Source organism: Gadus chalcogrammus, chromosome 8 (assembly GCF_026213295.1).
Source record: "Gadus chalcogrammus isolate NIFS_2021 chromosome 8, NIFS_Gcha_1.0, whole genome shotgun sequence".
Taxonomy (NCBI): Eukaryota; Metazoa; Chordata; class Actinopteri; order Gadiformes; family Gadidae; genus Gadus; species Gadus chalcogrammus.
This window is the reverse complement of record NC_079419.1, coordinates 22,236,565-22,308,653: the sequence shown is the minus strand read 5'-3', so window position 1 is coordinate 22,308,653 and position 72,089 is coordinate 22,236,565. Positions and strand designations below refer to the sequence as shown.

General features: G+C 42.7%; 2 protein-coding genes and 1 long non-coding RNA gene across 4 annotated transcripts; all 3 read left to right on the top strand.

Annotated features, from left to right (window-relative positions):
* Positions 1-26,266: 26,266 nt before the first annotated feature.
* On the top strand, positions 26,267-29,390 carry LOC130387944 (uncharacterized). The gene is made up of 5 exons (XM_056597235.1): positions 26,267-27,550; positions 27,638-27,726; positions 27,819-28,193; positions 28,925-29,143; positions 29,316-29,390. The coding sequence occupies exons 1-5, from the start codon at positions 27,541-27,543 to the stop codon at positions 29,388-29,390; spliced, it is 768 nt and encodes a 255-aa protein (XP_056453210.1). The 5' UTR covers positions 26,267-27,540.
* Positions 29,391-38,310: 8,920 nt separating this feature from the next.
* LOC130387059 (uncharacterized) lies at positions 38,311-40,984 on the top strand. 2 transcript variants are annotated; one of them, XR_008896284.1, is made up of 4 exons: positions 38,311-39,410; positions 39,826-40,455; positions 40,556-40,654; positions 40,739-40,984. It is a non-coding gene; the product is annotated as an uncharacterized LOC130387059 (long non-coding RNA). The 2 variants fall into 2 exon arrangements; XR_008896283.1 differs by having other exon boundaries at positions 40,556-40,984.
* Positions 40,985-69,160: 28,176 nt separating this feature from the next.
* On the top strand, positions 69,161-71,361 carry LOC130387054 (uncharacterized). The gene is made up of 2 exons (XM_056595994.1): positions 69,161-71,062; positions 71,149-71,361. The coding sequence occupies exons 1-2, from the start codon at positions 70,288-70,290 to the stop codon at positions 71,277-71,279; spliced, it is 906 nt and encodes a 301-aa protein (XP_056451969.1). The 5' UTR covers positions 69,161-70,287; the 3' UTR covers positions 71,280-71,361.
* The last annotated feature ends 728 nt before the right edge of the window (positions 71,362-72,089 follow it).

Here is a 72,089-nt window from a genome sequence, read left to right as displayed (position 1 = left end):
CAGCCATGATGTACATGCATTCAATGATATTCTCTCACATGAGCTACTGTCTGACGAGCTGGTCTCAGGCTAATCACACAACACTAAAACCACTACAGTCTTTGTATAAACAAACACTGAAAGTTCTGGACAAAAAACCAAGGCAATTCCATCACTGTGCAATTTTAAGAAAACACAATCTAGTGAGCTGGGAAAACATGATTAAGCACAAAAATGCATGTCTCTTTGACAAAATCATACATGGCATGGCCCCTCCTCCACTTAGAGAATTTGTAACTATTAGAACAAACCAACATCGGATCACAAGAGGAGTCATGAGAGGGGACTGCATTATTCCATTTAGGAAAAGTACCTTTAGTCAGTCAGCCTTCTCTGTTGCAGCCTCACATGAATGGAATAACATCCCAACATGTATCAGAGACCTAAACACATATCGGTCATTTAGTTCTAATCTGAAACAGTGGCTGATTGATAATATGATCTGCCAACACTAAACTTGACCCGCCTGCTCTTGCCTCCTTGTGTCAGCGTGTCTGTGAATTTGTCCTGCAACTTACTTTGTATGCTTGCTTGTTTGTATGCTTTTTGTAGCTCGTTCTATGTCTCTCCTGTGCTGCTTCATGTACTATTGTCATGTCGACTTTTTGTTAGTTTGTTGTGCATGTACTATCTGCTTTGGTGGGCTACTGCCTCGATGTCTAACACATATAGATGTCCTCTATAAGTCCTAGTCTACCTTTTCAATTTGTGTTTGTTTGATGCTGACTCTTGTTTGTCCTGCATGCTTCATGTATTTTAATGCTTGAACTACTGAATACTTGTATGTGGTTATAATTAATGTTTTATCTGTTGCTTTTCTATGTTCTTTTTTAAACTCTTTCAGTTATTTGCTTATTTGCTTTTTAGGGAGCCTATTGTTACATCTGGCCAAGGACTGCAGATGGAAACTAACCTTCTGGCTAAATCTGGCATATTTACAGAAATGTCTATTAATATGCACTGTCCCTGTCAAATAAACAAACAAATAAAATAAAAATTGTAAGTCGCTTTGGATAAAAGCGTCTGCTAAATGTAAATGTAACCAGCTTTTTTTTCCCCACAGGAATTCCATGCAATGTGAAGCACCGTGGTCTCTGTGTTCAAAGGGACCGCGCAATTTTGATCACGTATGGTCTCTGTGTTCAGGGGTACCGCGTCATTTTGATCACGTATGATCTCTTTGTTTAAAGCGACAGCACCATTTTGTAACGTGGGTGCCTGTGGTACTGCTCTGTAGGCCGATAGGCGCCATCTTGTTTTTTGCAAAGACCGCATGGTCTCTTACCTGGAACAATAGAAACAGGCAACCCTGTTGAGGTGTTGATACCCCAATCTCTCTCTCTCTCTCTCTCTTATAATAGTTAGTGTAGGACAATTGGGTAGATTAATGAAAGGAATTGATATTATGAGAAACGGTTAACGCAGAATTGATATTGAACATGCAAATTGTAATATTGTGATTTTTCTTTTCACATCTCTTTGGTTAAGGACAACAGATGGATTAGCGCTACATCTGCTGGGAAGAGAACCTACATGCTAAGTTCTCAATTTAGATTCAGAAGTAGTTGTTCACCTTTCAAATGCCACTGCTACTGCTGTAACGCTTTGATAGTTTGATATTTTTTAACTCTTGATAAGTTGCGGTGTATACTGACGCATGTAACGTTTTCTGTTTAGTGCATGACTTTGGGAACAGCGGGGTTTCAAGGTGGATGACGGTAAACCCACCAATATCGACCTTTGGTTTTGGATATACTGGCTTTGATTTCCCTTCCCAATAGATTGGGTTTATTGTTGTTTGGAACAAGATGTTTTCTGGAACAAGATGGCGCCTGTGACTGGCAGTGCCACGGCTTGTCTCCTGCTGTATAGCTTTTTAATGGTCATCTGTACAACATATGTGATCATATCAGCCCGTATTTCAAATGGATGTGTCTCAGCTTTACGGATCTATGATCGGGACTCTCTGGTTCGTATCAAAGAGTCGATGGAGGGCCTGTTTGATACAAGGGGCAGGTACAAACAAGCGTTCCCTCCTCCTTTCATCATCGACCCCGACTCACCTGAGTACCTGCTGCTTTGTCGGGCGCCGGGCAAAATCCGCAGGAAATCGAGGAAAAGAGGCTCGCGTTCCGGAGTCCAGGTCAAGCGAAGACGCGCTGCAGCTGTTGGGAAAAACGGTCTGTCTAGTTACTGGACCAGATGAAATGAGACGGAGAGGTAATAAAGTCTGTCGGCACGAGGACCTTGGATTTATTAAGTAAAGTGGCAACGGTTATACAGAGTCATAAAGCGTGAGAAATCGAATATGTCTAAGTCCCTAATCAGCGCTGATGGTTCGTCCGGAGCTTCGCCTCCGTGGAAGGTCTGCTTCAGAAGAAGGGCCAAGAGTCCCTGTGTGATACAGTTTTATGCTGCATCCTCCTCTCGATGAGGTGTGTGCGTTTGAGGTGTGTGTGGTTCTGTGTGTTTTTGCTTGACCTTGGCTCCCAGGCCCTGGTGTATGCAAGTGTATCTTCTTGTGTTCCTACTAACGGGGAAGAGCTCCTCAGTGTCTCCTTTGTTCTTGAAGTATCTCTTGTGTGCTCGAAGTATCTCTTGTGTGATGAATTAATGTGGCTCTCCCGTTCTTGAGGATGACTGTTGCATTGTCTGAGTGTTTACCATTTGCCTGCTTGGGAAATGGGGCCTTGGCTCTGGCCTTGACCTGACTATATTATCATGTTTGTGTTATGTGTTAAAAGTTGACTATATTGTAATGTGACTGCCATGTGATGTGCTCCTCAGGCGTTAAAAGTTGACTATATTGTAAGGTGACTGCCATGTGATGTGCTCATCAGGCTAGGGTGGGAGTTAGCTTTATTTATAATGTACATGTGATGTGCTCAGCAGGTTATTTGGCCCAACACAGCACGCCTGGGCTCTGCCATCTTCGGCCACGGAGAACGCGTAAAGTGTCTGTGCCGGATCCCTCTCCTCAATGTGTGTGACAGCACATCCACGCTGCCATCTGCTTGGACCACTATGACAGTCTTGGAGCCTACACAGCGCTGGAGTAGTGGTCAGCGGCTTTCATCGCCTCCACGATCTTCCGTATTTACACCGGTTCCGGCACGGTCCAGCTGGAGCCCACTTGACCGATGCCTGCGACCAATCCCGTTGCGCTCCGCGGACACTGCCTCCGTGACGTCATCAACGTTGCATATCGGCCTGTTAAATGCCCGGTCTATTGCAAATAAATCCTTCTCTCTGAACGATCTTTTCACAAGAGAAAAGCTGGATTGAATGTGTCTTTTGGAGACATGGCAGAGAGAGGAAGAGTTTATTCATCTAAATGAACTCTGTCCAGCTGGTTGCTCTGCCGTCGGGAAGCCCCGCCCCTGTCGTCGTGGGGGGGGTCTGGCTGTTGTATACAGGGACAGTTGCACATGCAAAGTGCCTCAGACCCAAGAATTCACTTCATTTGAGTCTCAGATGGTCAGGGTGGGTTCTTCAAATCCATTCTACTGTGTGTCAATCTACCGTCCTCCTGGCCCTGCTGCTGTGTTCTTGAAGGATTTTAGTGACTTTTTATCCTCCATAATAAAGTTGGAATCTGTTCTAATCCTTGGAGACTTTAACCTTCATGTTGATGACAGCTCATCTTGCTCCGCAAAGGAACTCTTAACATTGACTGAAGCTTTTAATTTTGAGCAACATGTTTCTGAGCCTACACACCAGAAAGGCCACATTTTAGATTTAGTTTTTACTCTTGGCCTGGACATTTCAAATGTGTCTGTACAGGACGTCCATCTGAGTGATCATTGTTTTGTTTTGTTTGATCTGCACTTCAGCCCTGAGCCTAAGCCCTTAGAAGTTAGGTCTCAGAGGCGTGTTATCTCTGCTAATACTGCAGACAGTTTTTCTGCTATGTTTGACTCTCTTTTATTCATGGATTGCCTCAATGTGGACAATTTTATGCACTGTTTTACCAAGCAGTGTGGTCAAATTCTGGACCAGGTGGCACCTGTTAAATCAAACTTGTCAATACAGAAAAAAGTGTGCCCTTGGACAAATGAAGATACCTTGAGTCTAAAGAGACTATGTCGAAAGACTGAGCGTCTGTGGAAAGCCACTAACCTTGAGGTGCACAGACTTTATCTCAGGGATCTTGTGTCCTCATACAATGAGATGGTGGAAAATGCCAGATCGGACTACATTCGCCAACTGGTAACAGTAAATAAGAAAAACCCCAAAGTGTTATTTGACACTATCAATTCTCTTGTATGTTCTGCTGCGCCAGTTACCCCTGTTCTTTGTGAAGCTGACAGCAATGCATTGTTGAGATTTTTCACTGACAAAATTAAGATGATCAAGGAGAAAATCCCTCCCCTTTTGTGTGGAACCCCTACTGTCATTGAGCCTGTCTCCAGCTTGTGGTCTTCATTCAAGTCTGTGACTCTTGCTGATATATCTGCACTGGTGACCAAGATGAAACCCTCCACTTGCTCATCTGACGTCCTTCCATGTAGGCTCTTTGTGAAAGTGTTTGATGTAATTGGCCCCTTGGTCACCAAAATGGTAAACCTCTCTCTGTCTACAGGTGTGTTTCCCAGTACATTTAAGCATGCCATAGTGGAGCCTTTACTTAAAAAAACAGGCTTAGACCCGACTGTCCTCAGTAACTTCAGGCCTATTTCAAAGCTGCCACTCTTGTCCAAGATCCTAGAGAAGGTGGTCTCTGAACAGCTGTCATTATTGCTGGATCAGGGTAACATCCATAAGACCTTTCAGTCTGGTTTCCGCAAACTTCACTCTACGGAGATTCGGAGATACGGAGATTCTGATTCGGGAAAGTGCACTGTTCTAGTTCTCTTAGATCTGTCCTCAGCCTTTGACACAGTTGACCACCAGATCCTGCTGAGAAGACTCAGGGATGAAGTAGGACTGTCAGGGTCAGTTTTACACTGGTTCTCGTCATACCTCTCTGAGCGTAGCTTTATTGTCACTGTTAACCAAATAAGGTCTGAGTCAGCAGATCTGTTGTGTGGAGTCCCCCAAGGCTCCGTTTTGGGTCCTGTATTATTTTTGCTGTATTTGATCCCCTTGGGAAAAATCATCCAGGGATTTCCTGATGTTTCTTACCACATGTTTGCTGATGAGATCCAGCTTTACTGTTCCTTCAAGCCAACTGAGCTCCAGAGGCTAAGTTCCTTAGTTCAGTGCTTGGTGGAGATAAAACATTGGCTGAGTGATAACACCCTGCAGCTTAATGTGGACAAAACAGAAACACTGGTTATTGCCCCTGATGATTCCATTCCAGGGATTAACCAGTACCTGGGTGACTTGGGCCAGTCTGTCAAACCGAGCCTAAGAAACCTGGGTGTTGTGTTTGACAAAGACATGTCATTAGTGCAGCACTGTAAACAGCTGACCAAAAATTGCTTTTTTCAACTGAGGAACATTTCGAAACTCAGGAAAATGGTGTCACAAAATGACTTGGAGCTGATCACTCATGCATTTGTGTCTTCGCGTTTAGACTATTGTAATAGTTTGTTTTCTTGTCTAAACAAAAAGGAGCTGTCTCGCCTGCAGTTAGTGCAAAACTCTGCAGCGAGAGTTCTGACTCGCACCAATAGGAGGACTCATATAACCCCTATTCTTAAAGCTCTTCATTGGCTGCCAGTTTCATCCAGGATCAATTTTAAAATTTTGGTTTTAACGTTCAGAGCTTTGCATGGCCAGGCTCCGCCTTACATCAGTGATCTGATCCAGCATTACACCCCAACTCGGGCCCTGAGGTCTGTGGATCAGAATCTGCTGATGTTGCCACGCACTCGTTTCCGGACCAGAGGAGACAGATCCTTCCAGGCTGTTGCTCCCAGGCTCTGGAACGATCTTCCGCTCTCTCTGCGTTCAATGGAGTCTGTTGACTCCTTCAAAAAGCAACTAAAGACCTATTTGTTTGCTCATGCTTTTGCTTAGCTGTCTTGGGGCTGCTATGATTGTCACCTAGTTGTCTTGGCCTTTTAAACTTAAATTTGTATGTACTTCTTAACTGTGTATTGTTATTGTTTTTGTTTTAACTGTGAAGCGCTTTGTGACCCTGGTCTGTGAAAGGCGCTGTACAAATAAAGCTTACTTACTTTATCTACAGATAGTTAAAGAAAGGAACTTCAACTTGGTTGCACCAGCGGCGTTGTTGGGATTGGTAATTATTTAATGCGCATGGCTGAAGCAATGCGCAAGGAGGGAAGTAGTGTAAAATTAAATCAAGGTGGATACTTTTTCGATATCAATCGATAGATATTAATCACGATATATAATATAAAAAAAATATTTAAAAAATATATATATGTATATACAGTGGCGTGCACACATAGACACTAGGTGGTGCTAACGCACCAGGACTTTTGCCCTTTATCAACGAAAATGCCCTTTTGAAACTTTTTTATTTTTATATTTTTATATTATTAACATTTTACTGAGGCCGGTTTTGAAATGATCTTTTAAAAACCTAAGTGATAAAAACGACTGAAACAATGCCCAAAAATGAGCCACGTCCCCCTTGCACAGACCAGACTCAATTCTCTTCCTTTGTCACGTGCACTCGCGCTGGCACGCGCAGGGCACCACATGCACTTCAGTAAACAGAAGCGTCTCCAGCATAGCAGGCACGGTCACAGACAGGCATCTTCTCCCGTGTTCCCACCAGCCAGGTAACATACAGATCAAGTAAAATCGTATAGTTTGCCCTCTAAGCCCAACGTGTAGCCTAATCATTTTGTTGTGCAGTAAAATGTCTCATACAGCAACAAACAACTAAGCATTTTTAGCCGACTGGTCACCTGATAAAGTTTTACGCTGTATAGCCCAATGACAGATAACGCAAGGACGACCATAGGCTTATTAGGCTACAAATTATTTCGGTAGAGTTTGCAATTGCAAATCTGCAAATGTGTTATGACGAACGTTTTCTGTTGTATAGGTTTTGTCAGGCAACATAAATTAACACATTTATTTGTGGCAGAAAAAAACGGGAAGTTCCTCATGTGAAAAATGCCCATCTGTAGGCCTATTCAATGACAACAGTTAGCAGCTAACTCCTTCTTCTCGTACTTTTTGGTCTCTTTGTTAATTGTATATTGATTTTGATTTACTAATTGCAGCACAATGCCAAGAAAAGAGAGGCTGAAAAAAGAATGAATAAAAGAGCTACAGCAGGCAGCACAGGGAAGGAGCTCTCTGCTCTCCTGGATGAAAGGAAAGCCACACGATGGAAGGTCAGAGTCAAAGTCAGAATCACTAACTGTTGTGTGCCTTAGTTAGGCTATATGCTATTGATCTGCTCCTTTGGGCTAATGGTATTGAAAAGTCTTATCACATTTTATTTTTAAGTGGTTTGTACAAAATCAGCAGGCATTAAAATAGCTATTTTGTAGGCTACCATAAGTCAAGACTTCCAGTCATGTTGCTGTAATAGCCCATATTTAAACTAATGTGGCATATTTGTTGAAGCTATCATTATTATTATTATTATTATTATTGTGATAATGGTTATTATTATTATATTGTAGCCAGCCACAGCAGGGAAGCTCTATACCATTAACATCTACCAGGACAGGAGATGAGGAAGAGTTCAGGGAAGACACAGACAGAAATGGATGAGGGAGAACAGCAGGATGAGGAAGAGCAGGTGGATGAGGAAGAGCAGGTGGATGATGAAGAACAGGTGGATGAGGAAGAGCAGGTGGATGAGGAAGGGCAGCAGGATGAGGAAGAGCAGATGGATGAGGAAGAGCAGGTGGATGAGGAAGAGCAGGTGGATGAGGAAGAGCAGATGGATGAGGAAGGGCAGGTGGATGAGGAAGGGCAGGTGGATGAAGGAAAACAGGGAGATGAGCCAGATGAAAGAAGAAGAGAGATGAGCAAGATAGCGACTTTGCCTTATCCAACGGATCCTTCACATGTTTCTGCGTTTAAAATCAAGGGTAATGAATACATTTCAATGTGCTGCAGTCGGGGCCCATGCCAGCCAGATATACCATACCCAAAAAATACAGAGGGGAGATCATTCCAGAAGCAGTGGTTTTCAGGGAATGTGTGGCTGGAATACTCCCCTGCTGGTAATTCCATGCATTGTTTTAGCTGTCGGCTTTTCCTCTCTGAGGAAAAATACAAAAGTAAAACAGCCTGGACAACTGATGGCATCAGAAAGTGGGGCACTGCTCTTGAAAAAATCAAGCAACACTCCATCACAGAGATGCACATGACAAGCATGGTTCGATGGACCAACTTCCAAAAAAAGCTCCTCCAGTCTGCATTTGATGTTTCAGATGTAAAGGGGCTGGAAGTTAGAGAGCGAGAGAGGCAGGCAAATAGGGAAATCCTGACCAGATTGATTGACCTCACAGTGTATCTTGCACGTCAGGGACAAGCATTCAGAGGGCATAATGAGAATGAGTCCAGTGGCAATTTCCGTGAATTGGTGAATGTGTTTTCTCGATATGACAGTGTCCTGAAAATGCATTTGGAAAAGGTTTCCAAAGCTAAAGACACCAAGACTAGGCCCCAGGTGTCACTGCTTTCCAACAGATGCCAAAATGACATCATTGCAGCACTAGCCACTTACATCAGAAGGGAGATAAACCACGAAATAAAAAAGGCCGAAATGTTTTCCATCCTCCTTGATGAAACCTCTGATGTCTCACACAAAGAGCAAGTGTCATTTGTTGTGCGATATTTGCATGACATGACAATCAAGGAGCGGTTTATTGAAGTCTGCAACGTAGACTCCACTACAGGCCAGGAGCTGGAGAACACTGTGTTGTCCCTTCTCCAGAAGAATGGCCTAGAGCTGAGCAAAATGTATGGCCAAGGCTATGATGGAGCAGCCATCATGAGTGGCATGTACAAAGGCCTACAAGCGAGGATTCGTGCACATAATGAGAAGGCGCTCTATGTGCACTGCAAAGCCCACTGCCTCAATCTGGTACTGGTGGAAGCAGCAAAATCCAGCAAACATTTTGTGACCTTCTTCAACCTGGTGGAGAAATTGTATGCTTTTTGCACAGGCTCCCCAAAGCGCCATGCTGCCCTAGTCAGATTTCAGGAGTCCTTGTTTCCTGGACAGCGTGTCTTGGCACTTCAGCAGCTGTCAGATACCAGATGGGCTTGCAGGGAAAAAGCCCTGAAGGCATCTGAAAGCTGTTCTGATGCTCCTGGATGACATCACTGAAAGTGACCCACCAAACCTGGCCAGAGGTGATGCGCAGATGTACAGGAATGCCATCAACTTCCTGTTCATTCTGTGCATGGAGATCACAACCCCAGTGTTTGAAGTCACTGCTATGGCATCAGATTCCCTCCAGAAAGAGGGATTGGACCATTCCACAGCCCACAAGGTCATTGATGTTGTTCTTCACACATTGAGCTCCATGAGGTCTGAGGAAAAATTTGGAGAAATATTTGGATGTGCAACAGAAAAGGCAGAGAGTTTCAATATTCCAGTACCTACTGTGGTGCCTGGTCAGGAGAGGAAACGAAAAGTGCCAGTGCGTTACCAACACAACCCAACAGTGTCTCAAGTAGGAGCTCAGTTTGAGTCAGTGGAGGCATATTTCAGGAGTAGCGTGTACTTCACCTTCCTGGATATTATGACTGAGGAGATGAACAGGAGATTCAAAGGGGAGAACACTGGAAGCCCTACATCAAGAATCATTGAGTCATTCCAGCCCTTAACTGTACCTGCTAACTGGGTAGGCACACCAAACACAGAAGCCACAGAAGCGGTGCACATTCTCTGTGATTTCTATGGAGAAGATGAGGAGCAGCTTAAGACAGAACTAAAGGTCTTCCACTCCAGCTTCACTTCAAAGAACCTACAAGAGATATTTGCAATACTGAGGGAAAACAATGGCCAGCTGATCTTTCCTGCCTTTGTCAAAATGATCCAAATATATGCAACATTACCAGTGACGACGACGATCATTTTCCAAGCTGAAAATCATAAAAACGAAACTAAGAAGCCTGTGTGGAGAGGAAAGGCTCTCTGACCTTCTCTTGCTTGCCATTGAAAGAGACATTGAGGTAAACCACAGTGAGGTCATCAACATCTTTAAAGACATGGCACCAAGAAGGATGCTGCTTTAAAGCAGTACGCAGCAAGAAGTGGAGGGTAAACAGAAGACAGTGGAGGGCAAAGTGAAGTTTATCTACTTCGCCGAGATGTCTAGAGTTCATCTTGGGACTTAACAATGACTGTATATAGTTAATATAGGATGTGGATTTTATCTGTTGGTGGTGTGACTTTTTTCTATAGGAAACTCACGTGTAGAGAATGATACAAATAAAAGTAAAATTTCATTCAACATGTGCGTGTAACTTTTTTATAATAAGGTGTTCCGCGTGCGCTAAAAAGTGCCCTTCCCTTCCCCCCTGAGCACCTGCCCCCCAAAATGTCTGTGCACGCAGTATATTATTTTTATTTTTTTAATTATTTTTGACAGGTTCAAGACATAACATTCGGTGAGGGACAATGCCAGAGGCGGAGTGGCCGTCGGGACTATCGGGAGATTTCCCGGTCGGCCGGCCGGCCAGCGAGTTCAGGTGTAGCGGCCTGCGAAGTCAGTTGGACCGGCCCACAGTTGTGAGCGGCCGCGAGGCGTCTGCAAGCCGGCCCTGAGCATAATTTATTCCCCGTCAAGACGGCGTGAAAATCTCAGAAATAAACAATATATGTCTCAAGAACATACAACCAATATTTATACCGCTTGCTTACTCTCTATGTCTCATTCATGTTTTTTTTTTTATATTATTTCTTTTTACTTCATTTAATTCTTCATTATTCAGGCGTTACATAACTTTCATGGCCATGAATAAATAATACGAACTAGTTTACTTTAATATGTTTGTTCTTGAATTGACGTAGAATGGAGCAAAGACTCCTCGGATTGGGAAATGCGTTTATCCAATAAACAGCTTGCAGGTCAAGTCCATTTTCGGAAATGTAGGGGGATATATGAGCGGCCCCACGTCTAATGGCATGGCCCTAAAGACGCGTCAGACAGAGAAGGCGAGCAAGTTCGTGGTTGCTTGCTTTTGCTTGTTGTGGCACTCATGGAAGGCAAGAAGAGAAAAGAGAAAGGAGGGGCTGAAAAGGCCAGAATAAAGAAGAAGCGGATGCTGGAGGGGGATGCATCTAAGTGCTGAAATCAGGTATTAAATAGTTGTGCAGGTGAATTAGCCAGAGCTCCACCATTGACGTTATTGCTAGGTGGGAGCTAGCACAAGCTGCTAGTCAAATGTGTATGTGCTGGCTGGTATATATCAGACGAATTAATGACTTAACTGATCTTTCTCTTTTAATGGATGGAGAATACGTTAACAGATTTGGAACATGTAGTAGTAGTCGTCTAGTCGTGTCAACACGTTACACCGGTATTACCGAGCATAAATGGTATAAACTTTGAAACTAGGTTACTCCGTCAACTCTCCTCTCACACTAGGTGACAGCGTCTTATAACGTTCTATATATAATAGTATAACATAATTTTATAGATAATATCACGGCCAAAAGCTCTGTGCGCCTCCGGATGGCTGTAGTGCGAGGAGCACTACAGCCATCCGGAGTGCTTTTGTTTACCGGCGTTGCTATGGTTACTGGTCTTGTAAGGAAGGGCGCCAATTCTCGGAGCGCCAATTCTCCTCCGCACAGAGCAGAACTGTGACCTATTTTACCCATTTTTAATTTCTTAATTATAATTATATCCATTTTTACAGATTTTTTTTTTTATTACTGAAAAAATATATAAATAAACGGTGTTGCGGGGGGGTGGGGCCGGACCGGGGTGGATTCTCCCGGTGGCTATTAGTGCCCCACTCCGCCCCTGGACAATGCAATGTAAGTGTTCACATTAAAGACAGAACGGACGAGACAAAAACATACAGGAGGTCGTTGTATATTTTTACATTGTTGTTGATAGGCTGTGTGCGCGTGTGTGTGTGTGCATCAGGTGCCAGCAGGTAGCTGTTCAGTTCAGCCTCAATAGCCTGCTCTCTGTAAGACCAGAGGTAGCAACAGAGTGGGACATCTTAAAAAAGCTGCCCAGTGTCTTCTTGTGGGCGGCAGTAGCTCAGGAGGTAGAGCGGGTTGGCTGGTAACCTGAAGGTTGTTGGTTCGATCCCCGGCTCCTCCTAGCTGAGTGTCGAGGTGTCCTTGAGCAAGGCACCTAACCCTGACTGTTAGCTCCCGACGAGCTGGCTGTCGCCTTGCCTGGTTGACTCCGCCGTCGGTGCGTGAATGTGTGCGTGAATGGTGAATGTGAGGCAATATTGTAAAGCGCTTTGAGTGGCCAATGGTTAGAAAAGCGCTATATAAATGCAGTCCATTTACATTCTTCTTTACATTGGCTGGTGTAGCTGCAGCATGAGCATCTCCCCTACCTACAGCTGTTTCAGTACTGGATGTTTGAGTAGTAGCTTGTGATGTGGTCTGAAATTCATCCAGCATCTGAGCCACAGCTCTGGATTTTACAGCCTCAAGCTTGTCATCTTCAATGTAGCGCGTCTTGAACCGAGGATCAGTTAGGGATGCCATGTTCAGGAGGTCATCAGTAGCAGCATCATCGTATTTTTCATTAAGATAGTTGAGGACAGTAGCCTTGATGGTCTTGGTGAGCTCTGCGTCATCAGCTTCTGGCTTCAAGACCTCCTTGTTAAAGAGCTGCAGTACAGGTTTCAGGTAAGAGACACTCATATGCTTCACCCGAGAGGGCATCAGTGAACTCCACAAGCGGATTCAGGGCCTTGTGGACAGACTCCAGGACATCAATGTCTGCCCATGAAAGGATTAAGTGCCTTGTTTTTTTATCAGCTGAGAGAACCTTTCCAATAGCCTTGTCCTGCTCCCTTGATATCAAAGCATCAGGGCTCTCAAGTTTTAAACTGAGTTCAGATTGAGATTTTGTCGGCGGCAGCAGGGTTGGGGGTTTGGTTGGGGTGGGGACGGGGGTCTGATCTGATAAATTACACATCAATTCATGCAAACAAAAATATTTATTTTATTCAGCGCGCGTGTGTGCGTGTGTGTGAGATAATGGTTAGTGTTCTCTATTGTAGGTGTTGGTGGCATGTTTTGAGGCCTTCAGCACGGGGGTTGGTGGCTCCCATCGGAAACACTGTGGTTCCAGACCAGCCATTTTTACTGTCATGATGGATGACAAAGTTCCATTTAGCGCCAAGCTGTTCCTGGTTTTGGTCTTGTTGAGTCTGACCATGGAGAAAACCCTCTCAGCGTCTGCATTTGAATGGGGGAGCACTAAAACTAATGCAGCTATCTTTGAAAGCCTCCAAAACTGGCTCAAACCGGTCACCTTTGAAAAAAAATGAACCAAGGGCCTCTATTACTCAAATGCTTTGCTTTTATTATTTTAATTAATTATGTGTGGTGCCAAATATTTCTTACCTTGCTCTTTGTTGAGGACATACTCCCCCAAAACTCAACATTAAAGGTGGTGGGATCTTGGGGCATGGGGATATCCATGAGCTGATACTCCAGGAACTCCTCACTCACCTTGTCCTGTTCCTGTGGCCCATGGAAAGTAGTTCCTGAAATCTAAAAAGAGCACCAAGTGTAAAGAACTGATTAAGGATTTGTTTTGTGAACATGATCAAAATTGAACGTAACAACGTATTCAATATGTTGAAATACTGGAAAATGTGGAAACCCCTGCCTGTCTATGAAGTATAGGGCATCTTCACCCCACACTCAGCCCTCTGCTGCAAGTCAACAAATTTTGCATGCTTCAGAAGGGCCTCGTTCAGGGGGAGTTTGTCGATTCCATACTCCACAGCCCTGACCAGAAACGCCAGTGCTGCCTGCTGGAATATTTGCACCTCCTGAGGTGTGATGTCTCCAGCCTCAAGGAGCCTGTTAAGGGTAGCTCTGGTGGTGGAGCCAACATTTAGCTTTTCTCCTAACAGACAGAGAACAGAAAGAGATAAAGCTAAATTAAGTACAGGTAGTATAAACAATATCTCAGAATCGAAATCACTTTTTATTCCTAAAATGCATCAGGTAGACACATAGGAATTTGACTTGGCAGCACTTTAACTCAAAACTAGACAGATAAACAGTAAGTGCACATAGATTCAGCAAGATATGCAAAATAAGTGCAAGTGGTTGTATTCCTCTATGTAAGCATGCTATTTTACCCACAGACTAAATATACATTGAATGCCTAAATACAAGTTATGCCTTTTCCATCACATCAGAGATATCACCAAACTCATAACAACAATCTTCCCAACAAGTGTATTTGAGGTCAATGAGCATACATGTTTATCTCCTTGTGTGAGACTTGAAAGTATTACCTGGCAGTTGGTTTAGTGGGTCCTCATGGACTTGTCGGAACTTTAGTGCTAACGGCTTCGTGAACCTCGCACACAGTTTCATGATGAACTTCATCACCTGCAAATTTGAAACTCATAAAAGATTTCCATGTATTACTTGAAAAAGTACATATCAGCCAATGAAAATAAGCATACTTGGCAGCAGGATAGCTTAACCCTTGCACTGTACCTCTCCATGGAGCAGGAAGATGGAAGACGGGGTATCTGCAGGTTTCAGCAAGTCAAATTTAAGACCTTTTTAATACCACCTTGAATGAAATTGAAGACCTTAAACCCGCGATGGTGGGGGGGATCCCGCTGTATTACAACCCAAGAATAGCATGTGTGTCACTCAATGAGACTCATTCAAGTTTACTTTCTGTCTGTTTATTGAACATAAAGTGATACTCCAGGGCTCCAGACTAACTTTTTCCTTGGGTGCACTGGTGCGCCTAAATTTTTAATTTGGGTGCACCAGCACGTATTTATGGTGCACCCAAGTTGTGAGTTGTTGAGTGGGGGGGGGGGGGTTGACAGAGTCTGGGCCCCCGGGCAGCTGCACCGGTTGCACCGTCGATATTTACGCCACTGATTAATAATATTTTCACCATTAAATAAATGCCTTCAGTAAGACCTGGGGGGTATACCACGAACCTCGTTGAACATACCCAGGCTTTCTTGGGAAAACCTGGCTCGACAGAGCCGCAACTCGCAATCACAGTTAAATGGTACCACGACGCTCACTTTAGATTAAATTAGTTGAACCAGGTTTTCCGCTTTAGGTTCAATGCGCGTTCACATAAAAGGGGCGTTTCTCGCGTCATTTGACTCACCCTTATGCAAAATAAATCGCGCAAGAGCGGTGTATTTCATCCAAGGCGAGCAATGTATTATTATGAACTCCTACGAAGAATTCAAAGTTCAAATCACAGCCGTGCTGGCAAAAATAGCCGACCGTGTTAATTCGTAAGTGAAAAGATTCTGCATATTATGTATCATCATTTACCCCCATATATGTGGGGCACCATGAATTGCGAGCCCAAGTACCGGGAATGCACTTGATCTCCGACCCAATATCGGACGTGCACGTCAAGTTGCTTGCTTTTAGTGGCGTGGTTCAACGTCTCAAACATCAAAACAAAATCAGCCTTGTTGACGCTGCAGATTAGCTCGTTTCGGATGAAAGGCGCTAGTCCGAAGCGAGTTATATACGCCGTTTTGTCCCTTCCAGCAGTAAAGGTGCTCGCAATTTGAGAGTCAGGGAACATCAAACCGAAGAGATCCCCTATCCCCTCGTTCGAGTTGTAGGACTGGTGCTTGACCACTGTGTTTAGAATCCACAACACCTCCGCTTTCAGTGTTGGTGTCGCACCAAATGCTACCCTCAGGTCAGTGCTAGCAGCGCGGACCGTCTGCGGCGGTGGCGCCGGGGCAGAGATGCAAAACGTAGAAATGGCTGGGGTCTGTGTGTGGCTCCTGGCAGAGGTTTTATGTTTTTGGCTCTGCATATGGCTGACGACAGCCTTAATCCCCATGGTGCCCAGCTTGAATGTAGGCTACTTTTGCACGGAATGCATCTGGCCTGTTCTGGGTTGGCAACGGACGCTAGCCAACCTCGGAAACGGACGTCTTCCAGCCAACTGACGTTGAACTTGCATTTACCCATTGTTGCAGACTAGCTAGCAAGCGCGCAGACATCCGTTTATCTATGCAGCTAGCAAGAAAGTAGCCTCTCGTACATCTCCTTCCCGAAAAGTCCCGCGAGAAAAATAAAAAATTAAATAGCCCTGCCCCGACAAATTTAAGACCTCCGAGTTATAAATTTAAGACCAGCATATGACATTTGACGAATTTAAGACTTTTTAAGGCCTTAAATTTAGAAAAATGAATTTAAGACTTTTTAAGACCTCCGCGGACACCCTGGCAAGACCTTTCTCTCTGGAGGAGAAGGTTCAGTGTGGTGAACATTGGCAGCATTGCTTGAAAGAAGAGGAGGTAGACTTCAGTCAAGGGGTTGGAAAATGCATCCAGCAGCCTTCTTAACCTTGTTTCTCATCTGGAAATAAAAACAGGTTACACTTAATAGTACATATTTAGTCTTGTGTAATGCACTTTACTACTGAAAAATTAAATAAGCAACATACTTAAAGACTTGAAATAGCTGGTAAGTGGCCCATACTGCCGCAGAATTCTTGTAATGCACCTCTCCAGGCTTAACCATCGCACTGAAACGTGCAGTAGCATTTCCATGTACTCGCTCTCATGGAAGTCACAAAATTCTGGAATATATAAATAGATATAACATCAATAGCAAACAAGTTTAAAATGGCTGCATTTTGTTGTATAACAGTAGAGCTGGTTGAATCACAAACCTGCCAGGTAACCTTTACGGTTGGTACTTCCCTTAAACCAGTACCCAATATCCACAGTCAGATCCTCTGGATCAAATCCGGATATCTGCAATACATGAATTCAAAGATTTATTACAATACTATACAGCAAACAGTTTTTCTTTGGCCTTTGGCTTAACAGAATATAAAGTGTACATGTTGATCTTACTTCCAAAAAATTCTGCCCTGCATGTTTGGCAGTGTTGTGGATAATATGACATCCATGTATGTCAATGCTGCCATTTTCCCCCAGCATTCTGGCTGCAATTGAATTTCTGGCACCCATATTCACAGGAGCATTGTCAATTGAGAGACCTACACAATTTCTCCAAGGGATGGTACTTTCCTGCAAGGTCTCATTGATTTTTTTATAAATCACTTCAGCAGTGCCACAGCTCTGTCCACTGGTGGTGCACATGTCAAGGAATCTATGCACAACTGTTTTGGTGTCAAATATTCTCACTGTGAGAGGATTCATCTTCTCTAGACCTGTAACAATAAGGCACATAAATAAACCTACATGATGTTCAAAAATAGAAAGAAATGAATGATAGAAATGGATAGAGAAATACAAATTACTGGTAGTTGTTAAACTCATACCAGTATCATTTGAGCCATGTGTGACAAGTGTGAAGGGATTCTCTCTCATCTTCATCACCAGTTCCTTCTTAAAATGTGGTGCCACTGCTTCATTTATAATGCACGTTGTTTTGGTGCTTGCACTCTTAAAGCTCTGAGCCATGGGGGAGTCTTTAAAACATTCCTTGTACAAGCTGAGATGCTGAAATGGTCAGCAACCAAGTTGAAGGAAAATGCAATTCATCAAACATTGCCACCAGCCTTTTGCTTTTCCTGTGCTATGTACCTTGGCCTCTTGTACACTCATGCCTCCAACAGAAGTTGCTGGCGTGCAGAATTGTACAACACTGCTGGCCGAGTTTAGAACCTGTTCTTTGGCTCGATGTCCCTTGCCTTCCACATGCCTGCTTATGTCCCTCACACCTTGATGGGCACAGGAGTTCTCTTGCCTACAGACTGAGCACCAGTAGAAGGAGCTGGTGGTTCCCATTGTGATGAATGGCCATCGGGTTGACCATTCCTTCTTACTCCTCTCTTTTTCCCTGATTCCAGTGGCTTCTCCACTGTCCCTTCTATGGTGTCCTCCACAGTCTCTTCCAGTGACTTATCCTCTGCTGACACCCTAGCCGTCTCCTCCACTGCCTCCTCCGCAGTGTCCTCTACTGCCTCATCTACATCTTCCACTACTGCCTTCTCCACAGTCTCCTCCTCTGACCTGGCCACCCTTTTAGGGAGCTGATCCTTCATAGCGAAGCATGAAAGAATGCTCATTTGCCTCTTCCCTGACATCTTTGGCCTCAGAGAAAACATTTGTGAATAATGGGTCCTGAACTAAGACAAAAGAAGTGTCAATATAGCTGCTGAAATAAGCAGGGATTCAACTGGCTAGCTAACGCTTAGGTAACATTACTGAGCTGCCTGGACACAATATTCTCCAGCAACAAAAATAAAATGATGAGATGGCTTAGTGTACTCATATGGTCTTCTCCCACGTCAACCAGTCTGTAGCTACTTCAGCGAAATGTGAATGAATGTAAGCTGTCCTCTTCTGTATTTCAGCGAGCGTGTGAATCAATATGTCAATATTGTCGTTGGAATCGGAATGTAACGCGGGAATATCAAAATCTTACCCGGATACAGCTATGCTATTTTTTGATTGGCCGTTCTGTAGCTATATTATTTTTATTTGATTAGCTGGTGCGTGGCAGGCGCCTTCAACTGCACGGGGAACCCACTTGATTCTTACCTGATACGGTGGGTCCATTACATCATGGGCAGGATATTTTTCAGTCCTCCTCATTTTGGGCATATATTAATTTTAAGTACGAATGTAAATCCTTACAGGTCATGTTCTTCAAATTGTACTGGGTGCACAGAATTCCCTTCCGTGAACTTAAATTTACGTTTTGGCAGATGCCGGACACATGTGCTGTTTTAAACAAGAAAGTTTTCGCTATCGATTATGCTGACCAATTAAATATTTCAAGAGAGAAGGCTATCGACCAATGACGGCAACTCTACAGACAGACCGTGCAATCCGGAGGCTATACTTGACCCCTCCCCTTACTCACTTCCACCAATGCTAAGCGAATAGAACTGAGTAGGGGAGGGCGTAGCCTAACTAGTTTGTGAACTACCCAAAGAAACACAACGCAAAATCAATGTAAACATCATATTTTAGGCTTTAACAAAATCCCGGATAATTAATTTTTTCAGCGTGAGAAATACAATGTGTGAGCGTGTGATCGGATTGAATTGTGTGTGTCTCACGCCGAATGCATGAGACTTGAGAGCCCTGCATATGAACAAGAGGAACAATAATGCTAAAAAAAATAATACTTGGGTTAAAGTCTTTGGGTTCTCAAAGCAGTATTTGAGTGGTCAAAATAAAAAAACTGGAACGTAAAGATGCAGATTTATAGCCAACCAATAAAGAACTTAATTTTAATCAAAGCTACCTTGAAGGTGTTAACATGGAAATTACTGAGTAAAAAAACAGACTCTTCCTGCTGTAAGACCCAAAGTTAGATATGAACATAGGGAACGGGTAATAAACTTTCTATGAAAAACGAAAAAGATTTCTAGGTAGCGGCCATCTCCAAAGCCACTAGGGTGTCTTGAATCAAAATATTGCAGAATCCTCAGTCTTGGTTTGAGAACCTGTTACGTTTTATTTCATGGAATGACAAGATAAGGTGTAGTTAAAAATTACAGTTAAAGTGAATAGTGCAGGGGGCGAGGAGAGGTTGGATTTGATCCAGAAAAGGTTGGGTTTGATTGTTAGACGTGTGTGGGTTTACTCACACACAATGTCCAGTGCCCAGGCTGCCAGGCGGGGAGAAGCACCACGTCTTTGGATGCAAAGTCGCACTGAGGAACACAAAAATAGTTCAAAGAGGAACGTGAACATGAGGTTAAAGCTGACGTACAAGTTATGTTACATTACTACTCACAATCATTTCAGCCGTGGGAGAAGCCTCATATGGAGGAAGCCAGGTTACCACCACATATGCATCCACAGCCACGGTTGCAATGCCCTTTATTTGAAAACAGATGCATAACACACTTGTTTAGGCAACATCAAAAGTACACATTCAGGAAACATGATTCCACAGATCATGTAAAAAACAATAAATGTAACTTACATTCACATTTGCTGCCTTGGCAATAATGTTGAAACAACAATTTGCAATCTAAAATAAAACAATGATTAGAAAATAAGCCCATACCATGAGGACATAGTTATATAAAAAAAAAAACTTGGTCTAGATACCGTTGCTTCAACGTCTCGTTCTAGACCCAGAGTCCAAAAGTCAGACCTTCTGACTATCCAGTTGGGGGTTTGGATTATTTCCTCCTCGCCCTTAATGTCCAATACATAGTCCAGCTATGGGGAATGTACAAAATATTATGAATGCATGCATATTTCAAACTTCCAATTCAGAAGAAAATAATCTCAAACGTACTAATTCACTCTGTCTTGCGTTTTGTTGTTGCTTCCAATCCGCGACTGTGATGTTGGAGTTGGTACGGTGTTCAACAGCTGAGGAGATCAACTGTTACTTTGAGTCTAATTCAAAATGAAGAGATGAGGAAAAAAAATTAGGAAATGTGTTGTGAGATACATAAACACAATCACTAATAAAATGCATACACACAATCACTAATACAATTTCTTAAATTTTGAGGGTGGTGAAAGATCTGGGTCCGAGCTATACTCCATTTCTGCTGGCTTAGAGGAGGCAACAACTGAGTCGGGGCTAAGCTCTGTTGGCTGAGAGGCACAGAATTCTGCCAGCCCATGCACATTGAAACACAGCTGCATTTCAGGAGTTACAAGTTTCTTCAGCTCCTCCATGATCTTTTGGGTTTTGCACTGATTGTTATTGTGTATAACATTGCGCATCAAGAAGACATGAGCCGATGGTGAGAGCGTGTTCATGTAATAATTGCTTTTCTTCATCTTGGAAAACAGTTGCTCTGCAACCTGGCTTTTGATCTTCCCTGCCAGTTCAGGAACAATTTTGATCCTCCGGAGAACATACTTCGGATCGTTGGTGTTCCCCTCATGAAAAGTGTCATACAGACAATAGTGCTCTGCTGACCCAGTCAGGGGATGGCCACCCAGGTCCGGTACAGTCTTCCTTGCGTTGAGCTATGGTAAATGAACCGTCCCACCATTGGCTTCCCACTGTATGTTTCAAGGGCTGGGGTCCAATAGCCTACCCTCATGAGGGCTGATAGGGATCTTCTCAGGTTCTCTCAGGTTGGCATGCGCTGCCAGTCCTCTCGCAAAATCATATATTGAAACATTTGGCATGTGCTTCCATGACAGCAATAAATCTGCATAATCTCTTGGACTTTCTGCCCGAATGTTGCACTTTAAAGATACAACCTGTCAACAGTGTGACGACCCCGCCTACTTTTTGACTACCTATCTTCATTAAGGTGATCAGCTGATGACATCAGCTGGATCTGGAGCACCTGGGACCGGTGCTCCAGCCGAATAAAAGAGCAGCTGATTGCCTGTCGTGGGCGCTACTCCTTGGCTCCTTGCAGGCGTCCACACCTTTTGGGGTTTCGTTGGCGGTTTTGTTAAAGTTATGTTTTGTACGGAAATAAACCTTTATTTTATATTGGTAAATGCACCGTCTCTCCCGTTTTTGTCATCGCCGCTGAGCCGGGTTGTGACAAATGGGGGCTCTTCCATTCGGTTTGTGCAATAGTTGAGTGTAGATTTTGTTTTGCCTTTGTTTGTTTGCCTTGCGGGTAAAACGGTTGTTGCTCATTTTGCGAGTGTTTTTTCCGTAGTTAAGGGGAGAGTTCATGGTGCATGTGGGCTGACGGATCAGGGTGAGTATCAGGGTTGCTCACTTAATTTATGCCAGTACCGAAAAGCCGGTTGACAAGTGTTGTCCTCAGCGTGTGGATCTTAGTGCGGTGCAGAGTTTTCCCTGGTAGGCATAGCGGCGTTCCCCTTTGGGTTCGTTGCGGGGGTCGTGGTAGTGTTGTGGCGGCATAGTGGTTAAAGCATTGTCTTGGGAGCATGTCCGTGATTTCGGGGGAGTTGCTAGCTTGCTAGTCGCTTTCCCGGGTCAGCGGTCTCTAGTGCATAAGTACCCGCCACTGCCCGCTGCATGAAGACTAGCCGGGAGTTTAGTTAGGGGGTTGATGTTTAGTTAGCGGGGAAACTTCAAACTGGGATCCTCTTAGTGCGCACGGGGACACTTCGCTGTCTTGCTTCCGGTTCGGGCATAACGGTGTGTTTTGCTTAATCCTAGTGGCGGTCTTGAGATGGCTGAATGTGAAGCGTTTGTGGCGGCTCCGTCAGAGGAGGCCTTGGACAAGTGTACAAAGGAACAGTTGTTGAAACTGTCGGATTATTATTCGGTGGCCGGGATAGAAAGGAAGCGTAAAGAAGATATTAAAATTGCTTTGAAGGTAAAACTTATTGAACTGGGAGTCCTTACGTCTGGCCCGGTGCCAGCTTCTCCACCTGCCGTAGGCATGCCTTTTCAGACCCAGGGGCTGACGTTTGAGCAGCAAAAGGAGCTCCTCTCAATGCAGTTGGAACATGAGAGATTTAAATGTGAGATGGAAGCAAAAAAACAAATAGAGCTGGAGGTGATCCGCCAGCGGGAGGGTTATCGTCTGGCTGCTGAGAGTCAGAAGGGGCAGGTGTCTGGGGTCGGTGCGCGGCCCTTTGACATCAACAACTTGCGGCTGTTGCCACCGTTTAATGAGAGGGATCCTGACTCATTTTTTGTGCTTTTTGAGCGTGTTTCCGCGGCGAGGGGTTGGTCTGATGAGGACTGTGCTCTGCTGCTCCAGTGCGTCCTCACAGGTAAGGCGCAGGGGGCATATTCGTCTATGAGCACGGCTGATAGCGGTAGTTATTTTAAAATAAAATCTGCAGTGCTGAAGGCTTATGAGCTTGTGCCTGAAGCATATCGCCAACGTTTTCGGGTTTGGGAAAGGGAAAGTGGCCAGACCTATGTTGAATTTGTTCGGGATTTAACTACCCATTTTAAACGTTGGTTGGCTGCGCTTGAAATATCTACTTTTGATGAGTTGTGTGAGTTAGTAATTTTGGAGCAGTTTAAGAATACGCTACCTGGTTTGATTGCGACTTACATTAGTGAACGGAAGGTTGCCTCTGCTGCAGAAGCCGCTGAGCCGGGTTGTGACAACAGGGACACATAACAACAGCCAAGCCACCTGAGAGGGAAAAGATTGTTTAAGGAAATAAAAAGAAATTACCAGCGGTACATCTAATGAGAAGAGATCCACATTTTTTGGATTTTTTTTTTTTTTACTTACCAGATGCTTCCCAAACCTTTTGAAATAATTTATCATATTTGCTTCGGGTTTTCATCTCTTCCCGCAACCCGGTATCACGCGCACAAACGTTAATCTATTGAACCCTGTTCCAGAGCACGATAGTCCGACTTTTTTCGTGCTACACAGAACGAAATGTAAACCAATGCATTCTGAATGGGAGTGTTCTCAGACAATTAACGTGCTCCACAAAACGGTACGAGAGAGAGAAAGAGAGAGAGTGAGGGACAGAGAGAGAGCGAGAGAGAGGCTTCAGAAAGGGTGTGCGCAGATAGTACACTTCACCCTAGTTATGTTTATGCCAAAACCACAAATGCTATATATATATATATATATATATATTGCCTAATTATATACATTGCCTATATATATATATATATATGTAGGCTATATATATAATTAGGCTATAATTATATTATTTAGCGTGTAATGAGACAATCTATAGCCAAATTGTCGAAGATGCCCGAGAATCTCCGGAAATATCAGCATGAGGAATCGGCGCATCAGACCGATGAACCTATAAAGAAAGACGTCATCTCAAGCGGGAGAGAACGTTTGCGGTGCTGGTTTGTGTCACCTAAGTACAGGGCTCTCAAGTCTCATGCATTCGGCGTGAGACACACGCAATTCAACCCATGCACACTGGTCTCCCGAAAATACGTGACACTGTCACGTTATTTAATCTATTGAAACGTGATCAGGGACACGTATTTTCTAAATGTTGCATTTCAATTGGAAGTATTTGTCGTGTCACTAAGCACGACTTCCAAACTAAGGGTCTGTCCGGGAGCGTTCTCCCTAATGTCCCTTGAGGAGCTCCGTACAGATCATTCATTGTTGAAAATTATCTGTGATAACTAAAAAATTACAGCTTTTGGCCACCCGAATCTAATTAAAATTGTCTGTGATAACTAACAATATGACAGCTTTTGGCCACCCGTTTCTACTTTCACCTTTGATTCTGAGAAATTGTGACAATTCAAGGATATATGAAATGCAGGTGCGCTGCTCTGTAGGCAAACCGCGAAGGAAAAAAGGGTAGCTGTTTCATCTGTTCTTTTTAGAATTGTATGTATTGATGTTTATTTAATCTAGCCATCTATTCTCTTGTTTTTGGCTATGTGAATGAAAGTCTGCGTCGATGCCTCACAAGTCCTGTGTCGCGAGCGGACGTTGCCATGACATCTAGAAATCATACCGTATTTAATGGGTTATCATTAATATTGATGTGAGGGGTTGATTATAACTCACAAATAATATTGTTTATACCACGGTCTGGGGGAATACTCGTATTCTGATTGGCTGCAGGGCGTGCATTTACTCCTGATATAGGCCTACAGACACCTGCTAAGTAGTTGCAGTCAATGTTTAGATTCTCTGCCTGAGCCCGAGCCCGACGCGGGCCGGGTCGTGCCGATATTTCCCACCACTATCCTCGGGCCGGGCCATTGATCGAGCGTTTTTATTTTAATTTTATCATTGGTTTATTGGCCTCATCTGAGGAGAAATCTATGCCATAAACAGAAATATTATAGGCCTTTATTACACGGGTCTTCTCAATGCCGTGGAACGCTCCGTTCACTTGCATGGGTAGTAGTCCGGTGACTTGTCTACCCCAGCGTGCTGATCAACACTACGAATGGCCCCCCCCCCCCCTTAAATAAATACTGTGGCAGAATTATTATTATTATTATTATTCTCATTCAACTTGAACATGTGTTTTTACAGTAGAGTGGTGGAGGGATGACGTATGTTGGCCAACCCGGAAGTGAGCGTCGCCCCGGGTTCCCTGGACAAAAAGCCAACGGGTTTTTCCATTGGATTTTGGATTATTGCAGAAACATTTGCATCTTTGAAGCAACTCCTCAAAAACTGAAAATAAATAAATAAATAAAAATAACCGTGCTCCAAAGAACGAAATGTAAACCAATGCATTCTGAATGGGAGTGCTTCTCCAATTTTTCCATGCTACACAGAACGAAATGTAAACCCATGCAAATAAAGACTTCATGGTCATAATAATTTAAATATCATTAAACTCCTGAGTGTGTAGGGTGGTATTCTTTTTTTTTCAACGGGGCTGCATCCAGTCACTTGACCGTCATGTTTGCTATGGTGGTTGCTCAAATCCTCTAATCCTTACATGGCTCTAAAAACCACGCGGCAAAGGAGCTGCCGTCAATTGTGTTGTTTTTGTCGTAAAGTAGGGTCTGATGGTTAAAAAATAGATATATATTCCAAGGTATCCTTAAAAGGCAGCTTGGATGTTTTTATTTTCTGTAGTTTAGACCTCTTCTATAACCTATTTTTCAAAGCAAAACACCAAGCTCATTGATTTAACGAGGCAGGGTTATTTGAAACAATTTATTAAATAAATATTTGTGATAGGTCATTCCTTCTCCTGAGTTTGCTTCCTATTTATGTCTAGTGTACACCCCTACTGTCCTCAAGCATCCCCCCCCCCCCCCCCCCATATGGATTTGGAGAATTGTTGCCACGGCCCAGTGCTGGAGGTATCATATATATGAAAGAGGGCATTCAATGGGAGCGTTCTCCACAAAACGAAAAGAGAGAGAGAGCGAGAGAGAGAGGCTTCAGAATGGTTTGCCAGACAGTACAGTACACCCTAGTTACTGTATATATATGTCAATATTTCAGATTTTTTTAAGCAGACGTCCTCAAAAACTGAAACGAGCGTGCTCCACAGAACACGCATTTCTCAGACAATTAACGTGCTCCACAAAACGATACGAGAGAGAGGGAGTGACAGACAGAGAGAGAGAGCGAGAGAGAGGGGCTTCAGAAAGGGTGTGCGCAGATGGTACAGTGCACCCTAGTTATGTTTATGCCAAAACCACAAATGCTTTATATATATATTATATATATAGCCTAATTATATATATTGCCTATATATATTATATATGTAGCCTAATTATATATATTGCCTATATATATATTGCATATATATATATATATATATATATATATATATATATATATATAATTAGGCTATAGTTATATTATTTAGCGTGTAATGAGACAATCTGTAGCCAAATGGTCGAAGATGCCCAAGAATCTCCGGAAATATCAGCATGGGAAATCGGCGCATCAGACCCATGAACCTATAAAGAAAGACGTAATCTCAAGTGGGAGAGAACGTTTGCGGTGCTGGTTTGTGTCACGTAAGTACAGGGCTCTCAAGTCTCACGCATTCGGCGTGAAACACACGCAATTCAACCCATGCACACGCTCACACGCCACACTTAATTTTAATATTAAATTAATTCAATAGGCCTATTAAACCAATGTATTTCAATCGGGAGATTTTTTTAGACTTCAGAAGGGCGGCGCAGTGCACGCCCTATATCGAACCCTTGTTCTATTTTCCACAGTTTAGACTAAGGCTGAATCTGAATACTCATACTTGCATACTATATAGTATGCATTTTGTAGTATGCAAAAAATATAGCGCGTCCGAATACTCAGTACGCATTGTGTAGTACGGAAGACATTTCCGAATGCATACTACCGCCAAAGTAAACCACGGACCTCACTACGCTATCCCACAATGCAACCGGAGTCTGGTAACAAACGAAGAAGAGATGGCTGACCCGACGCCATCAACAGCGGCTCCCGCAAATTTCGAAACATTGAAATGTAAGTACAAGTATTAAATGTTTCTTTAATCGGTCATTACGAAAACTGTGCTGTCTTTCTTGTCATGGTAAGGTCAACCCTTGATCTGTTTTTCAGGCTAAGGTAAATGCTACGTGTTAGCAGCTATCTATCGACAATAATAACGTAATTTCAGGTAGTAAACTAGTGCCGTTTTGTTAGTCCATCGTAGTGTTTGCTGTGGATATAACATTTATGTTGGTTTATATGATGGCTTAACGATAGGTTACGATTGTTAAATGCGTGTAGCGTTCATACTACAGTCTCGGCATCTGTGCAAGCACGCGATTGCCTTGCACAGATTACGTGCCTCCTTCCCTCCTTCCCTGTGTCAAATAGCTCAGGGATTGATCAGGGGAGGGAATAACGAAAGAACAAGGGCATTGTGCGGTCGGGCGGGATTACAATAAGGAGAGTAGAAAAATATTAATTGAGTGTGGGAGAGATATCAATGTACCAAGTGCCAATATGTTTTGAACTAGTAGGCAATAAACTCACCGATTAATTACTTTGGCTGATTTGTATCTATATTATATCTGATTTGTCATAATTTGCTTGGACGCAGGGACTGACGAGGACACCCGCCAGTTTATAGCCTGGCGGGCAGCTAATACAATGCTATTCACGGGCGTGAAGAAATCGGCAAGGGATGGCTTTGAGTACGTAAAAGTAAAATTTTTTTCGAAGACTTTGGTTAAATATTGTTGTTTTATCCTGTGCTCATTGTTTTTGTCTCTCTTCTGCAGACAATTTATTAAAGACAAGGGGCTGGGGGGGGAAGATATCCACGCAGCAAGTGAAGAGGAAGTGGGAAAACCTCACCGCAAAATACAAAGTACGTTTTTGTGCTTCTACATCAAAGATCATGCTAAATGTGCTAGGACTGAATCATTTTAAGATATCATGCTTCTTGGTAATGTTTCATAGGACTTGCGCAAGCCCCAGTCGGGGGTTGCCACTGAGGACGGGAAGGACACAGTGGCGTCATGGAAGTGGTACAGTGAGATGGACGGTATTCTTGGACAGAAACCATCCATCTCACCCCCGGTAGTGATCTCTTCTTCCGGCCAGGGCGCCGCTGTGGCCACCCCGTCCTCGGTGCCATGCACCTCAGCAGATGACACCATCACCCCGCCACCAAATAAACCAGGTTTGAGGGAGCTTATGGAGCTGATGGAGAGGAGGGAGCGGCAGGACCTGGAGAGAGAGAGAGAGGCTAGAGAGCAGGAGGAGAGGCGATGGAGACAGCTGGAGGAGAGGGAGGAGCGAAGAGAGGTGCAAAAAGACAGAGAGAGACGTGAGGCAGAGGAGAGGAGGGAGCTGCAGGCGAGAGAGATGGAGGAGAGGAGGGACAGGGAGGCAAGAGAGAGGGGAAGAAAGATTGCTCCTCTTGTTGGAGCGAATGAGGGAAAGAGAAAAATAAATAAATAAATAATCTTTGAGAATTTTTCAGTGTATGTGTTGATATTTTGCTCAAGCAATCAACTGTTTATTTACTCCTTTCCGAGTCCAATACAATAAACAAACCAATACATCAATAATTGTCCATATTATAAATAAATAGCAGCATATATACAAATAGATGGCAGTATAAATATCACATCTCTACGTGTGTGTCCACCCAACCGCACACCAACCAACGACAGAAAGAAAAGTCCAAGAACCGCAACACATCCACACACCGACCTGAATAGCCGCAGCAGCACTAACATACCAAGCGACAACATAACTAAGGTCGGCTTAGCTCAGGAGGTAGAGCAGTTGACTTGTAACCGGAAGGTTGCAAGTTTGATCCCCAGCTCCTAGCAGAGTGTTGATGTGTCTCTACGCAAGACACTTAACCCTAATTGCTCCTGATGAGCTGGCTGTCGCCTTGCATGGTTGACTCTGCCGCCGGTGTGTCAATGTGTGTATTAACCGATGTAAGTCGCTTTGGATAAAAGCGTCTGCTAAATGTAGAACTGATTGAGAACTGATTGATTGAGAACTGATTGAGAATTATTAAACAATGAATCACTGGCTTTATTTTACAGATAGTCGTGCCCGTGAGGTGCTGCCACACGAGGCCCAGCAGCAACGGCAGCAGCCAGGATCGCACGTGCATCATCCCCTCGCCTTGTCTCAATGACCCTCTCACCTGCAGGACCATCATTGTCATTGTCACACCCATGGTCATCCTCCACAATGTCTGGCTCAACAAGGTCTCCGTTGGCAACACAGACATTGTGCAGGATGGCACAACATGTGACCACGTAAGGGACAAAAGTGGGGCTGACCTCCAGTGCCTTAAAGAAAATGGACCGCCACCTCGCCTTCATCATCCCGAATGCCCTCTCAATGACATTTTTCGCCCGTGCGTGCCTACGATTGTAAAGGACACGCACAGGGTCTCGGACTGGTTCCCTGTAAGGGGTCATTATGCAGATTGGGCTCGTCAAACACGGATACCCACCATCCCCAAGGATGCACCGGCCCTCAGGTGGGTACAAGGCCTCATAGAAGACCGGACTGTTCCTCAGCACCCTTGAATCATGGACGGAACCTGTGAATGCAACAAAGACATCGATGAACCTGCCTCGGTGGTCACAGATGGCCTGCATCTGGATAGAATGGATGAGCTTCCGGTTGAAGTAGCAGGCTCCATCTGCTGCTGGGGGCTTCACACGAATGTGGCAGCCATCTATGGCCCCCACTGCCACATTGAATGCTTGCGAACCAGCCGATGCCGCAAAGCCATTCCCAACTTCCTCCAGGTCCTGGGGATGTCCAACTACCCTCCGGAGAATGCCCACAATAGCCATGCATGTCCGGTGTACCATGTCGAAGACCGTGGACCGTGGGATGTCGAAAGCCCTCGACACCACTGGATAAGTGGTAGCATGGGCAAGCCAATAAAGAAATACCAACACGTTGATCTCTATTGGCCAACCATGGTCCGAGTCAGACCCCAGCATTGCAATAAGGGCTGTGATGGTCTCCCGAGACAAGCGGAGATCACGCTTGAGGTCTCCACCATCGTAGTAGAGACGAAGGATGGGCACATGCAGATTTACCTCACGATAGGATGTGGGATTTGCACCTTGAGCCTGTAGATCAGGGGTCCCCAAACTTTTTTCTCTGGGGGCCACATTATCGTTCCTGACTGTGATGAGGGTCCGGGATCAATCGCGTGGGCTGTATACTAGGCTACTACCTGCTATAGCCATAATTTCTAGCACAAAATAGTTCATCATTACAAGTGATTTGCAAAAGAAGTGAGTACTTCACATGTTTTTCAATTTGAAATACCACAGGTATTTCTTTTATTTTCTAATAACAACCATGTAAAATTAGCAAGGAAAGGTTAGAAAAATATGGTGATTGACAGAAAAAAGGAATGTAGAGTAGGATAGTAAGGAAACTTACTATCCTTTTATTTCCTACTCTACATTCCTTTTTTCCTTCTCTCTGTCTTCATTCTCTTTACATGTGAGTAAACAGGTCAGAGGTAATTGGTGTCTGCTTGGATGATAATTGTGCTGTAGAGGTGATTGGGTGCTCATAATTGGGTGACATAAAAGAAATAGAAGAGTGAGGCATACATAAAAAAAGTGATTTATAACCCTTTGAAATAGGAGATTGAGATGAGGGGCAGTGCATAAAGAAGAGAGAGAGAGAGAGAGAGAGAGAGAGAGAGAGAGAGAGAGAGAGAGAGAGAGAGAGAGAGAGAGAGAGAGAGAGAGAGAGAGAGAGAGAGAGAGAGAGAGAGAGAGAGAGAGAGAGAGAGAGAGAGAGAGAGATTAAGCAGTATGCCCTCGACAGTTTAAACTAGAAAAGAGTAACAGTCAGCAAGTCAGCAATATGTGCAGTAGGTAAACTGAATTTAGTTGTAGCCAGGGTGGGAGGAAGGATGGATGGGCAGTGATCTTTGAGGTCAGCAGTTGCAGTCCCCTCTCTTGCTGCCTGGAAACCTGGCATGACACATTCAGCAAATTACATAAATATGCTGCCTGTTGTTCCTTGTGATGTGATTTTACAAACACAGTGTAGCTGTAGCAAATTAAAAGCTAATTAAAATTAAAATCATTATTCATTAAAATTCATTAAAGGTCCCATGACATGCTATTTTATTTATTCTTTAATATAGGTATTAGTGGGCAACTAACACAGTATTCAAAGACGTTCCCTAAATTCAGCCGTGGTGCAGAGTTACAGCCACTCCGAGCCAGTCGCACATTGAGCTTCCCCCAAATGCGCTGTTTCGGTGGGCGTGTCAAGGAGGAGGGTGGGGGTGTGGCCCTGAGCAGCTTGCAGCCACCATGCGCTCTGTTTACAGTGGATGTATCGCAATGGCGAGGCGCACACCCTTTAGCCGTGTTCTGTAAATATTCTAGAACACACGGGAGTCCTGGAGCTCTATATCTAAATATTATCATATAGCCTACACAGATATCTATATCATATAATATATATTATCACGGCCAAAAGCTGTGTGAGCCGATATTATGAATCTCAAACGACTGCGTTGGGTTCTCCGACGTTCCTGGTTCTTCAACGTCCACATCAATGTGAATACACACACTGTAACGCAAGTGTTTCTTGTTGGTTCTTTGACTTGTCTTGTATTTCCACAACGAGACTGTCGTGGGGGTTATCTGAGCCATGGTTGAGAAGGAATTGGGGGAAAGGAACTTTGGTTTGACTCGCTGAAGTACATGAACTGCGACATGCCGCCGGTTGCCGGGAGGCACCATCGCCCGGCAGCGGGCAGCCGGCAGCGCGCGGTTCAGTCGACTTCAGGTTGATGTGAAAGTGGAAGAACCAGAGACGTCGCAGAACCCGACAAAGTCGTTTGTGATTCATAATATCGTCTGGAGGCGCACACAATATGTTATATGATATAGATATCTATGTATTATATGATATTATTTAGATATAGAGCTCCAGGACTGTAACGCAGGTGTTGTACACTTCCTTGTTATTTGGATAACCGTTCTGCTGTTGGTGTGATGGCGCATAACACGAATGAATGAATTGGGGGGAAGGAACTTAGGCTTTGACTCCCTCAAGAACATGAACCACGACATGGAGGAGAAAGGGATTGTTGGCGGCGAATGTCTCCCGCTTGAGCCCCGCTGAGGGACCACCGCCGGAGGCGGAGGTGCATAAATGCTGCCCGGCAAAGATCCCTTTCTCCTCCTTGTCGTGGTTCATGGTCTTGAGGGAGTCAAAGCCAAAGTTCCTTCCCCCCAATTCATTCTCAACCTTGGCTGAGATAACCCCCAATACGAGTCTCGTTGTAGAAATACCAGAGACGAGAGTCCGACGTGATGCGCCATCACACCAACAGCAGAACGATTATCCAAATAACAAGGAAGTGTACAACACTTGCGTTACAGTCCTGGAGCTCTATATCTAAATAATATCATATAATACATAGATATCTATATCATATAACATATTGTGTGCGCCTCCAGACGATATTATGAATCACAAACGACTTTGTCGGGTTCTGCGACGTCTCTGGTTCTTCCACTTTCACATCAACCTGAAGTCGACTGAACCGCGCGCTGCCTGCTGCCGGCTGCCCACTGCCGGGCGATGGTGCCTCGCGGCAACCGGCGGCATGTCTCAGTTCATGTACTTCAGCGAGTCAAACCAAAGTTCCTTTCCCCCAATTCCTTCTCAACCATGGCTCAGATAACCCCCACGACAGTCTCGTTGTGGAAATACAAGACACGTCAAAGAACCGACAAGAAACACTTGCGTTACAGTGTGTGTATTCACACACACACACACATGTGGTGCTCGCACGGTCGAGTCTCATTGGCGGGCCAACGTCTCTGGGCGGGCCAGGCAGAGTAAGGGGAGGAGCTGAGATTCCTCATGACGTCATGAGCTCAGATTTCCAAATCAGCGCGCTTGAGCCTCCGTTTTTTCAAAGGCGAGCAGAACAGCTAGTGCTCGTTTTACACCAAACGCAAGTTTTAGCCACTGGGGGACCATAGGCAGGCTAGGGGAACTCATATTTATGTTAGAAAACCTCATAAATTGAGATTTTCATGTCATGGGACCTTTAAAAACCGTAATCATATTTAATAAAAAATCATAGTTCTTGTTTACAGCCATATAAAATTGTAATAGTTAAAATCAGTATATTTACCATATCAGTGTGAACTGTGTGCTTGCTTCTGGCTGGTGAGAAGTCCGATGTCTGGGTGTAGCCTAGTGGTTGCCAGTCTCAAGGTTTGATGCAAATGTTCATCTGAGAGTCTGTTCCTCGTGGGATTTTTTATTTGCTTCATGCGGGAAAACGTCTGCTCGCACGTGTAGGTGCTGCCAAAAACGGTACACATATTCAGAGCATGTTGTTTAATGTTTGGGTAAGTGCCTTCTGGTAGCGCAGCATAGAACTCAAGGAGGCAGTCAGGCTTGAATGCGTCTTTAAGGACGTCACAATTCTGCAGCTCGGCTAGTTCGAACTGAAGAGAGGGAAGTGCGTCGTCTATGTCAGCAGCAAAGGGGTTCTGGAACAGAGGTATGTCTTTGTTGTAGACATGAAGCTTGCGGAAGCGCCTGCTGAACTCACGCTGCAGCATCTCCAGGGCATCCTTGCACTTCGCGACTGGGAAAGGGGCGGCTGGTTTCTCGGCGCAGTAGCTTTGGATGGCAGGGAGATGTGTGAAGTCTAGCTTTTGGACCTGTCGCACAAGGAGCTGCAGTTTGACCTCGAATTCTTTGATGTGGGAATACATGTCGCAGATGAGATTCCCTTTGCCTTGGAGCTGTAGGTTGAGGTGGTTTAGCAGTTCAGTTGCATCAGTCAAAAACACGAGGTCCCATTTCCACTCCGGGTCGGTCAGCTCCCGTACTGTTTCACCTTTAGACTGGAGGAAGGTGTTGATTTCGGGCAGCAGGTCGTACTAACGGCGCAATACTTTGCCTCGACTTAACCATCGGATTTCGGTGAAGCACAACACATCCTGGTAAGCAGACCCCAGCCCGGAGAGAAAGGCCTGGAACTGCCTGTGTTTCAGCCCATTTTTTCGGATGTAGTTGACACAGTGCACAACCACCTTCATTACAGACGCCCACTTCAAAACTTTGCAGCACAGCGCTTGCTGGTGAATCAGGCAGTGGACTTGAATCGGTGGGGCGAGACCTCGTTCCTCGAACTCGCGGTTCAAGCGCCCTACTAGACCCCTCGTTGATCCGACCATGCAAGGCGCACCATCTGTAGTGACACTGGCAAAATTAGCCCATTGCAGACCAAGTTCGCCCATTGGTTTGCACACTTCGTCAAAAAGGTCTTCTCCAGTTGTTGTGCCTTTTAGGCTTCTCAGTGATGCCAGCTCCTCTGACACTTCAAAACTTGTGTTGACCCCACGAATAAAAATCAACAGCTGTGCCGTGTCCTGTACGTCATTACTTTCATCCATGGCTAAAGCAAAAAACTTGAATTCTGCAGCTTTCTCTCTCAGTCAAACACGTTTCCCCCCATCTCTTCAATTCGCCTCGTCATCGTTTGTGCTGAGAGACTCGCACCACTGAAGGCATCTGTCTTCTCGGGACACACCTCCTCGACCACAGCCAGCATCATTGCCTTCCCGAATTCGCCGTCTGTGAACAGCTTGCCGTGAGTAGCCAGTAGGTGAGCTACTTTGTAGCTAGCTCGGACAGCAGCCAAGTTGACCCGGGATTGACGAAGGAAGGCATCCTGTTGAGCAGCTAGCCCGCCTTTCAGACGTCGAACCTTATCATCTCTCGCCAGCCCGCTCAAGCTAGCATACTCTTTGTGGCGGGTTTCGTGATGGCGGCGAAGGTTGTATTCTTCAAACACGGCCACATTTTCTTTACATATAATACAAATGGCACGGTCTTTCCATGGAACAAAAAAATAATCCTTGGTCCATTGTTCTTTAAAAACCCGACACTGTCAATTTTCCTCACTTTACTGCACGCCATTACACTGCTGTTCAACTGTAGCCTGATATTCTCTGCGCATGACTTCCATCAGCTTGTCAGGTAGCGGAAATTCGGTCATGAACATACGTCATATAAATAAAACAGACATATATAATTATATAAAATATAAATGGTTAATAAAAAATATATTTTAGTGTTAAAAAAACAAGATGCAAATGTAACAGATGTCAACCATTAGAACCAGAGCCGGCGCTGGCCGTTTCGGCGCCCTAGGTGACTCGAAATCAACTTGCGCCCTGGACAGGTCTTCCAAGCGGGGGGGGGGTGCTACGCTGACGGTTTCGGGCCGCCCCGCTGACGGTTTCGGGCCGCCCTGGCAATTGCTCCCGCGCCCCCTCGCTTCTCTGTTCGCGTCGTATATTTTAATTTATATATTTTTTAATTAAAAAAACGCATTTGTCGCCCTAGGGGCGGTCGCCTAGCTCGCCTATGCCGAGCGCCGGCCCTGATTAGAACGAACGTTGCTTTTAAAGCGTGATAGAGGTGCTGGCGATCAGATTGACAGCTCCACTCTTTGGCTCACGGTCACACATACATACCCTACTGACGGCCTCGAGTTCTAATCTCAGGTGACGGAATGAACAGCGTCAACTAAAATAAAATATTTTAATTTTAATTTTTTTTGCGAGTATTGCTTCTTTGGGCCAGTTCAAATGGTGAGGTGCAGAGAGGTGGAGGGCCGGCCAAAGGGGCGCGGCGGGCCGTATCCGGCCCGCGGGCCATAGTTTGGGGACCCCTGCTGTAGATAGACAAAATTATAGAATAATTATTTATTTTTATTCAACATGTACGTTATTTGTGTGTGTGTGTGTGTGTGTGTGTGTGTGTGTGTGTGTGTGTTCAATAAAAAAGGAAAAATGGACTTCAATCGTCTTTTTCACGGAGTAACAAATAACTGTAAATGTATTATTATTCCAAAGAAATGACTTACCAAATGTCCACATACATCATAACCTGCCGGTAAGTCGCTCTACGAGATGACCGACGACGACGCCGCCTTCTAGCAGCGATATCCATTTCAAGAGCCATTTGCGTAGAAAGAGACATTTTTTATTTAATAGCAACGATAATAAGACGGAAAACAGGTACATTTTGCCGCCATCTGGGGGGAGATACGTCATCTCCAAACATCCGGTGGAGTTTCGGCGGTGTTCGGAAGCGTTCGGAGGCGTTCTACGTATGGTCAAGTAGTAGACACTGGACAGAAATAGTATGTACTAAGTATTCGGATTCAGCCTAAGTTTCTTTTGTAATCAACGTAACTCTTTTTTTATCACTGTCTGGTGGCTTGTAGGCCTATGTACTGCGCAGAACGAAATGTTTTATTGTATATTTTGGATATTTTATATCTTGAGTGTTTCTCAGAATATAAAGAGGTGTGTATATATATATATATATATATATATTGAATCGCATTCCACAGACAGAGCATTCCACAGCATTCAGAAGTGCGGTGTCCGAAGGCGTAGTGATAGTTCACGTGTGATAGGCTATAGGCTAAAACTATATATAGCCTATACTACACGTGAACTTAAATTACACACGTTAATATGATCTAACGAGAATTTAGATCGATATAACGAGAAAGGATGCCATTATAACGGCAAGAAAATAAAGTATATATGGTGTACTGTTGGGCAAAATAACCTGCTGAGCACATCACATGTACATTATAAATATAGCTAACTCCTACCCCAGCCTGATGAGCACATCACATGGCAGTCACCTTACAATAGTCAACTCTTAACGCCTGATGAGCACAACACATGGCAGTCACATTCAACTTTTAAACACATAACACACACATGATAACATAGTCAGGTCGAGGCCAGAGCTAAGGCCCCATTTCTCCGCCAGGCAAATGGTAAACACTCAGACAATGCACTGTTTCATCCTCAGAACGGGAGGGCCACAAACAGGAGACTCTTTGAGGCGCTCCCCCATCAGGAAGAACACGAGTAGATACACTAGGGCCTGAGAGCCAAGGTCACGCAAAGACACACAGAACCACATACGTCTCAAACGCACACACCTCACCAAGAGGAAGATACAGCATAAGAGTGTGTCACAGAGAGACTCTTCACCTTCTTCTGAAGCAGACCTTCCACGGAGGCGAAGCTCTGGACGAACCATCAGCGCTGATTAGGGACTTAGACATATTCGATTTCTCACGCTTTATGACTCTGTATAACCGTTGCCACTTTACTTAATAAATCCAAGGTCCTCGTGCCGATAGACTTTATTACCTCTCCGTCTCATTTTATCTGATCCAGTAACTAGACAGACCGTTTTTCCCTTCAGTACTTATAATACTATTATTATAACGAAATAATATAGGCTATATGTAATCATATAGCCATATGTTATTTATCCTTGTTGCCGTGGATACACTGCGTTGTCACCGCTATAGAGTGGCGAAGTCACGCCCCTTCCGGTAGATGTTTGTGGATTTAAATTATAATTTTTCATGCAAAGAAAACAAAAGAAAAAAATTACTTTCTCTCCATTGAAACCCATTCATATTTTTCGATCTCATAGGCCGTTTCTCAATTCCTAGCACGCGTACTACGGACTCGATGACTTGCAAGTACGTACTTGGCAAGTCCGTACTTCAAGCACAGACTTGCGAGCACGCGAGAACCTACCTGCAATTGAAACAGCAGCGGACTCGATGACGTCACCACCTCTGCTCGTCCGTTAACTGTGCTACGGCCTCATTTAGGCATATACTACTGAACAATATAAACAAATGATATAAAACAAAATCCCAGCCTCTTTCATTTTCAAATAGCATGTAAATATTCTGAATGAATAAAAATGTAAAAGATATGCGTGTCCTGTCATGTGTATAAGCTATACACACACGACTTTATACATATATATATATTTGTATGATCGGGCGTCATAGCAGTTATGTATATGCTCATTATGCAACAGTTGGGAACCAATCAGATCGCTGGATTTAGGTCCCCCGTTGTATAATTATAAATATATATATAAGTTAAGAGTAACTTAAGCCACAGTTGTGCGTCTTCTCCATATTGTCCGCCATCGTACTGCTGCGAGTGCGAAATGCATCCTGGGATTTATAGCGGTTGCAAGCAGGGCCAACGGACTGCGGGGGAAAGTGAGGCAGTCCTGGGGGGGCCCAAGGCAGAGGGGGGGCCCATGGCAATAAAAAAAGGGGGCTGGTAGGGGGAATTCGGGGGGGGGAGGGGGCCCATCAGTGCCTCTTGTATACAGGGCCCAGGATTTGGTGCCACGCCCCTGGTTGCAAGTACACAAGAGCCACCTCCGATGCATGCTCGGTGAAACGGCGAGATCGACCACGCATCAAGAACACTTCCGGGTTTTACGACAGTACTCGCTTGATGCGTACTTCGAATTGGAACAGTGCTCGGGCAACGACTGATGACGTTTCACGAGTCCACGAGCACGCACAAGTACGCAAATTGAGAAACGGCCATAGGTCCCATGTGCCCTAACGGAAGGGGCGTGACTTCGCTACTCTATAGAGCTCGTAAATCAGCCCCTTCCGGTGGTCCCCATGGGACCTATGAGATCGAAAAATATGAATGGGTTTCAATGGAGGTAAAGTAATTATTTTCTGGTCCCAGTCTTTATATGCCCTGGATTACACATATGTTTGTGGATTTAAATGATAATTTTTCATGCCAAGAGTTTGACAGTTTATTGTGCAATTGTTCAGTTAAAGGCTGTAGAGAAAACTTATAATGGTTTTCACCTCTTTCGATGCCTTTATCTTCCCCTTGGAAAAAAATGGTGAAGTGGAGCAGAGAGGTCGCCATGTCTGTGGCAGAGTGGTGGTGACGTATATCATTCACGTCGAGAGCAGGGAGGGGCGGTAGTTCAAAAAGCGACCTCACAAAAACCTAACATTATCAAACTTCCTCGCAATTTTCTTTGCTTGAAATTTTTTAATTTAAATCCACAAACAACAAATGTGTAATCTAGCGCATATAAAGACGGGGGCCAGAAAATAATTACTTTCTCTCCATTGAAACCCATTCATATTTTTCGATCTCAGAGGTCCCATGAGGGGCCTACCGGAAGGGGCGGACTTACGAGGTCTATGACGCTGCTCTCGAGCGACATATAGCTAGGACTGCTAAACGTACAAGGATTCTCAAGATCGATTGTCGGCAGTCGATCTAGTCATTCTATCGCTGTAACTTTTCTCTCGTGTTGCAATGGACAAGTTGTTTGACCTGGATCCCCGTGACCCCCGCACAGAAGGAAGACACCTTGCCATTGGGTTGATGCATGACCAAATCCTTGCTGAAGCCATGGTAACAACTTTTTGTACATTAACTGAACTTGAACTTGTACATGAAATGAATGTTTCAGTACCTCAGAAACTCAGTCTAACAAGATGTTGGACTTAAACACACAGGAGGCTGCGGAGGATGGCAAACGGGCAAGGTCTGGAGGGGATTCACCACGGAGCTCAACCAAACGGAGCGGACGCGGCAAGGCCAGAGGGAGACGTGGAGGCCGTGCGGGCCATACAGGCCGTGAGTGGCCTAACTACAGGTTTGTTTATGTGCAAATTCAGATTAGTTTAATTTGGTGACAAACAATTACCCATTGTAATTAGGGATGGGTCAGAATTTTTGATTATTCTTTCCCGAGGGTCAAAGTCGATTTATAACATTTGGACCGTTAAAGGTAGGGTATGGGATTTGCGAAACGCCAGCAGATTTTGAAAATACACAACTCAAATGTTCCTACCCCCTCTCCTTCAACGCTGACTCTGACTCCACCCATTCCAAGTACAAGTACATGGGAGCGGGGGAGAGGTAGTGCAGTACGACCGTTTGATTGACGTACTTACTGTCCAATGCCACTCGGTGGTTCTGGAAATCATTGGCTGGAGTTTCTTGCAGCAGTGCAAGCACTTGAGTGTCTGCCGCAGCGATATCTTAATCTGTCATGTACTGTTTAACAGGCATGGACACTGAGGTGTTGGCACTTCCTTCAGAGGATTCCTTGCCCTTACCCAGAGCACAGTAAAATCCTCAAGAGATGTTTGGTAAATATACAGTGTTTAATTCTGAAATCCAAATACTGTATATGGAATGTAGATCATTTGGTTATATTTTATTTGCAGAACAAAACATGGAGAGGCTATCTGCCCTACTGGATTCAAGCCCATGTCATGCTGAGCCTGAGAGAAGAGCAGCATCATCGTGGTCTGTTAGGCAGAAGAAAGCCTCCGACCGTTGGGAGGAAGCACGGCCATACCACCTCAGATGCCTTTTGGAATCTGAGGCTGTTGGCAAGCCATTTTGTTGCTTCTGCCACAAGCCTGCTGTTATAAGGTTGGATGTTCATCAATCAAATAATATAATGTATCTATGTACATTAAAAAAAGTATATCATATAAATTGAGTGACTTGACAGTGTTTTGTCTGCTTAGGTGCAGTGAGTGCCTTTTGTGGGGCCTGCGACATGCATAACCACAGCAAACGGCCACTCCACAACAGGGACAGCGTGGTGGATGGCTTCTTTAAAGCCATCCCCCCATCCACATGTATCTCAAGAGGAGAGACTGGAATATATGCCACACATGAGCAAGGTAAGGTCTGACAAAAATCTACCTGTCTAGACTTCCTGATCCTTTTCTTGTTTATTCAGTCTGCTGCCATATACAGAATGTTCACTTTTCTTTTGGACAGATCGCATTTTACCCACAATGCCAGCACAGCACTGCACCTGCCAGGTCCCTAGCTTCACAGTGGAAGCTGGGAAACCAGTCATCTTGATTACCATCAATGGTAGAAACCAGTTCTCTATTTAGACTTCTGTTAGTTTAATATACAATATGCGTCAATGATTATGACTAATGTTGTTTTGGTTAGGGCGTTATGATTTGCATTTGCCACGTTATGTGTGCTAAACATGCCTGCAGCAGTGGGCCCCTGATGTGAGAGACCTAGTCAGGAGTGGATATTTGCCAGCTTCTGCAAATGCTTCCACAATCTACACGGTGGACCTCCTCAACACCCTTCAGGAGCTGAAGTTGATCTCACCTGGATTCTCCAGGCAAGCCTTTGCAAAGCTGCTGGAACAGTGCACACTGTGCAGGAAGAGTAAGTGTGACATCAGCAATACTAATTACTATGCTCACCACTTTTTTTTTTTCGCGCCGGCAATCTGAACAAACATAATCAGTCGAGAGGAGAGGAGACCCACATCATGGGGAAGTGTCGGTTTAATGCGCAGTGGCTTTCGGACGCTAGGTACATTGATTGGGTGAGGCAGGTGCCGGGAAGCGACCTCGAAGCACGATGCTGTATGTGTCTGAAGACTTTCAAGCTAAGTACTTTAGGTCATCTGGAGTCTCATATGAAGAGCGCAAAACACAAGTCGCATGCCCTTGACAGCCAGCCGCCCATCGCTCAGTTCTGCACCGCGGCACAACCTCCGAATGCACCTGTAAGCACTATCGCTAGTGCTAGACCACTGTCGAAAGTCACCAGCACCGACCGAGCCAGACTTCATCGCCTCGAACAGCAACAGCACAACGGCCGAGCAGTGGCGTGATACATGTCGGTGGAGCCCCGACACTTCAGGCAGAGGTGATATGGATTCTAAAAACAATTAGCGACCACCACTCTTATAGCTCGAATGAAAGGATAAGTGAACTCTTCAAGGCTATGTTCTCGGACTCTGAAATAGCTGCAACGTTCACAAGTGGCAAGCACAAAATTCGGCCTGGCTCCATACATTACGAAGGAGTTAGTAAAAGAGGTCAACGAGGCAAGTGGTGGATTCATTGAAATGGTTGAAGAAATTTTAATGCTGAGAAACTACAGCAATTTGAAAAGAGTTTGTTTGTTTATATTTTATATTGTGTGTAGAAAGTTTGATATTTAACCCAATACAGCTACACTTTCACACCATCACTTTGTGTATTGTTTTTTTTAATCTTTTATCATTTCTGGGTACATGGTCATAACTAGTTAAGAGACATCAGGCCTCTGGGCCTTGAGTTAGGCCCTCCGTTTGGCTCTTTGATTGGTGAGTGCACACATATCCTTTGGAACATTCATTAATGTATTGACATGAATGTTTCATATGTTCCAAAAAAACATGAATAACATATGCACTGGTGTTTTATGCCCGCCTAATGGGTGCGATGTAGGTCTTAATTTTCATTGAAGTGGTCTTAAAAAAGTCTAAAAAAAGTCTTACATTTCGGGTGATCAAACCTGGGGAAACCCTGTACTTTGACCATCACAAAAATGTTTTTTCATATTCTGATATACTTTCTAGTCTGGACAGATCAACAGGGATGCCCTGCTTTCTTGAGTTTGCATACGCCTCCTTTGAGAAAGACCAGCTCTGCTGTGATACCCCTTTCACCTGCCCTGCCTGCACACCTGAAATGGTAGCAGTGTCAGCAGATGGCAACAGGAAGCTTTATCGCTTTGGCCGTACTGGAAGGTGCACTTTAAGTTCTCTTTGGTAATTGAGTCGTGACTGTAAGTGACAAGAGTAGGTAATGGATGTAATATATTTTTCCCCTAAATCTAATGACACTCCCTTTTTTGATGGGCTATTTCTAGCCAAAGACAGTGAGGTGTCTGATTTTTTCAACACAATACAGATGGCGGTGAAGAACGTAAGTTTAAGCTAAACACTCAAAAAATAGTTCTGTTATTAAAGGAATCATTGCCATGTCCTGGACTTCTAGAAGTATTCCAGAATCCCTACTCTTTTGTTGTGAATTACATTAACAATATGTGTATGCACTATATTCACAGATACAGGGGAGAGGCACATGTGGAGACTCTCAATGGGCAGCAGCAAGGGAGACCTCTAGGTGGGCCTCTAAACTGGATGAGGAAGGCGTTGAGGTTGTGGTGTGTCGGCATGGCTTCCTTTTAAAAGCCCTTAACATGTACCGAGGGGAGATATTTGCGTAGTATGTATCTCCAAAATGAGCTTCTCCCAAGCAAGGCACAGTTTTTTGCTATGGATGTGGCATGCAAATACTGGCCATACCTGCAAAAAGTTGCTTCAGTCATTCCAGCTCTCAAGAGCCTCACAGAAATGAAGCCCTTCCTGAGCATCATGCATGCAAGAGCTCATGCTACCAAGTGTGAAGTATGTCTGTTATCTGTTATTTTCAAATTAATACGCCATGTGTTACTAGGAATGGAATGGACAGCTTTAAGCTGAATTCCTTTTCCATAATATTTGTCCACGTTTTCCAAGTGCTTCATTGGCTCTAATGAACCCAAAATCCACCCATCCTTGCAACAGATAAAATTGAGTGGTCGGAACCAGAAGGGAGCAGGCACAACTGCCGGTGAGGAGGTGGAGCAAATAAACAGCTACCTCTCCCGTTGTGCCCGGACAACAAAGTACATGTCAAAAGCAGGTAAGTCACTTTGGTCTGAGTTTGTGCTATCATCTAATATTGCTCATAGATTGCAGACCATAATGTAATTCTCCTTATACCAGCACGTGTGGACATGCTCACTGTGCATGCAATGGGTTGGAACCATCACAAAGCAGAGACGCTACACAAGGCCCTCTCCACAAGATATGTGAAGGTATGTTTCATATTCATGCATGTATGTTTTTGTGCCAGTTGTTAGGCAGACTGAGTTCCTATTGTAATTATTGTAAATATTTTAGACATCGAAAAGGGCAGAAGAAGAGGCAGAGAGGCTGTCACAACTGCAGAAGGATCTACAGTGCTCAAATGCAGTGGCTTTACGGTGGATTGCTGAAGTCAAGGAATGGGCAGAGAGCGGTAAGGACAGAACAATATGCATGCCTTTTTGCAGTTCTTTCCTTAGAGACATTTGTGTTCAAAAGGTTATCAAAATAATACACAATCAGTGAAGCATTAGTGCTGCAAAAATCTAGAAATCTCAGTTGCATTGTATAGAATACAGTACACTGAGCTTAATTTCACTCTAACGGATATCTACAGAGACCCCAGTAAAGGGTCTGCACGTTCTCCAGCAGTCCATTGAGGGTCTCCATCTGGGTCTTAAGCAGCAGAAACAAACCCTCTACCGTCATAATGGTATGTAGGCTTTTTCTTCAGTTATCCGGTATATCTAACAATGTATTTATATTGTTTTAATATAACCTATACAAAGTTTGTGTGTCTGCATATATGAATCGTCTGCATATTAAGTTTCTCCTAAACAATCTAGACAGCAACAGGCTTCGCCACCGTCTCCGAAGAAAGTTGACGGCAGACAAAAAGCGCCTTCTCCAGGAGATTGAGAAATACAACAGTCTTGTTGCAGACCTCTCCAAAAGGAATGATGTGGCCTTGGTTGACCACTCTTTGGCTGGACAGAGCACTGGCGCAATATGGCCATGGGAGGACTATGGCAGTGGTATGCATTTTTCAATGCTTTTTAAATGTCATGCAGTGTATCGGAATAGTGAACTATTCTGAAATGATATATTAAATATAATGGTGGGTTTGTAATATATAAAACGATTTTGGGAAAGAAACATAATTTCTAAATTCTGTTTCCATTATGGTTGCATTGATAAATGTTATGCCAGATACTCATGTATTGATCTTAATATTTTGGATCATTAGTAACAATCGGGGTCAAGAAACGACTACACGACCAGGAAATGCTGAAAACATGGCTGGAAGGGGAGCTCCCTATCCTGGTGTTGGAGATGGCACAGCACTGTACGTGGTTGCAGAACCTGGGAGTGGCCCTCAAGACGGAGCTTGCAAGATACGGTAAGTTAAAGACAAGTTTTGGGGATCCCATTTAATGTATTCAATTAGTGGGGGATGTTTCAATATGCATCAACGTCGTTGGGTTTCCTGTCCTCTACTTGTAGAAGATGAAAATGGACTTCAGTCTCTTAGCAAGAAGTCTTGCGGAAGTGGAAGAACAACATCAAATGGTCCTGCAGCGGTATAAGACTGCTCTAGGTCCATTGGCCTCTGTCCTCCTTGATGTTTGTGAGGAAGAGGAATGTGATCCGATGGGCCTGGTAAGTCCAGACACCAGCGAGGATGAGGAAGATGCAAGAGAACAAGCAACTTCCCGAGAGCCTTTTGAAGCGTCTCCCTGGCTGTCCAGCCAGGTGTCTCTCATCCCGCTGATTGGGGTTCGGCAGATGCTCTCCGTCGCCGGCTGGTGGGTGACGGTGGTATCGGCCATCCCGGACCAACCCTCGGGCTGGTCCGGGCCGAGGTTTAAGTGGCGGGATGCCACACTTGTTATAATGAGAAAGGATGTCAAGGTTTGGGGGTTGAGGAACTATTTTGATCCTTTGTGGTATGGCAACCCAGTCGCCAAAAGCATACGTTGACAGCCTCACCTTTTTAAGGACAATAAGTTATGGGAGAAATGCACATTAACTTTTTGTTATCTCATAAGCGGTGTGGTGCCAGCTCCTTTTGACCTTTTGTCCCCAGACTACAAAAACGTGTCAACAGGCCAGCTGTGTCTACCCACCTTAAGCCACAAATGTACACCTACATCCCACAGAAAATGGGGACTAGAAACATAACCTCTGTCATATACATTTACTCTACTGTTGGAGGTCACGCACCTTTTCTCAACTTTTCGAGATAGCTAGAGATGCCAAAATTTCCCGGGGTCCCGAGAATGACACATCAGAGATTTGGATTTCTAGCCCTTAGAGAAAAAAAGTTTGACAGCATAGAAGACATGATCTACAATCAGGAATGCCAGAAACTCTGACAGAGATACACAATACAATTCGTCAACAATTTGAAATTCAAAAAGACTTCCGTATTCAGTTCATGGATCCTGACTTCAATAATGAATTCATGAATGTTACGTCAGTACAAGACATACAGGACAGAAGTACAATGAAGTTGGTGTACAACAATGTAGGAGTGAGTCCATCTTCTCCACTGCAGAATGCTTGCAGCCCTTCCTTGTCATCTGGGTCACCAGTAAGCAGCCAAAATACGGCCAGTCTTTCCCCATTGCCATCAGCGTCCCCATTGCCAACAGATTCTGATAACACCATCATCCTGTCCCATTCAGATAGCGAACTGAGGGCACGTGCTTGGCCACGGGAATTCTCAATTCTGCGTTTTCACTATGATGTAGAGCTTCAGCTTCAACGTGGAAATGAGCGCTTTAGGGAAACTGGCTCTCTTAAAGATCACACCAGGGCTGAAGTCAGACATCTTGGAAAAGTTAGCAGAGGAAATCTTCCAGTACACTGCATATCCACAGAACTACGATATGGTTGATGTAGCAGGGGCATTCATCAAAAAATATCCCTGTTTAAAAGAACAATCTGCCAGTGGATACTATGGCTGGATTATTAGCCTGAAATATAAAATGGCAAATTACAGAACAAAAATGTGCAACATTGGTTGTCCAGAAGTTTCCATAAATGCATTGAAAAACTAATCGGTGGATGACTGCCGCCCAGCCAAAAATGTGAAGAAACCCAAAAAGGCGGAAGTAAACTATTTTCCTTCAAACCCTGCCGGAGAAACTGATGAAAGCCTAGAACATTTAAGGGTTGAACTGTTAAACGAAGCAAGAAGACGAAGAGACAATGCACCATCTGTATAAGAGAAGATGTCGAGAACCTTTTCCTATAGCAGGATAGAGGTGGTGCAGGGAAATCTAGGCACCGGAGAGATTAAAGCCAGGTGGCCTGCACTCTTCCGTACTGATGAGGTAAGAACGGGCTTGTTGTTTTTTAACACAGTGTAATTCTTAATATCACATTTTGGTGCATGAGTGCTGAAACTCCGATAGTTACAAAGTAGACTTTTTAAAATAAATGAATTCCCTGTAGTATTTTATCACTTACTTGTATACCTATGGCTGGTCCAAACTGTACTACACATGCTATCGGACACGTTTTTGTTTTATGAATGTAAAGGTCCAAATTTGAATGTGACCTTTAATACAGTTGCTATAAAATAAAATTACGTCAATGAACACGGTGCCTTTTGCCCTTTTTTTCTTATTTTCTTTGTATAGATACATGCTGAATTCCAGCGCATAACAACAATCCCTCTTGAAACTACCTTCATGGCGCAGTTGGACAGCCATTTACCCCAACTGACTTCCGTTTTACAGAAGAAGGGAGGCGTTTCTGGCCAAAAACTAGCCTAACACCTGGTGATCTTGCAAGAGGTAATTATGAGTATACACTGTTGTACAGAAATTGTAATATAAACCATTTATGGTATGTATAATGAATCATTATAGACTTAGGCCGCGTTCACACTAGACTTCTTTTTTTAGAAAAAAGCGCCGCCTTCCGCGTCTTTTTTTACATGCAACTCTATGGGAAAAAGCAAAACGGCGGACGCCTTTTCAGAAAGGCGCCGCCTTTTATAAACTTCTAAAAAAGCGCAACCTCCGACGCCTTTTTGAGTTCAATTTTCTCAACTTTTCAGAAAGGCGCCGGGTGACGTCAAGCGCCTTTTTGACAGCTGACCAATCAGGACGAGGAGAGTAGGTACACGCGTACCTTCCCTAGTAACATTCTATCTTAGTTACCGCCCTCTAAAAAAGACCAAGATGGAGAAGGTACCAGTAGAGACAATCGTAATTGCTGTGGCTCATTATACTGAATTGTATGATTTGAGTCATAAGAGGTACTCAAACATCCACCACAAGGAGTCAATCTAGGAACAGATCGGCAGGACTTTGGGTTTTTCTGGTAAGTACACGTGAACTCTCATTCAACTGACTCTGATTCAACTGACGTTACTTTGTATTCATCGATATCGTAACCCAACCTATTAATTGATATCGTAATCCGCCCCAGTTATTAAAAGTGACAACCCATTATAAACCTTTATAGATCGAAAAATATTTAATCAATCAATCTTACATATTTTAGTAACGGTGGGTGTCTAGATTACGACTGGTTACGACTGGTAACTTGTTTGGAATTTCAACTGAACTTTTTTGAAAACCGTGTGTTCCGTTATTTCCCGTTGTGTTAGAATAACGATAGATAGCCACAATAGGTATAACGAGTGTAGACTTATGCCAGGTTCATTTTTATCATAGCAAATGCATGCAGCAGAAAGTGGAAATACTTGAGGGACAAGTACAAGAAGGAGAAGAGAGAGGAGCAGGAGAAGTCCAGGAGTGGAGCCGAGGGGGGAGTCACGAGGAAATGGAAGTACCTCCATATACTGGAGTTCCTAGAGCCTTATAATCAGGACAGGGAGAACACCTCTAACTATCCCATCCGCAGACGGCAACAGTTATCCTAAATAATATTTGTTCAGAGGCAGGACAGGTAATTAAGTAGGCGATTATTAGGAATGTGTATACAGAAAAGCAGTGTGTATGGGGTTAATTCATGTATAAACCTGGAACATGCTAATACTTCTAATAATGTTCTAATAAGTGCTGTGTTGGGTTTTATTTAAATTTTTACTACAGGATCAAGCTGAGGAAAGCCTTGACCTAGAGCAGGGGGTTTCAAAGTGCGAGAGAGTGAGCCCCCCCTCAGAGAAAAAATTTCAGCTGAGCCCCCCCCCCCCCCCCCCCCCCAAAAAAGTTCTAAATACCTGTGTTTTGAAAGCTATCTTAATTATTTTACACATTTTAAACATCTCTGATCATAATTTTAAAACATTTGAAACATATTTTTGAAACATATTTTAAACATATTTCTGAAACATTACAACAGTGGTTTTCAAACTGTGGGGCGCGCCCCCCCTGGGGGCGCCAGAGTTCTTCAGGGGGGGCGCGACGTGAGAAAAAAATAAACCCGAAAAAAACCCTGAAAGACAATGATTCAAATCATCAGTCGTACTTCAACTGTAGAAGTAACATAATAACTAAATCAATTTTCAACCGTTTATCTTCGTGCAAACCATTTAACAAATCTACACACTTGTATCTTCAATAATATCTAAACAGAATTTCGATATCATTTAAAATGTCTTCAGAATCACAGTTTTAGTTTCATACTGCTTCGTTTTCAGCTGTTTTCATTGAAGACGTCAGCCCATTCTGATACACCTACTTCTAGACATCGTAACTCATTCCTTTTCCAACCGTTTACCATCGTTCAAACCATTGAACAAATCTACACACTTGTATCTTCAATACTATCTAAACGGAATTTTGATAGCATTTATACTTTTTTCAGAATCACAGTTTTAGTTTCAAACCGGCGTCGTTTTCAGTTGCTTATAATAATTTAGGTCACCATAGCAACGCCGGTAAACAAACCCCGCCGAATAGTCGAATCTCTGGACTGAAACGGCAAATCTGATTCGACTCAGAAAATTCAGAGTCGGGGACCCTGAATGAATCTGTAAACTGGCAGTTTACACAGATTAAGATGTTCAAATGTATTTAAAAAAAGGTTAAGCTAAAACATGCTTAGATAAAGTTGTTAAATTGTGTTGTTTAAAAACGCACAAAGATGTTGTAATGTTTCAGAAATATGTTTAAAAAATATGTTAAATTTGTTTCAAATGTTTCAAAAATATGTTCCAAATGTTTTAAAATTATGATCGGAGATGTTTGAAATCTGTAAAATAATTAAAATTGCTTTCAAAACACAGGTATTTAGAAAAAAAAATTGGGGGGGGGCTCAGCTGAATTTTTTTCTCTGAGGGGGGGCTCACTCTCTCACACTTTGAAAACCCCTGCATTACAACATGCGTTTTTAAACATATTTCTTAAGGCAAGGCAAGGCAACTTTATTTATATAGCACTTTTCATACACAAGGCAGACTCAAAGTGCTTCACATATAAACATTGTTATACAATAAAATAAAATAATAGATAAGTAAAAGAAAACATATGCAAAGAAATGAGTAAAATAGAAAGTTAAAAAGGCTTTTTAGTAAGTAAAATTGAAAGTGCAATGTATTTAAGAAAGTGAGAAAATTAAATTGAAAGTTATTTAAGATCAGATCAACAGACTCTCTGGAACCCAAGTCGGGACTACAACCCGACCTAAAGGACAATCTATTACAATATTCTAGGACTCTAGCCCAGAACCAAAGGCAAACAACAAACAAATATTCAGTTTTCACTTCGTCAAGCTCTTAATGACACAACTTCATTACTCAGCAAATGTCATGTATTTTTCTGGTAAAAATAGAAAATAAAGGGAAAGTTAAAAAGGCATTTTAGTAAAATAAAGGTAAAGTATTTAAGATTTAGCAGAAAGCTAAAGCAAACATAAAAGTCTTCAATCTTGTTTTGAAGGTGCTCACAGTTGGGGCAAGTCTTAAATCCTCAGGGAGTTTATTCCAGCTATTTGTTGCATAGTAACTAAATCCTGCTTTCCCATGTTTCGTGTTTACTCTGGGGATAATTAACAGATTGGTCTCAGAAGATCTTAGTGTTCTAGAAGGCTTATGTAGTGGAAGCATATCAGTTAAATAATTTGGGCCTAAACCATGTAGGGATTTATAGGTTAGCAACATGATTTTAAAAACAATTCTCTGACCTACAGGAAGCCAATGTAACGATTTAAGAATTGGTGTAATATGTTCAAATTTTTTGGTCTTTGTTAAAACTCTAGCAGCAGCATTCTGAACAAGCTGAAGCTTCCTTAGAGTTTGTTTTGGGAGACCTGTAAGGAGACCATTGCAGTAATCAAGCTTACTAGTGATAAAGGCATGTACAAGTTTTTGTAAGTCTTCGGTGGACATGAGCCCTCTAAGTCTTGCTACATTTTTAAGGTGATAATATGCAGATTTTGTAACTGATTTGATGTGACTTTCGAAATGTAAATCAGAATCCATGATAACCCCTAGGTTTCTGGCTTTGATTGAGGTTTTCAGGGACAGAGAGTGAAGGTGTTGGGTTACTTTAAGCCTTTCCGTTTTAGCACCAAATACAATTATCTCTGTTTTATCCTCATTTAGCTGAAGGAAATTTCGGCACATCCAGTCTTTGACTTGCTCAATGCACTGGCACAGCAGATCTATGGGCCGATAGTCATTTGGTGATAGCGATATAGATTTGCGTGTCATCAGCATAGCAATGATGGTCAATATTGTTATTATGCATGATTTGCCCTAGTGGGAGCATGTAGATGTTGAATAAAGAGGGTCCTAAGATCGAACCTTGTGGGACTCCACACATCACGTTGGTTGATTCTGATACAAAGTCGCAGATGGAAACAAAGTAGTTCCTATTTTGTAGGTAGGATCTGAACCAATTTAAGACTGTGCCTGAAAGCCCCACCCAGTTTTCTAACCTGTCCAAAAGTATTGTATGGTCTACAGTGTCGAATGCAGCACTGTGTGTAGATATGTTAAATGGTTTGCACGAAGATAAACGGTTGAAAATTGATTTAGTTATGTTACTTTTACAGTTGAAGTACGACTGATGATTTGAATCATGGACTTTCAGGTTTATTTTCGGGTTTATTTTTTTCTCACGTCGCGCCCCCCCCTGAAGAACTCTGGCGCCCCCCAGGGGGGGCGCGCCCCACAGTTTGAAAACCACTGACCTAGAGGATAGCCTGATGCTTTACGAAGAGACCCCTGAAGCAAACCCTGAAGCTGAAGTGACCCCCGATAACCCGCCTCCCTCACCAACTTGCGCACCTTACTGGGACCCTTCACCGAGGACCACGTCTATTGGCAGGGGGAAGAGGAAGGCACCACAAGATATGACCGCATACCAGGCCCAAATTCTTCAAAGAATTGACCAAACTAAATACACAGAGACACAACATTACCTCCTCAGTCTGGCACCCGCAATTGACCGGTTAGACCCGCGAAAACAAGCCCTGGCAAAGCTTCGGATTCAACAAGCCTTGTATGACATTGAATTTGGAGAATAGTGTATACTATTCTCCAAATTCAATGTCATATAAGGCTTGTATAGTATAAAAATAGTGTTATATAAAATAGTATAAATATAGTTTATATAGTAGTAGTAGTATATATATATTGTATAGTATACAATAGAGTAATATAAAATAGTATAAATATAGTTTATATAGTAGTAGTAGTATATATATATTGTATAGTATACAATAGAGTAATATAAAATAGTATAAATATAGTTTATATAGTAGTAGTAGTATATATATTGTATAGTATAAAATAGAGTAATATAAAACTAGAGTAATATATGTAGCATATAACTAGAGTAAAATATTTGTATATATTTACATCATTATTGTATTTGTTATTGTTATGATTATTGATGAAAATAAACCTATAATTATATTTACTTTACCTGCAGTCATTAATCACATTGTTGACATTGCCTTGACACATTGCTTAATTTGTTCTTTAAATGACAACTCACAAGACCACACCTCAACTGATTTAGTTTTTAAAAGTTTACTGAAGGGCATGTGGGATGTGCAGGGGGCGGTTCTGCCAGGGGACTTGACCAGCTTCAGATGAAAAATAAGTTGTGAAGTTAGTCCTCACAGTAATGGCCTCGTTGCTGGCGTTGTTGCTGCCAACCCTGCCAATACTTCTCATTCCAGCAGATGGTTCTGCTGGACCAGTCAGTGCCTCTGTAGCACCCCCCCATCGCAGAAAGTTGTGTAGTATACACGTTGCCTTGACAACTGACTCTGCTACCTGTGGTGACACACCAAGCACCCTCCGGTATATCCTCCATTGGGCCGCAAGGATGCCGAAGGTACACTCCACCATTCTCCTGGCGTGAGAGAGGCGGTAATTAAAAACACGCTTTTCCCCGTGAGTGTGCCCAGGGTAGGGGCGGAGGTGATTTCTCCGCAAGGGGAATGCCTCGTCCGCCAGGAAAACATGAGGAATGGGCCCCAAGTTCTCTGCTCCAGGTAGGGGGGCATCCCCAGGGAGGTTGAGGGTCACCTGCCGCAGGGCAGACTCAAAGGCATTGGCAGCTAATGTTCCTCCATCACTATTTTTGCCATAGGCTCCAATGTCGACCACCCTAAAACGATAGTGGGCATCGACTACCGCCAACAGTACAATGGAGAATGACTTCTTGTAATTAAAATAAAGGGAGCCGCTTAATGGAGGTGCCTCAATGACAACATGCTTCCCATCCATTGCCCCTACGCAATTGGGAAATGCCCACATTCTTGCAAAATCCTCTGCAATCTTCCTCCACTCAGCCTCTGTAGGAAAGGCCAGGAACTCCCCAGACAGGCAGTCCCAAATGGCCTCGCACACACTCCTGACTATTCCAGCCACAGTGCTTATTCCTACCCTAAAGTGGAAAGCAATGGACCGGTAAGAGTTCCCTGTTGCCAAATACCTAGGAAAAAATACACACACAAAAAAGATTGTTGTTAAAATGTGTTACAAAACACACTCACTCAGAGCCAATGATGTACTTTACCCCCTCCTTAACCTGGTGTCTCTCTCTCCAACACACAGACACACACACCTACTGTACCCTCTCCTGGTGTCACTATATCTTATTTATTTATGTGTTTAGTTGAAAAGGGACAGTGTACATTGATAAACATTTCCAAGAAAATGTAAATGCACGGGAATTAGCTTGGTTAAGGCTAGGTTAAGTTTTCATCCTAACAGACAGCTCGCTCTCTCTCTCTCTCTCTCTCTCTCTCTCTCTCTCTCTCTCTCTCTCTCTCTCTCTCTCTCTCTCTCTCTCTCTCTCTCTCTCTCTCTCTCTCTCTCTCTCTCTCTCTCTCTCTCGTTAGTTAATGTTACCCACCTCAAACAAATGCAAAGCCGCTCGTCTGGGCTGATGGTCTCCCTGAGATGTGTCTGCTTTTTTGAGATCTTTTTTGAGATCTTTGAGATCTCTCTTTTTTGAGCCGAATGCCCCCTGCGACTCCCTATTGCGGAGGATGTCGTGCACCCATAAACGGCGCCTTGGCTGTTCCTCCCCCTCCTCCTCCTCAAACGCCAAAGCTAAAGCAATTAATTGTAACTGATTCGCCATTGTGTCTTTTAGCCTATCTACTTCAAAAAGTAACCGACGGAAAATGATAATAACGGATAATGATGTAACGCTAGAATGTATGATTACCGTTGTTAAGGTTACAGAATGCTCGCACTGAAGCCCTCAAAAGGCGCTCAAAAGGCGCTGAAGGCGGCTAGTGTGTCTAGTGTGAACGCGGCCTTAAGCATCTATCTGGGTGAGGATGATGGACACCTCATTCGGGAGTATATGGTAAGCCATTGTAATTGTGGTCACTTGTGGTCCTTTATGTGACCTCAAACCTGATTTGACCACATAAGAGCCGCACAACTACATTTCTGCTGACCATTTTTTAACTATCAGTTTAAAATATATTTGACCTACCTTTTATAAAGACCATAAGGCTGAAAATATTTATGTAAAAAAAAAGAGCATGATTGTTTTCATCCAGTAAAGTGATTCATTAAAATGAAATGGTGTATGAATGTTTTTTATATTTCTGTTTTCTAATTGTTCTTAAAATATATAGGACATCCAAGGAGACGATATCCAGAGAGATGAGCAAACACTCCATTGGGCATCTTCATCAGCATGGAGGGTGAAGAAACTGGACACATTTGCATTTCTTTGGAAGGAGTCGTCGTTCTTGACAACATTGAATCCCTAGCCAGAGCTTGTGCATTGATGCTGGGGGTCATCTATGCCCTGAACTTGGCTTACCCCAAGGAATTGAGAGTAGAATTTTTTGTCAAGCTGCTTTTGTGAACCCCTGGATTTTGATTTTTGATTGATTTTTGATTTTGTCGGCTTATCCCAATTTTACAGCCTAAAGGACACAGTTATCCAGACTGATGTCCTCCTGACTGTTCTTGTCCTCCTGAGTTTTCTGTTTAAAGGTGACATATTATGCCACCAGGTGTGAGTGTGTTTAGCCGTTACAAGCCGTTTTGAAAATCTGCCTCTTCTGACATCACAAGTGGGCGTGTATCCAGCACACCTCTAGGTGGACACGGCCACTTGTAATGTCAGAAGAGTCCGATTTTCAAAACGGCTTGTAACGGCTAAACACACTCACACCTGGTGGCATAATATGTCCCTTGAGCTGCATTGTTTGAGCTCATGTGTTTTGGGGCAAAAGAGTTATCGTCAACTGAAGAAGAACTTCGGTACTGCTCTTTCAGTTTTTGAGCATTGACTATCTTCCAGCTGTGGGTGGTCTGGTACAATTGTTAAATTTGTTTCATAAGGGTTTTGATGGGAAGAAAGGTTCTCGATTCCTCACTTTGACGAAATCTCCACTTTGGTTAAGATTATCGGTGGATCCCAATTCTACAGCCTAAAGGACACAATTATCCAGACTGATGTCCTGGCTGTTTATTTATTAGTTTTCTGTTTAAAGCTGACATATTATGCCACCAGGTGTGAGTGTGATTAGCCGTTACAAGCCGTTTGAAAATCTGCCTCTTACATCACTAGTGGGAGTATCCACCTAGAGGTGTGCTGGAGCAACGTCTTCTACAGTCCACTGGGTAGCTGGTAGACTGATCTATCCAGCACACCTCTAGGTGGACACGGCCACTTGTGATGTCAGAAGAGGCAGATTTTCACAACGGCTTGTAACGGCTAAACACACCCACACCTGGTCGCATAATATGTCCCTTAAGCTGCATTATTTAAACTTGTACGTTTTCAATACTTGACAAAATAAGTGTTGAAAATATTTTGTTTGCTTTGTCTGATTATTAAATGTATTTGGTCCAACTAAAATAGCTTAAAATGTTTAATTTAATTGAACGTAATTTTATGATGTAGAAATAAAACAATTTAGTTTATCTGTATTAACATAATTCAGTAGAGTATATTGAATATAATAATTATTAGTCATTCTAATTAAAGGTATGAGTAAACTCTATTAAAAATAGTTTAGTCAAATCAACGTCACATTTTTAATTAAACTAAACAAATACATTTTATGTAACCAAAACTTTTTTTGGTTACATAACTTATTTTGTGCAACCACTTGTCATATAAAAATTAAGTAAATTCAAAACAACATTTTTTTCAGTGTACACACATGAGCCGGAAGTAGAAGGAGACTGTAGTTGTGTTGTTGTCGCTATAGACTGTAAGTAATTCTTATTTCCTCATAAATATTAATTTATAATTTCTTATAGGGCTGAACGATTTCAGGAAAAGATCGAAATGCGATTTTTCTGGCAGATATTGCGATTTCGATTTTCTTCACGATTTTCTTCAAATCAAGCTTCAGTGTAATATTCACAATGTACAGTAATATTTACAAACATGACATCCTACCATTAAAACATTACATAACATAACTCTAATATAAGAATGAAAACTAAAGTTAAGAATTGATTTCAAATGTATTTATTAAGAAACATGCATGTAAACTAGTGCTGTCAGTTAAACGCGTTATTAACGGCGTTAACGCAAACCAATTTTAACGGCGTTCATTTTTTTTATTGCATGATTAACGCAATTCTTCCATTTTTTGGCTCAAAATAAAGAAGCAGTAGCCTGACTGCTATGTTATATAGCAGTATATATATCATATATATATACTGTATATATATGATATATACATATATATGATATATATGATATAGTATATATCAGATATATATACTATATACATATATATCAATATCACCTTCTCTGGCAAAAACATCCCCCTTTCCACATCCGTCACCAACCTCGGTGTTAAAATGGACCCACAACTTAATTTTGACACCCACATCAAACACCTCTGTAAGACAGCTTTATACCACCTCAGGAACATCGCCAAAATCCGCCAATCACTCACCCTGGCTGATGCAGAGAAGCTCGTCCATGCCTTTGTCTCCTCCAGGTTGGACTACTGCAATGCACTCCTCATTGGGATCCCTGGCAAGAGCATCCAGAGGCTCCAATACATTCAAAACAGTGCTGCCAGGGTCCTGATGAGGGTGCGCAAGCATGACCACATCACCCCCATCCTGAAATCACTGCACTGGCTCCCTGTCTCACTCAGAATTGAGTACAAGGTCTCCCTCCTCACCCACCAGTGCCTTCACGGACTTGCCCCCCTCTACCTTCAGGAACTCCTCACCCCCCCGACAAACTCACGTACACTCCGTTCAGGATCCACTCACACCCTCCAAACCCGACATACGAAGCTGTGCACCATGGGTGATCGGGCCTTTTCTGCTGCTGCCCCTAGACTATGGAACGCCCTCCCTGACCACCTGAGGGCTCCACAGACTACAGCTCTTTTTAAACGGAACCTCAAAACCCATCTCTTTAAAAGAGCATTTAGCTAAACTTTCTTTGAGGTTCCCCCTTTTTAATAGTTTTTTGGTATTTTTTTCTCTGAAGCACTTTGAGATTCTTGAATATAAAGTGCATTATAAATAAAATTTATTATTATTATTATTATTATTATTATGTTCAAGGCAGTATGTTTGTATGTTCGTTTAATTGCACTATAGGCTTTTTATTTGTATCGTCCTGTTTTAATCAGTATATGCCAATGTCGTTATCAATAAAAAAACATTTGCACAAGGCAAGCCGATGCACTTCTCCATGTTGATAAGAGCATTAAAATGAGAAAAATATGGCATCAGCGCGATTAAATCACGATTAAATATTTTAATCGCTTCACAGCACTAATGTAAACTAAAGTCCTTGACCAACTGAAGAACTAAAAGAGCCATCTTTGACTGTCTTAACTTAGAAAAAGTACTACTACTTTTTAGTTGACAGTCAAAGATGGCTCTTTTAGTTAATTCGTTACGTATTTTAAGAACATGAGCTGCCTCCACATAGCCTCTCGGAAGCAGATTCAAACACACAAGCTGTATTACCCTCACTTAACCACTAGGAAGCAGAACCAAACATATAAGCCGTAAATACTATACATAGCCACAAGGGGAGCAAGACCTTATTGAAGGCTGCTCCATCCACAGAAGGCAGCACCTTTAGATAGGTGAAGAAGCAGAAGCCATTACGTCACCCCGGCCACGCCCACTACATAGGACACGCCCACTTGACGTCTCTAGCGGGTGATTCGAAGGAAACAGGTCAGAGATCTCACCCACACCCGCAGAGAGCCATGGGCCTTTGCCCGTGGCTCGAAGTAGCTCACGGTATTTTCCTCTCCACGTGTTAGACACGCTTCCTCTCCTTTTGCTCCATAGATACCATACCGAAATACTTTACAAATAAAGTAACTGTTAAAAGATATCCTAGATTGGAACCCTTTCCTTGAAAAATGCTCAATATCATAATATAGGTTGTTTTCAATCACGTGACTTTTATGACGCGGGAATTTCAAGTGGAGGCATACAAGAGTCTGGAGGCTTTTAATTACTTTGTATGTGGATGGGTCAATGACCTCGGCACCAAAGAGGCATTTAATAAATGTCGACTTGTTTTTGCCCGGGTGAGTAAATGTGTTTTCTTTATATATATAACGTAAGGCTACTGTTTGGCGAATCCACCGTGTTGCTATAGCAACATCGACTCATGTCAGGCAGCTACTAGGCTTGCTAACAGCTGAGTAAAAATAATGTATGAAGATGAACAGAAAGAAGCCCACAGTTAAATAATGTTGCAACCTGTGATTTTATAAAATGCTTCATTAAGAGCGTTAGAGAGTTTGCATGCCTGATGTATGCCTCAATGTTGTTAAGTGTATTTTGCTAGCTAGTTAACTGTAGTTAAAATGTTGTAGGTCAACCACTCCCAGAGGTCCGGAGAAACACCCTTGAAAACTTGGGTTGTAGCTAGAGAAGATGGAGAGGTTGTTACAGCACACTGTAACTGTATGGCTGGGTAAGTAATTTAATAAATATCACAACCCAAGGCATGTTTAACACAACACTTTAGCTCAAACAAAATAATGCTTGGTATAATATTCATGTTGTATAAATGTTTAGCTAATCCAATCAACCTGTATGTCTCTGTCTATACAGATTGTCAGAATCCTGCTCACATGTTGGAGCGGTTCTGTTCGCTATAGATGCAGGTGTGAAGATGAGAGAGACTGCATCCTGCACCACTGAAAAGTGCAAATGGCTCATGCCATCGCATGTCAAAAAGGTATTCAGATGCATGTTTTTCTGAGCTGAATCAGGGGTGAAAAATATGACAGTTGAGGACCTATACATTCACTTATCACGCAAACAACACATTTTGGATTGTTTTGGGATGCAGTTTAGTTTAGATTTTGGCAGTTTTATACTACATGTATGTAGGTGCACCTACATGTATGTTGTTCACACACACATGTTCTCTGTCTCTCACACAGATTCCTGCTGCTCGAGTTGCAATGATTGACTTTTCATCTGCAAAATCCAAAAAGAAAAAACTTGATAATGCCATTGCTGGGAGGACAGGTGAGCAACTCACACTACCTCGTCCCACAGTCCAGTGTCCAAGAGTGAAGCAAGGATCAGAGGCATATGTTCAGTTTTTTGAGTCTTTAAGCAGAAATGCCCCAAGAAGTGCTGCACTGATGTCCATTGCACCATATTACAAAGAATTTGTACCGAAGTCTGTGAGCAAGCTACCCAAAAGACTTATTCAGTATAGGAAACCAGAGATGCTACAGCTATCCCCAACAGAGTTGCAAAAAGCATGCCAGGACTTCATACAGGAAGAGCTGACACAGTTACAGGTCCAGGCAGTAGAGGAGGAGACCAGAAACCAGAGCTCATCAACTCTATGGTTTAGCCAAAGAGCAGGAAGGATAACAGCCTCGAAATTGAAGCAGGTTCTACAAACTAGTCTTCTACAGCCGTCAAGGTCATTGATCAAGTCGATATGCTACCCAGAGGCACACAAGTTTTCTACAGCAGCAACAAGTTATTTATTAGGCAAAGATAAGGGTTAGGTTAGGACAGCACAGGTGTGAAAATCTAAAATGTACTAATTATTATTGTACAATAATAAGTTATTTTCCTATTCCTATTTTTATACATTACAGGTATGGATGCAAATATGAGGCAACTGCCAGAAAGCAGTATGAAGGACTGCAAAGTCTGCACCACCAGAGCTTGTCCTGTAAGGATATCGGGCTGTCGCTGAATCCTAAATGGCCATACATGGGAGCATCACCGGATGGATGTGTCACGTGCACCTGTCATGGAACTGGCATCTGTGAGATAAAGGTAAATTGTGGTTTTATATTGCGTCTACAAATATCATCCTTACGGTGGCGCTGAGCATTCACCAAATAAAAAAAAGTTTCACAGCTAATGTAGCCGTTAGCACACTCAGGATCTCTCACTGTCAAAACCTTTATATCCACCGTTTCACGGTAGCGTTTTGAACACATGCTTTGCGTTGTGCTGGCGAAATGCACATTTCTTGGACCCCTGCATAACTGCTTGCAGTTCTAGTTTTTATTGTGAACTTTTAGTGCCCACACAGCAAAGAAGAGGAGGCCAATCTACGCCTGTGTGCTGGGGACCAGGGCTTCTGTCTCATCAACGATGGGGGAACTGTGAAGCTGGACAGGAGCCATGCTTACTTCTATCAAGTACAGGCTCAGCTCCACATCGTTGACGTTGATTACTGCGACTTCGTTGTCTGGAGTAAAAAGGACCTCTTTGTAGAGAGAATTGTGCGTGATGTTGACCTGTGGGACAACATCATTCCCAGAGTTGAGACTTTCTTCCGTCTACTGTTCTTCCTGAAGTGTTGGGACAGCAATTTACAAAGTGAAAAGTGCTAGTCAAAAAGATTTTGTGTTTAGTTTTTCCACAAGAACATTTTTGTTGAATGTATCATGTGACTAAATGCCTCCTCTCCCTGTCTTATGTTCCATTTTTGTGTTTCAGTTGCAAGTTGATCAGGTGGAGGGGAAGGTGTGATTACCAGAGGACACCTGTGGTCTGTCCTGGAAGTTTTGGATCTTTACTCGTTGCACGTTTGTTTGCATAGTGGCAGCTCTGGTCACATTTTGTGTATTAATTCTATCAGTGATCATAATCGCATGTATTCCAGCACTTGCTGATGATTTATTTCAAGTTTGAAGCTACTTTTATTCAATCTTTATGGACTTGTACTTCTGTGTGTTATACCCATTAATTGTAAACGTAGAGTCATAAGTGTATGTGCCTTTGAAATGTTGACTATGGCACAGCAAATGCCAAAGTGTTAAAATCCTTTTTAACACTCATGACCAGAGTAGATTTTATACACTTTGGTGTTGAATAGGCGCAAGTACATTTTTTGGGGTGTACCAGAAACACTCTTGGGTGTTGTCTCTAAGTATAATGCTGGTGAAGAGTAATTTAAGGATGATGGACTCCCTGAGTGTCTAACGGTTGATTCAACCAATGACTTCTCATTGGTTGAATCTAGAGACATGTGACCGTTTGTTCTCTTCCACACTACGCGGCAAACTGTTTCGGCAGAGACGGTTGACTAGAGAGGATCGAATCAATATCGCCAAGGAATGTGGTATTAAAGTCTTAAATTTAACTTGTTCAAACCTGCAGAAACCCTGAATGCAGAATATTCAGCATTTCTTCGTCTTTTAGATCTGATAACCAACTTATAAATGCTAACGATTTTAGCTAATGTCAAACTTAATGGCCAATGCTAATGAGGCACATGTCTTCAATTTAGCTAACGCCTCTTTACCATTTTTTAGCTAATGCTAACAAGGCACGTGGCTTCAATTTAGTGGGAGCGTGTCTATGTTCCCCGGGTCCTATGTTCCCCGGGTCCTATGTTCCCCGGGTCCTATGTTCCCCGGGTCCTATGATCCCCTCTTTGCATGAGACTGGGGAACATAGGACCCTTTTTTTAAAAAAAGGGTCCTATGATAATAACCTGTTTGTATTTGGCCACCTTTTTAGATGCTGACTATTTATTGACAAGAACTTTTTGAACCTTATATGTTGTGTCATGTGCTTTCATCAGGTGTATTTCATGCTCAAAGTATGTGCTCTCCCTTTTCAGGTTGGGATAGTGACATGGCCTCACTTCTCCTGCTGGTCTACCTCCTGCCACCACCTCCAAGTGGAAAGAAGGGAGCTGTCAAAATCAGTATCCGGGAAGCTGTGGATCTTGTAGTGAAGTTTCACAAGGTAATTGTATACTGATAATATATATTTTTTTTTTTAAAGGTCCCATGGCATGCCGCCAGAGCTTGTGTGTTGCTGATGGATGTCACAATCTCTGTGATTGTCAATCTACTTATCGAGTCTTGAAAACAAAATGGCGTCGACGGGTGATCTACTGATGGTATTGTGTGTATAAAATGTACTTTTTAATAAACAATCTGTGCACTTACAAAGTTCTCAATGCCTCGTTTTATATGTTTATACCCTTATTGTACGTTTTTTGTGCTCCAAAACTAACGTTTCAACTCGTTATCATACAAAACATACACCGGAATTCCACTTTAATTGGTTGACAGGGACACATTTATTTATTTTCAAGTTGTTGGTTCCATCATATAAATGTAAAACTAAATATGGTTCTTGATGTAAAATAATTTAAGTTTAATTATAATGTTAACTATATTATAAATGTATGCACTGTAACAACAGCAGCATCAATAAAAATATAATGTTTTCAAGAATCTAATGTGTAGACTATTCATTCATGAAGTGTTGATAATTCACCTCAAAGGTGTTGGTTGTACACCAGTCAGAGTACATTCTCACTCTAGAAGTATTAAATAATCAGCTCTGCGAAGTGCTACAAAACACTGACTTGGAGTACATCTTTTTTCTCTCTGGGGTTCTAGGTTTACACTGCAGGTGTAAGGAAGCACTGAATGAGTGCCCAAAAGTACCACTAATAGAGTACATTTACACTCTCAAAGTGTTCAAATGTAACTCTAAATTTGGAATACATATTTTACTCTAACATTGTTCAGTGAACACTGAACTCTTGGACCTATATATACCCCGAAATGGGTGTTAAATGTACACCCATAGAGTACAATACACTGTTTTTTGCTGTATGCATTTCCGTATACTCTTGTTTCCCCGTCACTTCCAAAAAAACACCATTACTGTATCTATGGGGGAGAAAAGTATATTTACAAAGATATATTGCATTAAATAATTATGGATTCTTGTTAGAGAAATATTCTGATTCGATAGTTCAGGAAAACTGATAACGTTTCAAATAATGAACCACAGAGTCAGGAGTCCGATTTCAAAGCATGGTCTATTTTTACTTGCCAGCAGGGCAAAAACTTGTGAAGATGAACAAAATATTGGGTTTTAAGTTTACGGACACAAAAAAAGCAAACAGCATGGATGTTTAACCCATTTAGGCCTAAAGCGCCTGGAAAAAATGCCTGTAAAACCTATAGGCGATTTCAGGAAAGCCCCCAAAACCTGAAGTTTTTCTAGAAATTCAGCAATTGTGTCAACGCCTACTAAATTACTGATTTCTCAGCCCCTGTAACAGACAGGAACACAATTCAAAAAGTATTTGAGAGCTGACACCTGTGGCTTTCATGGGAAATTTGAGTTTTTATTTACAAATATTTACAATATTTACATACAGGTAGAAAAGTAAATAAAAAAGTAAAAAGATATGTAAAAGTGCAGGAACAGCACAAAACAGTAAAAAAAATAAAGTATAAAAAAGTGAAATAAGTATATAAGAATAAGTAGTAATAAAGTAATAAAGTATATAATAACAAACATGGGAAGGGGAACAGACTGGGACTAAAACTGTAAACAGTCTGCGTTTTAAATTACATGCACTTGTATGTGATGACTACTGAATAAAAGTATTATGCATAATACAAATAATTCAATTCAATTTTATTTGTATAGCCCTTAATCACCATTACAGTCTCAAAGGGCTTAACAGGCCAAATATTTGTGACACCCCCCTTTACCCATGCCCCCACACGGGCAAGAAAAAACTCCCTTGAATCAGCAAGGAAGAAATCTTGAGAAGAAACGCAGTGTAGGGGATCCCTTCTTCCAGGGATGGTCAGGAGTGCAATGGGTGCCACAATTGACATACAGGTAAATACATGCACATCATATTAAAATGGTGATGGGGTTCTGGCCGGTTATCCATGAGGAGAGTCCAGGCATCCAGTCCAGTACCCGCAACACGCTAGAACAGACAGAATAGTGAATTAGAACGGAAAAGTACATAGTGGTAATGTAATAAGAAAAGCACAAGCAAACAGAGTAGTCTTCACTTCGCATCTGTCGTTTTCACACTCCAAATGCAAGATTATAGAGGTGCGGTTTGAGCTTTCCTTTGAATAGCTCCACAGAGTCAGCTTCCCTGATCACTGATGGCAGCCTATTCCATAGGAAGGGGGCTCGATAGGCAAACGCTCTCTGTCCAGCTGATTTCTTTTTTACCTTCGGCAATGAAAGAAGGCCCGCTCCCGAAGACCGGAGGGACCAAGAAGGACTATAAGGAATAATCAGGTCCTTCAGGTAGGATGGAGATAATCCATGCAAGGCTTTATAGGTTAGCAATAGCACCTTAAAGTCTGATCTGAAAGTTATTGGTAGCCAGTGTAAAGAGGCGAGAATAGGTGTAATATGATCAATCTTTCTCGTTCTGGTCAGCAGTCTAGCTACCGCATTGTGTACCAGCTGTAGACTTTTTGTGGTAGAGTTCGGTAATCCCGAGAACAGTGCATTGCAATAGTCCAGTCTTGACGAAACAAATGCATGAATCAGTGTCTCTGCATCCACTGCAGATAACATTGGTCTGATTCTTGCAATGTTTCTCAGATGGAAAAAGGCAATTCTAGTTATACTTCTTATATGTTGGTCAAAGCATAATTGAGTCAAACAAGACATAATTGAGTCAAACATTGTCAAACAGGACACCAAGATTTCTGACGGACGCACTCTGTGGGATGGCGAAGCCATCCAACCACAGAGAGACATCCTCAAACTCTTCGCGGTCCCGCTTCGAGCCAACAATTATCAGCTCTGTCTTCCCAGTATTAAGCTGTAGGAAGTTTTGTGACATCCAGCCCTTCACAGCAGCCAGACAGGACTCAACCCTTTGAATCTGGGCCGAGTCCCCGGAATCTACAGGAATGTAGAGCTGGGTGTCATCCGCATAGCAATGGAAACTAATTCCGAAGCTGCGGATAACGTCGCCCAGGGGAAGCATGTAAATTGCAAAAAGTAATGGACCAAGAACCGACCCTTGTGGTACGCCAAAGCGTAAACTCTGTGCTTCTTTCGCTGGAATTACAAACTTATGTACAGCCGTTATTTGTTTAAAACAATTTTCCTTAAGCATTTCATGCGGGGTTAGATGTGTCGTTCTGTTAGTTTTCATGCGATAACTCATTAGGGTCAGTCGTAGTGCATTAATCCTTTAATTTAGTACTTTAAATTAATTTTGTTAATTATTCCTCTCTCCATCATACCTTGTGATTTGAGGATTGTAGACACAGTCTAGTCTTTATTTGACATGCAGATGTTAAATCACTTGTTTGATTGTTTTCAGAATAAACGCTGCCCTCTCGTCTGAGTTAATTTGTGAGGGAATTCCAAACCTTGGCATGACTTCTCTAGTCAGAAACTTGATTACTGTAGCCGTACTTTGGTATTTTGATGGGACTGCTTCTACCCATCTGCTGAACCTGTCAATGATAACTACATGTACAACATGTCAACATAGTCCATGACCAACTGTCAAAATGTTTTGGGAATGTGTCCCATTGGAGTATTGATTGTTTTTTCAAATATTTCACACTCATTTAGCTGGATGTCAATCATTGTTTGCAAGTATGGTGAAGAAAAACCTTGTTTTCTAATTTTTTCCTAAAACACACACTCAGCCAAGAGTGTGTGTAATGGATACACATCAGGGCGACTATAAAACAAAAGGTAATTTATCAGAGTTAAATTTATAAAAGTGTTGCATCAGCAATAGTAGCATTTGAAAGGTAAACACATTTTTATTTCGGAATCCAAATTGAGAACATAGCATGTAGGACCCCTTCCCAGCAGATGTGGCGTCAATCCACCTATTGTCCTTAACTAGGGAGATGTGAAAGAAAACAAAAATCACAATATTGAAACTTGCTTTTTCAATATTGGGCGACTCACTTCTGTCTTAACCGTTACTCAAAATCACAATTCCCTTCTATTTAAATTGGACGACCTAATTTAACCTTTTATTTTATATATACCTATCTACCTTTTATTATTTTATATACCTATTGCTTGCTCTTAGTGTTTTCCACATTTTGATTCACTACTATGTACCGAACCCTAACCCTCTATGTTGTCCTTATCTAGTTTAATCAACACTCAATTGATACATTGTTTCCATTTTCTAATTAACCATATTGTTTTACCTGAAGCATGCTTTCAGTATCCCCTTGTGTATTCCATCACTCTGAGTTGGTGAGGATTCTCCCCTACCTCGGCGGCCCTGACACACACACGAGAACAGGCTCACACACATATCCTTTCTTATTTATTTGAAATGACATTTGTCATTGTGAATAACCTGAATTAGAAATTTGGATAACGTTTTATCATACTTATTTGGTCTAATTTTAAGTATTGCCTATTGTTTTTTCTAAATTATAAGATCACTTTTAATAAAATGTCTATTACTATCGTAATCTCTAAGGAAATATTTTATTTGTGTTGTTATTTTGGCACCTAGACCTCGTCAGGTCCAAGCACCAAAACAACATCCACCTATCCACCTCGCTCCCGCAGAGTCCATGGGTTGGGTCAGCTCCTCTTTTGATGAGTGCAACTCGGTTCCCCCTGGCGCCATTAAACCCCTTGACTCCTGTGGAGTGTGGTGTGCAGACAACTTTTAACGCTAATTGCTCATGTTTTGGAGTCTAGATAATTATTCCAAAATCCTGCGATCACCATGTAACTCGAATACCCCAATTCAGGGTTGTTGATTTGTTACCTCTGGGTCGGTCCCTGACCGCCCTGTCTGCGTTCCTTACATTCCTTCCCCTTCTTCAATCACTTTCTCCCTCTGATCCAACCCGAGGTGTCCAAGCTTTCGGGTCAAGCTTTTCAGAACTGGAATTTGTTAAGGTTGCTCCCTGTATTGATTAGTGACAAAGTGCAGAAGACGATGTATGGCAGTTAATTCTTCAGCTTAAAGATATTGTCGATATGATTTGTGCGCAAAAGATTTTTGGAATCAAGAAAGTGTTTATTTCCCGAGACTATTCTCAAACCAAAACACCACTTCCTGCGGCACTATCCGGCACAAATCTTGAAATTTGGCCCTTTAATCAGAGTATGGATGATGCGTTTTGAAAGTAAACACAGCTACTTCAAAAGACATCCGTCTGACTTTAGCTGAACGACATCAGCAGTTCCAGGCATATCTTGCAGTTGGGCCAGGATGCACTCAGCTCCTGCAAGTCAAAGAGAGCTGTATTTTTTACCTCAACCTCTACTGTGACGCAATTAAACATGCAATCGGAGAGTTTGGCTTTGATGAAAACAATACTACTGTTTCCACCAACATACAGTATAAAGGCACATCATATGAAAAAGGGAATTTCCTTGTGTCAAAAAATGATGAGTCCATGGAGTATGGAGAACTTGTCATCATTCTGATTAAAATGGAAGCAGCAGTGTATTTTGTCATTGATGTACATAAAGCTGACTATCTTTCTGAATACCATATGTACCCAGTGACAAAACAGAGTACCAGGATGCAATGTCTTAACATTAGTGACTTGGTAGATTTCTACCCATTACCATCATACATTGTGAACGGGGCACAAGTCTTTCCCCTAAAACAAAGTGTGCTGTTGAAATAAACATGATCCTGGCCAGTGAGATTAAGAAACTATTCTAAAAATAGTATGCTTGGTAAAATTAAAAAAAAAACATTTGAAAAGCTTTTGAAAGTGGTCTTAGCTTTCCTTTTAAGATGCATAAATGTCTAAATCATCACTCGCATAACACTTTGCAATCAAGTAGAGTTTCAGCTTAACTATGTGTTATGCGTTGGCTTATTTATTTCTCTTCAGTTGTCATTCTTCTTTGATTATAGATATGACTGCCTTGGACAATCGTTTCTATGCTCCGCGATCACTGAAGTCTTGCCTGACCTTCCAGAGATGACAAAGGATGTTTTAGAAGAGCACTTACAATCCCTTGGGGTAGAGACCTATGATGATTTCCAGTTTATTGAGGAAGCTGACTTGCTGTCTGCGCTGAGGCCAATTCAACCACGAAAAGTCGTTGCTGTCTTGAAACAAAAATGGAAGTCAAGTATTACAACCAGCAGCTCATCTGTTGATGCTTCGCCAGGACCTCCTCCATCCTTGCAGTCTCTTTCACCAGGTAGATTAACCCCAACCTCTTCTAACAGCAGCCAAAGCCCTCATGTCGACTGGGTGGTTACCTTTGTGATTCCGTGGGATAAGTTCCCAGAGGAACTGATGCAGACTTTGGAGAGAGAAAAGCGACCAAGTCCAAGAATGAGAAGGGAGATGGTCCGCCTAGTGGTTCATGAGATGAAACAAAAAATGTCCTGAATAAATAGAAGGAGCTCTATTGAAGTTGCAAAGAAGATGGTATCAAAATATCCCAAATCTTTGCAAGACATCATAGAAGGAGACGTGATGGGGCAAGGGTATCACTCTTGTTAAGCAATTGCAAAACGTATCGAGAATGTGAAGCGATCAACAACCCCAAAAATAAGAAAGCGAAGGTATCGCACTGATGATTCTGACACCGATGAAGTCCCCCCAGAAAAGAGAGCAGCAATCCAGGACACTTATGGGTGCATAACATGGGATCCAAAATTCCTTCCTCTTGGAGAGACCCCAGAGAGCCAGAAGGAAAAGAGAGAAAAAATGAAGAGACCGGACGTTAATTCAGAGGAGCTCAAAAGCCTAATGAAGAACACTTTCTACTCCCAGCGTAAAGAAGTTAACCAGGGGAAAAACATCAAGCATCTCCTTGAACAGTGGCCATTTTTCTTTGAGGAACTTGGCATGGCAGTCCACTTCAGGGAACTCACCAGAATTGGGCTTCAAGAAACGTTCGAGGAATCTGGATATGAAAGGGAAACGACTCCTGAACTACCTGAACACTGTTGCTGTCCACAAGAACAAAAGGTTCCTACAGGCTTTAACAAAGTTAAAAGCAATGAGAGGAGAGCTGTGGGGTCTCTCTGAAGACGTCAAAGGGATGGTGCGGCTTCTGTGGTCATACTTCAATGAGAAAGAAGACGCAATGTTCTGTAATGTTGAGGACACGTGTCTGGCCGAGGAAATACAGATGGAAAAGTCCACTTGACCCCTACCATTGTTGTGTGCGGTAAGTATATTTTTTCAGTAATTTAGTCAAATTTGCCTTAAAAGGCTCTACATTTCACTCTCCACCTGTATACAGCACACTGTGTCTATGTCAAGCAATTTAATAGACCTTGAAAACTATGAAAGAAAAGTGCTTAAAAAGTTGTTTTAAATGTTTCAGGAAGACTTGCCTTTTAATGTTTTTAGTTTTTTTTCCTCTTTAGGACAATCCTGCTGTTCTTCAAGGCGCACCATGCTGAGCGTGGATCGAAATATCGTTAACGACCACATCCCCTCATTCATTTCTGCCCTGTGCTCAATGTTTGGGAGCTTCTATTGTTTCAACATTCATTACCCGTCAGAGCTGGCATCAACGCTGGAGTTTCTGCAAAGGTGTCTTTTGTGCTTGGCTTTTACCAACATTGACATCTGAACATCTGAAACTAATCTAAAGTAGCTGCTTTTTCCAGATAGGAGACATTTTAATTGTATAGGTGCTATTTGAACATGATAGCTTGAAGATAAATGAGTGTTTCACAGTAGATAAAGCATTTTTATTTATACAGTCTTCGGTAACACTTTAAATTAAGATACACATATTAATCATAAACTAGCTGCTTACTAACATGGATATTAGCAGTACATTAGCCCTTTATTATCCATTATAAATGATTATTACACGGGTCTTTTCAACATTCCGTTCACTTGCATGGGCGCTTCACAACTTCCGGCGGTCAATTATTTTTGGATAATTCATTGGCAACGGATGAATAATGACCGCTGTCAAGGTAAACAAAAGGACTTCTTGCCTTTGGTATCACTCCGCACGTAGTCCGGTAACTTGTTAACCCCAGCGTCTTTGGTTGCTAAGCGACGCCAGCTGATCTGAAGCCGAAAGCAACGTTGAAGGCAGGACACTATGGCTGAGTTACCAATTAACTCAAATAAAATTGGAAAAAACGGCAAAAGAGAAAAACTACAAAGAGAGGAGACAAAGTTTTGAATGAGGGAGAAGTTGATCAAATAGAAGAGGATCGACACGAAATTAATACTAAAAAGCACAATATGGGCCATGTCAGTTTTCCAAGACTGGTTGACAGAGAAAAACATGTCATCAGACTTGTTAAACAAAAGTTCAGAGAATCTAAATAAGATGCTACGATCCTTTTATCCGTCAGTGCAAAATACAAACGGCAAGGCATACTCAAGTGCGAGTATATGGCACTTAGTTCATATACTACGTTTTGGCAAGTAGCCATGTAATAAGCGGGATAATGGATAATTGCCCAGATTTGACACTATGAAATCTGTCAGCTTCAAATCGAGCAATGATGTGTTCAAGTCCGTAATCAAAAACCTACAGAAAAAAGGCAAAGACACCAGCAAGCATCACCCCCCTATCTCAACGAAAGACCTACAGTTGCTCATGAACTCTGAGGCGCTTTCTGTCAACACAGCTCACGGACTTGTCAGGAAGGTATGGTTCGATGTGCAGCTGCATCTGGCAAGACGCGGCAGAGAGGGCAATCGGTTCTTAACGAGTGCCTCTTTTGTTTTAAAAAAAGACGAGAATAGCAACAAGTATATTTCTCTTTCACACAACGCTGAGACAAAAAATCACAAAGATGCCATAGATCCATGCAAAGAAAACCACCATGGCTACATTTTCTCGGAACCTGACAACCCACATTGCCCCGTTGCCAGTTTTAAAAAGTACATCTCCATTTGCCCCCACGATGCCGAGTCATTTTACTTGCACCCTCTCAAAAAGGACCAGCAGCTGCTTAACAAGCAGGATGAATGGTACTCTCGGGAGCCCATGGGACACAATTTCCTTGGGGAAATGTTGCCTAAACTCAGCAAGGAAGCGGGCCTCTCCAGGAGGTATACCAACCACAGTCTGCGCAGCACCGCTGTCCAACTGCTGTCGCAGGCTGGTCTGGAGAGTCGGGAAATATTGTCTGTGACAGGGCACAGATGTGAGGACAGTCTGAGGAGCTATTGGACTCCATCCTTGACAGACAGGGAAAAGTGGAGCAGAGTCCTGTCCTCTCATCCCAGCAATAGCAGATCTGGTGAGTTATATTAGGCCTACATAGTCTTACATAAACGATCTGAAATGTCAAACATTTTCTGGCTAACGTGCTGTCGTTTTCCTAAGGTGTGTCCATGGCCCCCGAAGAAATCAGGAATGCAGACAGAAACATCTCCTTCGATATTCCAAAAGAAGCCCCATTCTCCTTGTCAAATTTTACAATTAATGGGAATGTACAGTTCAACATGAATAAATAAAAATAAGCACTAACATTTTTTTTGTGGTTATTTTTTCTTTTTGGCAAGTAGCCGTGTAATAAGCATGGACCTAAGGGTCCAACCCAAGCGTCCTCGGTCGCTTAGCGACGTCAACATCTTGGGCGGACTATTTCTCTGCTGATCAACACTATGAATGCTGATAACAAATACATTGTAAATAAATTGTTTCGTTTTGGCAAGTAGCCGTGTAATAAGCGGGATAATGTATAGAACTTTGCCAGTCATTATCGTAAAATAAGCCCCTTCATGGCGAAGCAAGACACCTCCGCTGCGCGTCGGTGTCCTGTTCGCCCTGTCGGGGCTTATTTTCTCGATAATTACCGGCGTTCTATACATTATCCCTTACTTAATTCATACTTTAGTCTACATGACCATATTCTGCCATTAACAGACCAATTTACTACAAGTTTCTCTGCTGTAACCCCCTAATTACCTGATAATTGATGGTAAATAAGGACCTTGTTGACCATGAATTATGATCTGAACAGACAAAAGTTTAGTAAGGGCCTTATTAAGTGTCAGCATCTCATGAATAATTATAAACCCTTTACAACACATCATTATTATGGTCTGTTCTTGTTGAATAAAATGCATAACTACAAGTGTTAATATTTTCCATATACCTACATATTAAGCCATTGTAGGTCAGAATATGTTCCCTCTTCTAAAGTTGGCTGTTTTTCATATTTAATTCATGGGTAATTCAATAAGTATTAAGCCTCACATGTTCCCTATTCTAAAGTTACCCCCTCTTCACACTTAGTAAACCATAATTACTGCACACGATAA

Coding starts and splice junctions, on each gene's coding strand:
- LOC130387054 (XM_056595994.1), top strand. CDS start 70,288: ATGAAATCTGTCAGCTTCAAATCGAGCAATGATGTGTTCAAGTCCGTA. Junction 71,063..71,148: donor TCCCAGCAATAGCAGATCTG/GTGAGTTATATT, acceptor CGTTTTCCTAAG/GTGTGTCCATGGCCCCCGAA.
- LOC130387944 (XM_056597235.1), top strand. Junction 27,727..27,818: donor ACCTCACCGCAAAATACAAA/GTACGTTTTTGT, acceptor AATGTTTCATAG/GACTTGCGCAAGCCCCAGTC. Junction 29,144..29,315: donor ATGGCACAACATGTGACCAC/GTAAGGGACAAA, acceptor GTCATTATGCAG/ATTGGGCTCGTCAAACACGG.